The 71626-nt window shown below is 43.6% G+C and overlaps 2 protein-coding genes across 2 annotated transcripts; both read right to left on the bottom strand.

Annotated features, from left to right (window-relative positions):
• Positions 1-11053: 11053 nt before the first annotated feature.
• On the bottom strand, positions 11054-24843 carry MAL2 (mal, T cell differentiation protein 2). Its single transcript, XM_065629638.1, has 4 exons — positions 24668-24843; positions 22237-22407; positions 16818-16976; positions 11054-12828 (listed from the first exon to the last, which is right to left on the bottom strand). The coding sequence occupies exons 1-4, from the start codon at positions 24800-24802 to the stop codon at positions 12757-12759; spliced, it is 537 nt and encodes a 178-aa protein (XP_065485710.1). The 5' UTR covers positions 24803-24843; the 3' UTR covers positions 11054-12756.
• A 14749-nt stretch (positions 24844-39592) lies between these two features.
• On the bottom strand, positions 39593-61291 carry COLEC10 (collectin subfamily member 10). The gene is made up of 6 exons (XM_065628439.1): positions 61121-61291; positions 49445-49516; positions 47803-47874; positions 44668-44721; positions 43362-43457; positions 39593-41918 (listed from the first exon to the last, which is right to left on the bottom strand). Exons 1-6 carry the CDS (start codon positions 61266-61268, stop codon positions 41527-41529), a joined length of 834 nt encoding a protein of 277 aa, XP_065484511.1. The 5' UTR covers positions 61269-61291; the 3' UTR covers positions 39593-41526.
• Between the last annotated feature and the right edge of the window lie 10335 nt (positions 61292-71626).

The following is a 71626-nucleotide window of genomic DNA, read 5'->3' as shown; positions in this document are numbered from 1 at the left end:
AATGCTGGAACAGATGCCAACAAGGAGAACAAAACTGGGTATTTCCTACTGCACTGCACCTCAGCATCACTGCTGGGTGTCAGTGAGGGTGCGGGGACCATTGCCCTGGGCTTGGGTACATACGCACAGTCCTCGCTTGCAAACAAGGGTGTGCTGAGGGTGAAGCACAGCCCCATGGTGAGCACAGCACTCTGTGCCATGGGAACCTCTTGAGATTAATGTGAAATACAGCACAGGACTGTTCAAATTAGGAGCAGAAAGAGAAGCACAAATAGCAACAATTGCCTTTTAGTCTTTTGATATGTGCTTCCTCACCTCTTGGACCCTTTTCCAGGATATTTTGTCACATGGTAACTTTAAAATGAAGTGGAAATTAGCTATAAGCACAGCAGTGTCTCCCGACCACACACTGGGACACCTTACCTGCCCTTTCACTCTGAATCCTGTCAACAAACTCCAGTTTGGGCGCTCAGCACCCGTATTTAGGTAGGGCCCTGTGCAGAGCAGTCACAATCCAGGCTTCTGAGGAGCTGCCACTTCCTGACCCCAAAAAGCAATGGGATTTTTAAGCTTTCGCGTCACATACATGGTTGTAAAAATGTGCCCCAAATTTAACTCACATGCCACGTTGCTCCTGCTGATATACTACATTTTCCTGGTAAAGTTTTCTGTTCCTCTGTGGATAAAACCTGTGAAGGGCTACTTGAACTGCAGTCTGCTCTCCTAGTGGCAGTGTAGCTTTCTTTCAGCATCCTAGAAAAAAGCAGCAGTAAATCTCAGGCCAAGTGTCATATGAGGTAAGAGAGTCTATCTGACATAATTTCTTTCTTAGAAACTTCCAGTGTTGAAAGTCTCTAAACTTTGGCACTTGGCCAAAATCCACAATCCTCCCCACAAAATTAGAAGATATCTAAAAAAGAAGTCCCTTCCTGGAATGACAGAAACAGAAATGAATACAGTCAGAGGAAAAAATCTCCCCCTGTTCAGGTTAGATTAGTCTGAACATTCCCCTTTTAACTTAAAGGGCACTGGGGATTTGGCCATACATTTTAGTGAGTCTCAGAGAAATTATTATTTTCCAGTTGCAGTTCTCAGACCTGAATTCTGCTCTTCCCACAACTGATTATTTCCCAGAAGTCACATTTTTCATATTTCAGTTTGGTTTCTTTGATACTGAACTAGCAGAAAGCAAAACAAACCCACCAAACCAAAACTAAGACACCTAGCTCTGAAGGAAATCTTTTTCCCTTTTCTGCACTTAAGTTTTAAATCTTTTTTTCCCCTTTCTGCTGGATGTGCTGACCCTGCCCATGTCCAGGGAGAGAGCTGCCGGCTCCCTTGGGGACAGGTGAGCTCCGTGGGGCCAGCAGGCCGGGATGGGGCACACAGCAGCATCCTGGGGACAGGAGCAGCAGTCAGGCTGGGGACGTCCAAAATTGCTGTCAGAGGCCAGTGCACCTGAGACTGTGTCTGGAGACAGATCTCAGCACACCAAGTGCTGTGAGAAGAATGGAAAATTCATCCAGGCTGATAGTGGCTATGGATGCTAATAGTGATATCCTAGTCCAAGAATTTGACCATGTTCTACAGATATTAAAATTTTAACCTGTAGCCTGTCAGAGATTTTCTATAGCCATTTGGTAATGGAAGACAAGGACGCAGCGGGAAAATTGTCATCACTTGAAGTTTATTGATGGCTGTTGCCATGTGAATGCAACAGCCCTTTATTCACTGAACATTTCTAACACTGGAACAGGCTTCCTAGAGAGATGATCGATGCCACAAGCTTGTCAGTGTTTAGGAGGTATTTGGACAACGCCCTTAATAACAAGCTTTAACTTGGTCAGCTCTGAAGTGGTCAGGCAGTTGGACTAGATGATTGTTGTAGGTCCCTTCCAACTGAAATATTCTATTCTGTACTACTGTATGATTATTCGCTATGGCGCAGCTCCAGCGTGTGTGTGTGTGCTTGTGAGCCATTTCAGCCTTGATGAGTGTGGCGTTTAAGGATCTCTTGACAGGTGAGTTTAAACCTCCTAGGTGAAAGGAGGACGAAAACACTGGTGACTCAGGGGAGAGCTTTTATCACAAGGCTGTTATATGACAAGGTAAAAAGGACTTCTTAGACCTTGTTTTTGGTGAAATTCTTCTCCCTCTGGCTACAGGTTTTGTTTGCATATGTTACCAGCACAATAGCATGAACTAGGAGGTCACTTGTCTCCCTTTGGATTTACATGACGTTATTGCTAAAGCCAGCAGGCTGGAAAATGGAAAGCTTTCCAGGTCTGCCTCATCTCCTGGTAAAGACAGCCCAGGAAGCTGTGCAGCCTCTGTGCTGAACACCCAGAATTCAACTGAACCCTGTGGCTACTTGCTACGCTTTAATGCATATTTGAATCAAAGATGCTCTGTGAGGGAAGCGTGTTATTGTGAACACCTCTAAAACTCTGGTGCTGGACGTCTGCCCCCTCCACCTGCCCCCACATGCTCGTATCCCTCTGGGAGAGCCATTGCTCTCATCATCAGAGTTGTCCCTCACCCTTACGGTGGCTGCTGGGTAAAGAAAAACAAAGCATAAAGGTCAGGAAAGAGCTTTAGCTAAAGACCAGGTTGGATGCTCAGCTGATGTGAGCTGGCACAGCAGGGCAAGGCGAGAGAGCTGCCCCCCAGCAGCAGGAGGGGGGTCCCAGCTTCCCACCTCCAGGACAGCTGTACATGTGCCCGGGGAAGGGGGGCACTTCAAAAGCGGCAAAGACTTCTCGCTCTCAGACAGTCTGAAAATAAACCACATTCTCATTTGTTTCAGGAAAATGCCATTAGACTGGAATTGAGAAAATTTGGTTGTAACAATACAAGCATTTTTCAGTGATGATCAAACAGCTGAAATTTTGTCTGAAAAAGACAGCGTTCTTTCAGTGTCAAAGGGATTTGTTTGGTGTGAAGGGTTAAAGATGCTATATCTAGAGCAGGAAACGTTGCCTGTCATTAAGGAAATGTAACACTTTCCTTTGAAAGACTTTTTCCATTGCTTATGATTTGCCAGGTTTTAAACCAATTAGGCTGAAATCCTCCATGCTGGTTGCTTATTTTCTGCCGAACTGTCTGGGAGAGGTTTCATCAGAAGTCATTCAATCCTTTCTAAAAGAGCAACTGGGAAAAATTGCTTTGCCTATAGTGAAAAAATAATCTTGTAACTATACTTCTAAGTAGCTACAGGTTTTGCAAGGGAAAGGCAGGTACGTGATCAGCTCCAAGGCCTCTCGAATGGGTTGGTACTCTCGAGGGTTGGTACTCGTGGCATGCCCAGCAGCAGTGTAACTCCTTGGTGACCTGAAGTCCCACAGCCCTGCTCGAGTCACTTGGAAAACCACATCCCTGTCTTCTGCCTAACACAAGTGATGAGTTGGTTAAGGCTGGCAACCGGGAAGATTAAAAAATGAGATGAAGAGTATGAAAACAGGCAGGGATGAAACACCAGCAAGGTATACTGGGGCTGAAAACACTACACAGAGGAAACTGGGATTGCATTAAGAAAAAAAAGAAGTATGGAGCAGAAGGAATGGCTGAACCAGGCTGCTACGGGAGACTGGGAACTAGAGGGTGAAAACTGTGAGTGGGATGAGGAAATGTGTGTGTGCATGAGCATGTGCATGCAGGCAGCCCAGCCCTCGCAGAGCTGTAGAAGAGAAGGTAATGAATTGGGAGAGAGAGAAAAAAGAAAAAAACAGGACAGAAAGTACCATGGGGAAAAAAAAGAAAAAATTGTGAATCTTTTTTTTCAATAACTTTGTACATATATTTAGCTTTGACAGTTAGCTTTCAGCTTGTCACTGCTTAAAAATGTGTTTGGGAAAAGTCTGAAGAGCAGTAAAAGGTAAGGAAGAACTTTGTCAGCTGACTTGTGCATCTTGTATCCATTTACTGTTCCCAAAACTCTGTATAAAAGCATGACCTGATTTTACCTTGTGTTCTTCCATTCCCTTGTGAAGGAACAGGAGCCAACACTGTCATTCAGTTGTACCAAATCAAGCAGCTCTGTTTATGCTAGCACATACTAGCTGTACCTTTTCCTAAAAATCTTAATTCGGCTGGCTTGATTTTAAACTATCAGCTGGCGCCAGGCCTCAGTCTGATGATGAACTCAGCGTTTCGGTGATGGAGCAAGGGCTGAGTCTGCAGGTGAGGCTGTATCATCCCGCAGCGGGACTTGGCCATTTAGAAGAAGTCACAAGCTGCACATACAAGCTGGCCCGTGGGTCACACCAAGGAGCCAACTACCCCACCGCTCTGCTTCCAACGGTGGGAAGGGGAGATGCTCTTTAGGAAGAAGATGTTGGGCTGGTCGTTATGTGCCCCCTTTTCTCCTAGCACTCAGTGTCCAAAACTATTGGGTTAGGAATACTAGAGGGTACATTCCTGCTTTGTCCTTTCAGCACACAGACCCATTAACTTGTCTAATCTCTTTCTGAACATGCAAATACTGTCTGCCTCCCCAGCTCCTGTGGCAGCAAGCTCCAGAGATTCCCAGCTCACCACGTAAGCAAGCACTTTCTTTTACCTCTTTTAAATAGATCTTTTGCTAGTTGCCTGAAGAGGTCCCAAGATCCCATACCAGGTTCTGGTAAACTACAGCTAGATATTTGGTTTAACCAGCACATTCCTCATTTTGTTAATCATGATAACATCCCTCCATCGTCTCTTTCACTCCAGAATTGAGTCCCAGTATTTTCAGTCTTTGTAAGGCAGCAGCTTCAACACCTCGGCCACTTTTGCTGCCCTTTAACTCTGCTACAAAAACATACCAGTTGTTTTATGTAGCAGCAACATTACACCCTGTGTCCTGTTCCTAATAACGTGCTTATGAGTTCCAACATTTTACTGACATTTTTGCTTGCCATTGCATACTGAGCTGGTGATTTCAGAGAACCATCAGCAATGGCTCTCTTTCCTAAGTTGTAACTCTCAGATCCAAGTCTGATACAGATAATTTTTTCCTAGATGCATTGCCCTGGATTTATCTATATTAAAGTTCATCTGCCACCTCTGAGCCAACTCAGTTTGGTGAAGTCCTCATGGCCTGCACATAACTTGACTGGCTGAAAGAATTTTGTATCCCCTGCAAACTGCAACGGCAGCCACTCCACGGCATGAGCTGGTTCAGCTGCCATTTTAAATGAGTTGACTTGGTTAACTTTTATAACTACGCAGGAAAAAGCAGTCCCTCCAAAATCCCCTTAAGGTGTGAAGGCTAGTTTCCAGTTCTCTAATCTAGGGGAGCTCCATGGATTTCAATCACAAATGATTTACAGAGGTCAATAAAGCCAACTGTGTCCTGCATGGAGAAGAGTGAAGGATATTGTCTCCAGCTGCCTCTTAGCTCCTCAGAAAAGGAACTTTGCTTTTTATTAGTGTCTTGGGATTGTCATTGTCCTGAAATTTGTAACATAACCATAGAGACAGAAGTATGAAGTAGTGTACGGCGCTAAGTTGTTGCTATGTCTGTTTGTAATAAAAAGATGAAAATGTGAACCCCATGCTTCCAGATGAATCACATAAGTTATAATGAGTGCTCCTAATTGCACTCCTGGGAGCTTTGCTTATTTAGAAATTAGGGCATGTAGAACTCTGAAGCATGACTGGCAAAGGACGTCCCTGGAGCAGGAGTGTACAGATGGTGCAGGGCGTCCTGTGGTAGCAGCTCCATCTGCTGGTACCCATTGATCGCTGCCTTCTAGTCACAGGCTGCAAGCAACTTCTCTTTGGAAGTCTTTTTTAACGGAAAAAAAAATCATGGTAAGTGGGAAGAAAGTAAATTCACATGAATCTCTTCTCCTGATATCCTTTCAGTCAGCAGAGGTGCTCAGATCTCTGAAAGAAACCTGCACCCTGGTGATACTGCAGCAGTTCTTCATCTGAGGAGTTTTATGTGACGTTGGCATCTCATATACCCTGCCCAACGTTGCCAGCCCTAAACCATGCACAACCCTGGAGCCAGGTGCCCTGAACTAAGGAGATTCTACAAGTGCTGGATTTTTATCTTGGAGTCTTCACACTTTCTAAGTCTGTCATAGCCACAGAAGCTATTTTTCCCTTAATGGCAGCAGCTATTCCAGCAGTAATTCATCCCATCAGCAGGATCTTTAAGAGAAACAGCAAATGACACAAGGCCAAGTAATTCGTAATACCATTTGTTTCAAAGGTCAGCTCTATTTAGTGCTGAGGGAAAATTCTGTTCCTACTTCTATTAGCGAAATTCCTCACTGGCAACTGGACCTCAAAAGAAGTTGTATAACTAAAAGAAATATTTGGCCTCTTGTTTATCATGAAAATTCTCTCTGAGGTAGCTCTGCCTTCTTCTAAGAACATTTGCTCCAGCTAAGACTCAGGCTTGTTGTTTGACAATTTCATTATTTGATATATTTACTTTCTGTTGTAGGTCAGGGACTGAACCTTGGACTTGGCCCAGGAACAGTTCTCACTGCTGTGGGTAGGTAAGGCATGTCTTAGATGACTCCTCTGTCCAAGTCCTGCTCCTTTCTGTCCCCCAGCTCACCCAGGGCCCATGGCGACTGGAGCCAGGGAGTGGAGAGGAAGAGGAGAACTACTCCCACTCTTCTTTCAGCTCCAAGAGCTGGTACCAGGCTGGGGAGCGGACCTGGGAAGTGGGGAACACTTCCCCTTCTCCTCTGCTCCTGGATTTTGAGCTAAAGCATTTGGTGATGATTCACCTTGCTCTCTCATTCCAACAGCCCAGGGCTCGAAGCTGGCCCTACAGGTTCCCCAGGGCTTCAGATCCCAGGCCAAGGCATTTACAGTTTGAAAAACAGGTATATTAAGGAGTTAAGTGATGGATTCAAAGCCAGATTTTAAACAAGGGACAAATGTAGTGAAGTACTAAGGTCTTCATGTCTTTTCCTAATCGGTAGGCCTCCCACTCCATTTCCCTGCTTGCCATAACTTTGCATGTTATCTTGCTGGGACCACCTTGAGACCACCTGTGCCCTATAGTGCTACTGAACAGTGAATCATATCCCAATATACCACATTGGTTTCTGGGTTGTCCAGCCTGTCCCGATCATGCTGCGGCTCCCTGCTTTCTTTCCAAAACCAGGGAAGAGACAGGGAGAAGATGCTTGTTGAGGTCTTACATGGCATAGAGCTGTGACCTAGCCGGGGTGTTCTCCCGGATCTAGGAGGCTGGAAATATATCCAGGTCACACAATTTGGGAATAGTGAGACCTATGATATCATTAATTACATTATTAATTTACACCAAAGTATGTTTCCTGCTTGAAAATTAATCACAAAAGAAAAACGGGTATGGCCCTTGCGTGGGACAAAAAAGAGGCAACAAAGTATTTATAGAAACAAAACACTTTTTGCCTCATTAGTTTGTCTCATAAAGCTTATTGAACCTAAAACAACACCTGTGACAAAGCAGTATTAAAAGCCAATCATTTGTGGGCACTGCAAGTAGAACTGCCCAAGCGTGTGATCAGATCACCAGGGAGCCCCAGCACCTCTGTACGGGGCAACGGGGCCGTGTTGGGTCCCGGCTCTGCAGCAAGAGGAGCACAGACGGTCCTGTTCTCTGCAAGGAACCCCCTGGGCTTGCTCCGATCTGCTGTTGACGGTGCCACACCACTGGCCCAGTGACACAGGCCACACCTTGCTGAGATGCCCAGGAAAAGGTGTTTGGATGAGGTTAAAATCTCCAACAATTAAGATTACTAGTAATGCTGCAATCACGTATATCCATCCAGGACTCAGTCCTTGCACAGGAGCCTCTCTGGAGCCAGACACAAGAGGTCTGACCCTGGACGTGCTGGGCATCAAGCGTGTGGATATTTTGTCCATAATCTCCAGAATCCTTATAGATATTTGCAATAATCCCACAGCAAGAAAGGTGTTAAAAACCACACCTAGGCATAATCTGACTTGGTCGTTGTGTTGCTTTGAAAGGTGGCTTGACAAGTTAGTTGCCAAAACTTAGCTCAGGTTTCTGAACAGAGAGGTGCCGTGTCCTGGCAGGCAATGTTTTGCTAACGCCAAGAATTTAGGGCTCAAATATGTTGTATAGGAGGAAGCAGCTGAAACCTGCAGATTCCCAAGGACATGCTTCCTCTCTTAAGATGCAGGAGGTAGATTGACACCTCCAACAGGAACGCTATGTAGCCTATTTACAATTGGATAATCAAAATTTAAGGTCGGAACACCCAGAAACTACGATGTTTGATCTAGAAATGCCAGTTTGGCATGTCAAACCTCCCTTTGACTCATAATCCTTCACAAACAGTCACTCTGCCTTGTAACCCCGTCTAACTATTTGCCAGAACGATACCACCACGGCGGAGACGGGAGCGGGACAGGTCACACTCGGTCCCGCTGTGCTGCCTCCTCCCTGCCCGCCGCGGGCAGCAGCAGGGCTGCTGGGCAGGACACGGGCCGCTCGCGGCAGAAACCAGGTTTCCTTCTTTTCCTGCTCCGCCACGGATCGCCCATGCGAGGCCTTCGGCAAACAAATTGCTCAGTGTCTCTGTGTCGCAGTTTCCCACTTGTGAAATGAGAATAGCACTTCTCTTTCCGGGAGCACCTTGAGGATAAATGCTGAGGCGCTCAGGTTAGAAGGGGGTTTAGATAAGCACCATAATGGATCAAAATAAAATTAACCCAGTCATGCTGAACTCAACTTCTAAAAAAAATATTTAAATACTTTCCATCGCTCTTTACTGATTTTAAAACATCAGATTTGCTTGTTCTTCTGGTGTTCTTCAGGTTCTTCGTGTCTCAACAAACACCCATGTCTCATGACTATTTGAACAAAACACAACTAAAAAATACGTGCTCTCACTTTCAAGCTTTTCTTTTTGTAAGAATGAAAAGAGCAATGTCCTATTCGCATGTCATTTTGAGAACTCGTGGTTCACCATTATCCACAGACAAGACCTAGGAAGCCTTTCTGTCCAACCTGGACAGCCTGGTGATGGAGTGTGAAACACACGAGGCCACTGGCGTTCAGAAACCAATTTCACGGTCTATAGATAAAAATAGAACAAAGAAGCTATCAGAGTATTAAGCTCTCTTCACATTATTTTTTCAAATTCAGATGAGCAAATGTTGAATGGCAACATTTTTTAAAGTTATAAAGCAAATGCAAAAATACAATGACTAGAGGAAGTGCAATAGGAGCCAGAGTTGTCATCTGGTTTTAGAAGTTAAAGAGGATGCTGGTCTAGTTGTTTTTCAGTGCTTTTTCTTTAGCTTTCTATGAGGGGCACAGATCTGTGTGATCACTAATTCTGCCTCTCTCCCCTTTTACAGCTGTGTTGTTACCGCTGCATTTTAAGGCAGCATTTTACAGCAGCATAAGTTGACTCACGTCAGGAGTTAGAACCGATGTACACAGCCAGAGAAATCACAAGAATCTGCAGACGGATGCTGTACATATCACTAATCACTGCAGGACTTCTGTCACTTCGGGTTACTTCCAGGCATTCAGCGAGACAGAAGCAGAGCCAGGATTCCTGTGAAGCACTTGCTGTGCATACTTTCTGAGTAAGTTCTAACAACGTTTTAGCTTTCCAAAATGTGCATTTTCATTTCTCTTTAGCAATAAGCCACAAACTGTCGCTTCTCTCGGCACCCTTTGTATGAAAGTCGCCTTAGAGTGAGCTTATTTACCAGCAGCTACTACACAGTGGTATCCAAAATACCACGAAATATTTTCTCATTCTAAGAGTAGGGACCTGCATGGTATCTTAGATATTCCTGCATCACAGCTTCACATCAAATAGAGATGTTGGATGAAAATACTATTTGGCCTCTGTGGTCTCATTCCCTTCACCATGAATTCATCCAGATAAATTATCTCCCCTATGCCCTCCCCTATACCTTCCATTCTCTGGAAAGATCTAAGCTTGTGTTCTTCAAGGTCATATGTTTGGAGGAATTTTTGTTCAGGGAAGAGCAAGATTTATTAGAATCTCCTTGCATATATCACCTATATTACCTACCACAAGGTATTTCCTGTATGTGTAATTCCTGTATCAGTATTTGCATACAGACTCTCCAGCATGCACATACCATTTCTGAGTCACACCTACCTTTTTAGCTCCCTGCATAAAGTAATACAAAATTAACTACTGGCTTTTTTTTCTTTCCCTTTTTTTGTTTGTTTTTATTTGTTTGTTTGTAAGAATGTAACTGCTTGTTCTGGTGTGTCCTTCCTTAGATCTTCCTGAAAAATACAGCAAAACTCCTTGGATACTAACAGAAAATCTCCATTCTTTCACTCTTTTTTAGCTATGAAAGCTGTTCTTCATTACTGTAGTTTTTACCTTTATCTCTTCTCTGCCCTTTGTTTGTCTTTGCTGCTTAAGAGGGAAAGTTTAGCCCTTCCTCACTATACAAACAGTTTCCATGCTACGCTAACCACACTCTGCTATCTAGACTTCCACAAGTAGCTTAAGAGACTTGAATAGCACCCATCAATCATGATCTTTACACCTTGAATTCAGAGGTTAGATACAAATGCCGACTAAACTTGGACAGCTTTTTAATCGACGTCATGTGTGGGATTCAAACTCCAGGTTTAAGCAGGGAAAAAGTTAAGATCTTTACCCACCACGCCAGCAGGCTGCAGCTGTGTCGTGCACCGCCTGTGATTCGTAGCGCACACCCCGGCTGAAGGACAAATCACACCAAAGCTCAGCGCCCATTTTCAATGTTATTGTAGCTGACCTCACTCTTCTCCTCACTAATATTCATGCTCTGTCACGTGGCAAACCGCTACACAAAGTTAACCCCAATGTAATTGTGCCTTCTCAAGAAATCTTAGCCTTAGTTTTCTGTGTCTAGCATCAGGTCAGCCGAAGTCGCAAGGTATGTTTTTTGATACACTCAAACACAGAATTAATAACCAGACTACTGTCATAAATATATTAAGTAACTTTAATGCTACTTAGCATAAGTCTTTGTTATATACTTTAATCCACATACTCCAGTGTAAATGTACTTTATACAATATTAAGTATTTTTAAAAGTATATGGCTTTAGATGAAACATTCACAAAACAAGTTTCAATGCAAGTAAAGAATTAGAAAAATCAACCAGAGTACAAAATCTTTGGGAGATAAAAATTTCAGAAAACAAGACACATGACAACATCCCACTGCAGGAATTCAGGACGACCGAGCGGTCCCAGCAGGGCTGCTGCTCTCTGCTGTGCCACCCGCAAGAACCTGCCCTGGGTCAGCAGGGACTGCAGGCACTGCTGAGGGTGGGTGGCTGCCTCCCAGGCGTCCTTGAGCCTGACAAGTTTGATAAAGCCACCTTCCCAGCAGACACTCTTGTTGGCTCGAGGAGAAGGAGCAGGCCTGGGAAAGGAGAAAGTCCTGTCTTCCCTTACCCAGCCACTGCTGGTCTCTGCAGAGCACTCAGGTGCGCTGGCCAGGTGTGGTGAGTGAGTTGTTCTACAAATGACAAGGAGCTTTTATTCTTCCAGGCAATCAATTTGGCACTATTCACATGAACAGAAATTATTTACTAGCATTATAAAAAGTTTCACCATCTGCAAAATGGCACGACTGTCAGGGAGCAGAGTGTAATGCTATAGTTTAGTTTTGTTAAAATAATTTTCTATCTATAATACCACATATCATTATACAACTGGGATATTCAAGATACCCTCAATTAAACTTCATTTGTGCCAAAAGCAAGTTCCATACTGGGCGGATTGCTTTGCATTCCACTGCTTTAAATAAGATGTTGCATAGGCACCTATCCAAATAAAAACACCTTTACTACACCGCAGGTTCAGAATGCAACAAATAACACACTGAGAGAATTGAGGTCATACATTATTCACCATTTGGTAAAATTCCATTCAAATGATATTGACTCACATAATAAGTAACAAATGCAGCACTTGAAGTAACAAAAACAAAGCTGTACTCCAATGAAGTAAAACAGTGCAAATATTCCTGTTGAACAAAAATATACCATGTATATACACACACAACACAAATGCACTGTTTTGTTTTGCAGTATAAATAGATCTGTTTAAATTAAATTTCTAAAAGTAATGAACTACTGATTGAAAGTCCCAAATAGTTTCCATCTCCTACGGAATACAGTGAGCTTCAAGGATCAGATCACCACAGCTGCACACGGTTATAAAAGAGTATCAAAAGATTTAACTGGATAGCTTTTTAAAATATTTCCTCTGTACATCAAAGTCAATAATATATATACTAAGTTGGTATCACCAAGTCAGCTTGGGCTCTGATCATGCAAACAGCAGCACACAGAAACCCTGTGACTCTGCAAGGAGCCTCCAGGCTCCACTTGTATGGAATTCACTGCAAAACCTTTCAGGCCCAACCCCAGGACTCAACGAGGGGGGAGCTCTCTAGCTGCCTGTGCAGTTAATATGTTTGTTTAGTTTCCATTTTCTTCCTATTCTGATTTAGCACTAGAATTCTATTATCTGCTAACAACACACCTGCTTATCCCTGAACTCTCTAACACCATACAATGAGTATGCTTCTAATGAGCACACGATAAAGGTAAAAACTAGAAAGGGAGGATGGAAACTTGTTTTCTGTTAAGGAAAACCTGATTAGGGCTTATTTGCATTTCAGCACTTTAAAACAGATTTTAAGAAAAGTCTTTTTGGAATTAGATTACAGCAAGTAGACAAATAGCACTTAATTTGATACGAAGTGGAACACTCGGGAATTAACCTCTCTTCAACTGCTATAGCCTCCATCGCCTTAATGCCAGGGCTGTGCTGCAACCATAACAAATTGCTGTTGCAAAGGCAAAAATCTAGAGGAGAAGCAGGGAAAAAAAAGAAGACAAAAGAAAAAAGTGAATCACACATTATATTATTCTACATTTTTTTTCTATTCTAAATGAATACAAGAACACAAATCATTCAGAAGTTACCTCCCCCAGCCAAAAAGCTTGAGCTAAAGATAGGTTTGGGATCCTCTGAAGTTTTCTTATGAACCTCTCTGTTATAACCCCATGTTATTGATTTTAACTTGCTTGCTTCAGAAGACATATTGAAATAGAATATGAAACAGAATGTCTGTGTAAGTTATCACAGAATCCCAGAATGTCAGGGATTGGAAGGGACCTCAAAAGATCATCTAGTCCAATCCCCCTGCCGGAGCAGGAACACCCAGATGAGGTTACACAGGAAGGCGTCCAGGCGAGTTTTGAATGTCTCCAAGAAGGAGACTCCACAACCTCCCTGGGCAGCCTGTTCCAGTGTCTGTCACCCTGACTGAGAAGAATTTTCTTCTCATATTTAAGTGGAACCTCTTGTGTTCCAGTTTGCACCCATTACCCTTCGTCTTACCATTTGTTGTCACCGAGAAGAGCCTGGCTCCATCCTCCTGACACTCACCCTTCATATATTTATAAACATTAATAAGATCACACCTCAGTCTCCTCCAAGCTAAAGAGCCCCAGCTCCCTCAGCCTTTCCTCATAAGGGAGATGCTCCACTCCCTTAATCATCTTTGTGGCCCTGCGCTGGACTCTCTCCAGCAGTTCCCCGTCCTTCTTGAACTGAGGGGCCCAGAACTGGACACAATATTCCAGATGAGGTCTCACCAGGGCAGAGTAGAGGGGAAGGAGAACCTCTCTCGACCTACTAACCACCCCCCTTCTAATACACCCCAGGTGCCATTGGCCTTCTTGGCCACAAGGGCCCAGTGCTGGCTCATGGTCATCCTGCTGTCCACCAGGACCCCCAGGTCCCTTTCCCCTACACTGCTCTCTAATAGGTCATTCCCCAACCTATACCGGAACCTGGGGTTGTTCTGCCCAGATGCAAGACTCTACACTTGCCCTTGTTATATTTCATTACATTTTTCCCTGCCCAACTCTCCAGCCTGTCCAGGTCTCTGGATGGCAGCACAGCCCTCTGGCGTGTCAGCCACCCCTCCCAGCTTGGTGTCATCAGCAAACTTGCTGACAGTGCACTCTACTCCCTCATCCAAGTCATTGATGAATATATTGAATAGTATTCGTCCCAGAACTGACCCTTGAGGCACTCCACTAGATACAGGCCTCCAACCAGACTCCGCCCCATTGACCACGACTCTCTGGCTTCTTTCCTTCAGCCAGATCACAGTCCAAAAGTTACGGCACAAAGTAATCATGTGTGTATGTACACCATGCATTTCAGTTCTCTTATCTAGACTCATCAAACATTAATCTCCGATTTGTTTCCAAGTGAATGCCTGTACCAGCAAACAAGGAAGAGGACACCCCTCTCAGCAGCAGAACGCTCCTACTTGCAGAAAGACAGAACCGGTTTCCAATCTGGCCTCCTAGACCAGATACCCAGCCATCAGAACACCTTCCTGAGCAACGCCAGGAAGCTGCTATTGCATAAGAACAAAACTGAATCGATTTGAACTGAAGGTCATGCCACAGCAAACTTAAATATATAACATAAACCAGAAGGAAGAAATGAGAAACTAAACTGCTGAAAAAAGGTTTCTCATATTGTCCACCGCTAACTGTGGATTCTGTCTTTTAGAATATAAGAATTCGATCATGTCATAACAACCTACCCCCTGCTTTCCATACAAGTATTAATTTGACAATTAAAGTTTTGAACAGATGCTACACCATAGAACTATCACCCATATAAAATGAACATATATATTTTTAATCACAGTACACAAAAGTAATTGAAAAGACAAAATGTTAGCAACCTTTCATTTTTCTCCATGTAGATCACATGACTTTTAATGAAGTGTTTCAAAGGATTACAATTTTTTCTCTATATGTCCTGACTTTCTGTATTATATACTTTTGGAAAAAATTCAAAGACACTAAAGACTACAGTTATCTGATTCACCATTTCCCAGCACCTCTTAATTAAAAATATTGAGACAAGTTATGAAAAAGTCTCCTTCTCCCCTATCTTGACAGGGATTTGAGGGGTTGGAAGAACTGAAATGTCCCTAGGAAAAATAGCATGGAAACAGGAAAGTGTCTCTTGGAGTCCCCCAGTATTCTATTTTCAGATAAAATTACTGAAATGACCATATAGTCAGGGTGATCTGAACACAGCAAACAAGGATTGAAGAGCTACACTTAAGGGTAGAATTTGAGATACTTGCTTAGTATAAAAATCTCCCTTAGTTCAGATACAGCTATGAGACAGAAACGGTGTGGCCAGCAGGACCAGGGCAGTGACTGTCGCCCTGTACTCGGCACTGGTGAGGCCACATCTCCAATCCTGTGTTCAGTTTTGGGCCCCTCACTACAGGAAAGACATTGAGGTGCTGGAGAGAGTTCAGAGAAGGGCAATGAAACTGGTGAGGGGCCTGGCGCACAAGTCTGATGAGGAGCGGCTGCGGGAACTGGGGCTGTTCAGCCTGGAGAAAAGGAGGCTGAGGGGAGACCTGATCGCTGTCTGCAACTGCCTGAAAGGAGGGTGTAGCGTGGAGGGGGTTTGTCTCTTCTCCCAAGTAGCAAATGACAGGACAAGATGAAATGGCCTCAAGTTGCACCAGGGGAGGTTCAGATTGGATATTAGGAAAAAATTATTCACTGAAAGGATTGTCCAGGGAAGTGGTTGAGCCACCATTGCTGAAGTATTTGAAAGACGTGTAGATGTGGCACTTAGCAACATGGCTTAGTGGTGGACTTGGCAGTGTGAGGATTCAATGATCTGAAAGGTCTTTTCCAAACTATATGATTCTATGCCTTGTGCCACACTGGCCATACGGGGATGAGATGTGCTTGATCGTGTTACTGGCGAGTGGGTAATGGTGAAGCATGCTGGACTTGGAGGCTGATGTGCCCACCTCACCCCTTGAGAGACTGGCTTGCCAAAGCAAAAGGCCTTGCCTTTTTATTCTACTCTTGCAGAGAGAATGTGAACCTTACACCTTAGGTTCACCTGTTTTTATCTTAAGATGAACTGAAGGTGTTTACTGTGCACAATTTATGGTGTATTTAGTTTTAAGGACAACAGATACCCAGAGAAGGTTTTAGAAGCTTAATAATTATATACAGTTGCCCGAGGTATGCAAGACCCTCTGGATGGTACAAAAAAAAATAACAGCAGTAGTTTCAGTTCTTTAAATTAAGCCTACTGGCACACCTCTACTTGCCCCTCAGCAGTCCAGCCAGGGAGAAAGCTGGAGCCTAGTGTATGTGTTCTGACTCAGCTATGCACACTCACATCACCAGATACAGTGATTCAGTGATGATGCAACTACAGTGAAGAAAAAAAACAGTCTGAGCTTTGCCTATCAATAAAAGCACTCTAATCCTTTACATAAGAGACAGCAGGGCCCTTATAGATAACTTTTATGCCTGATGTAATATGTACATATCTGGAGATTCACAAGGAGCTAGTCCAAGGTCTTTCCCCATGACATGTTCAAGACTATCTAAATTGTACCAAAAAAGCAACTGAAAGTTTGAATACAGGCTCGAAATTCACACCTGATGCTTTGATGAAGGCTCAGTTATCTTTTTCTACTGTTCTAATACCCAACATTGCTTTTACAAAATATCTTGTCTAAAAATCATAAGCAGTAGTGATTGTATATTTAAAACACTGCAGTGAAGAGCAGCAACTGAGCACTTATTGCATCAGCTTACTCCAATATTCTTTGCTTGTCACTGTGAGACACTATTTGCTACTATCAAAGACAATCCTTTCTCTCACAGCTCCTCTTTCTATTCCAGCTTGCTGTTAAGTTCCCAAGTTGAATGATTGGCTATAAGGGCTTACAGCAGACTTCTGTTCCCCAGATGCAAATACATGAAATACATACCGAGGCTGCTATGCTTATGTTATATTCATGATCACCTAGAATCTTCTCTTGTGTGGTGGAATTGAATCCACGAGGAAAGTGATGCAGAGATGTAGTTGCTGCTTGCAGTAGAAAAGCTCCAAAATAAAAGACAAATGTAGCCCCATGGAAAAGAAAATCCTGAAAAGCAAATTACAGAATCAGTCTGGGCTGCAGTACATATCTAATTCTTCTCATCTCAGTGCAAATGAAACCCAATACTGAAACATGAAACAAGCACTGATAACAATAACTTGAGATAAGCACTGTTAAATCCATCAGAAAGCTTAACCTGGACATGTTTTCACAGCTGCTTGAAATTATAAGCAACTCACTAACATAATTAGTGATAAAGGACAACTCTCCATCTCTCCAAACCCTACACTCTTTCAAATTAAGAGGCATGTGCTCATCTATATGTACATATGGTGACCTTTTAGATCACTTTGAAGCTATTAGAGTTTACAGAACTCTCACCTTCATATGGCTTAGATAAAAAATAAAGGACATAACAGGCCAACTTTATCACAATTTAAGCAGCACAATACAAGCTTGCAGTCTCCCAAATCCCTTCTCAGCTACAACCTGAGCTCCAGAAGTCACCCCTCCATACTTACATTTTGCTTCTGTAAACGCCCAGAAACACCTCAGCCTTGACACAGCTGAAGTTTACTTTGTGATACAATCAGAATCCAAGAACTGAGGCATTTCCTCAACTCTCTCTGACTTGGTTCTACCCAAAATACAGCAATCTAGAAGTACTTCATCATATTGTGGAATAAAACGCCCAAGACTTGAGAGGACAGGAGTTAGGATTTACTTTAAATATGCTTCTCTCCTGGCCTTCTCTGGGCGATTGCCTCCTCTGTGGTGAATGCGAGCTGAACACAAGGTTTAAACATCTAACTCTCATTTCTGAATTCTATTACTGGAGCACATGAAAAAGCAGCTCTGGTGCCTAAATCTCTTTGCAGGTTGTATTTCAGAGTCCAGTGTTTCACGCAGCAAGATCCAAGACATGTTCCAGTACAGTTTCAGAATGTCTAAAATATTCTTCCAACATCATCTTCTGTTGTTGCATCTGCAAAGCTGACATCTGCACTGCACTCGTTTCCTGAGTCCCTACACCATATCCTTTGTGCCTATACCTGTGCAGATCTGCAAAATCCATAGACATACTTTTAAAAATTATTCACAAGTACACATATGCTTTTTGATGATATCCACATTATAAAGTCTCCAGCACTAATGAATTCTTTATGCACTTTTAATTCATTTGAGTGCAATGGCCTAGCAGTATGCCAAGAGAGAGATCCCAGGGCACACGAGGTGTGAGTCCATCACAACAGCAGACAGCACTTGTGTGCACTAGAAATTACTGTGCAACATCTACCGCCTGTCTGAAATCATAAGAGAGTGTGCTGCATCTCCCTGTTTAGTGGAAAAAAGTTTCTTCATAGACATAAGATTTTTCTTTTTATTGAAAGAATTTACTTTTCAAACTTATTGGTTGTTCCATATTTGATAGCACCTAAAGACACTTAAATCACACCTTAGTCAGTTTTGCTAAGTTACAATATAAGCTGCTACTACAGTTTCCCATTCCACTTAAGTCAGGAAATAATCTTCTCTTAATTAAGAAGCATTTGATCATGTGAGGTTAGGTTATAAAGTGTTCTGCTTTTCTTAATGACTGCTAATTACTGGGAATCCAAGTTTCTGCAAAACATCAGCAACAGTTCCCAACTTCTGTTTTTCCATCCTGGCTGAGCTGTTGTTTTTTTTTTTTCCTTTTTTTAAAAAAAACCAATTACTTCCTCTTGGAGTATCACCAGGAGGCCCCACTGGCATCAACAAAACTGAGAAGGGGGCAGCGGGTGGCTTCCTGACCTAGCTGGGTAAAATCATAGAGTGTCCTGAGTCGGAAGGGACCCACAGGGATCGTCGAGTCCAACTCCTGTCCCTGCAAATGACAACCCCACAGTTCACACCATGTGTCTGAGGGCCTTGTCCAGTCTCTTCTTGAACACTGTCAGGCTGGGGCCGGGACACCTCCCTGGGGAGCCTGTTCCAGTGCTTCGGCACCCTCTGCGTGAAGAACCTTTTCCTAACATCCAACCTAAACCTTCCCTGGCATCTGGGGAGCCTTTACATTCCAGGCTTGCCAGATCTCAAGCTTTGGGTACAAGACACAGTCCCTCAGTCTCCAGTTCAGCTGTAACCTCTCTGCCTCATAGAAAAAAACCAAACAGTGGACCTACTCGAGCATGAGACAGCTTGCTCCAGCTGGCAGACACACACACATCTTCTGTGCTACCGCCTATGTGCACCGTGTCAGACTGCGTGTAGGTGCGCGTTCAGTGTGACAACTACCTGAGCCCGTATCAGGGCCTGGCATACCCGTTTCATAGCACAGGATTCCAAAAACTTGAAAGGTCTGCGTAAATCCCTCGGTCATCAAGGACATGCAGTATTCGTGGCAGCTATATAGGTAGTGTGCAACTGTGTCAGCCGTAGCAGCTGTACACTTTCGGCACCGCTGCTCATGAGGAGCACGAACAGCTCCACGAGGAAGACGGTGCTGACCGTGTACAGGAGAGGTGTTGTCAGAAGACAAACTCTTTCATTTCCTTCATTCTTCTGCCATACCCTGTAATTTCCTCCTCCTGGCAGCAATTACAGTGAAGCTACATAGCATCAGTAAGGTTTCACATTCGTATGGTTATGGTTTTGTGACCAAAAAAAGCCAAGCTCTTATGAGAGAGGGTTTTCTGTTTTCTAGTAACTGTTAGCATGGTGTCTAACTCCCCCTTGCCTCCACACTTGCATAATCATTGAAACCTCACACAAAGTGCATGTAAAACACTACCAGATCTGGATGGTATGTTGGGTCACATCTAATTTTGTAAATGAGTGTGTTGTGAGTCAGGCTGTAAAGGACAGTATTTGTCATACCATCTGGTTTAATACAGTGATTTACAGTGATGTACCTCCATAAGGTCCATATTTCCCTCCATCTTTTCACTGTGTAGCATCTTATTTTTTTAAGTACCTTTATTAGTACCAATGGAGCTACTTATGACATAAGGTATTACTAAATGCAGGGCTGCCAGAATCCCACGCTATTTTTCAAACTTGCATTTAAATTTCTGGAGTCTTAAACCACATTTGCCCATGAATCTCTACATGAAGCTGTAGTACTCCGATATAGCTAAGCCATGACTGTTCCCATTTTTGACCCAAACTAGTGAGCTGTAGTTTCTGAGTTCCACTGTAAATTTAATTTGTGAAATAGCAAAAACTATGTGTTTATCTAAATATAGACCAACCTAAAACAAACAGGCACACCTTCTGATTTTATAGCAATAAAAATAGTTTTAGTGTTTCTAGTAATTATTTGCGACAGAAGGTAAAAAATCCTTGTGAAGTGCTGCTAAGGAGCTCAGTGCCAACAAGTTACAAACCATTTAGGTACCTGAAAAAAGTTGCCAAATGATCTATCTAGGGTTATTTTTGCTGACAGCTGGAAGGCGCTGGATTTCAGCTACCACAGTAGAGGTAAAACAATTCACTCTGCATTTATTAAAGATGTTGACTTAGTTATGACAGCTTTTTAGATTAAGTTACAGAGTTCCACAGATGCAGCTTTTATACAAGTCATGTAGCAACTTCCTGACATAGGAAGTTTTTCAGTAATTTATCATATGCAAGGGGACAAAATGAACAGTACAACAAATCACTGCCAGCATCAAGTAGTCAATGCATAAGACACACACGATTGCTGTAAGATGAACATTTGTATAGCTTTTTCAATCTAAAAAAGGCTATGCCCTCACCCAGCAACTCTTAAATATATGCGTGATTGTAAATCGGCAAACAGTTTCAATGAAACCCAAGACACTATTAATTTACTTAAGTTATGTACATGCTCAAGGGCTTTGTTGCATCATAATTTGTGAGGATGTCGCAGCCTAAGTCCCTGTAAAGGTCTCTGTAATTGTAACTCATTATTAGCCTAATTACTGCCTATATCGTGTCAGAAAGCTGACACTGTATGTGTATATATTCTCTATTGAAGTGCTAAAGTTTGTTTTAATAGAATACAGTCCATTACCACTGATGGGTTTTGAAGTTATCAGTTAGAGCCCTGAATTCATGGAGCTCCATGATTTGCTTTAAAGACCTTTTGTTTCAAGGGGCTGCCTGTAAATAACTTGAACCAATAAATAACCACGGATGTTGATACTGAAGCATGAAATTCCAGCTATGATCAAGGAAGGTGTTAATAGGAAAACTAAGTCACAAAGGAGGAAGGAGAGGGTGATCAGCAGTTACAAACAGCCATACTTTAGTATTTTAGAAGTTCTTGTCCTTCTGGAAGATTCTTTGGAAATTCCCATTCTGATCACAGTTTTGCCACCTCTTATTCACTTCCAGTAACAAGAGAGAGTGATACCATCTTGTGCTCAAGTACTTGAGCACTAAAAACCCAAAGTAAAAAACAGTTCATGACAACAAAGCTGTACGTAAATCAGCAGTCAACAACCTGAGGTTTCCATGCAGTTGGTAAAAACTGGAGCCACGAGCTTCCCTCTTTTAGTAGGAAGGTACAGTCTGTGAGAACTACTGGCACAAGCCATAACACCCCATTACAGCAAGAATCAAGTCTTGTCTTCACAATGAAGAAAAGCTGAGCAGAGTATAACGATATCTGTAGTCTCACCAGGCTTCCTCTAAGAAATATAAACGTTAAGTCTCCTAAGAAGAAGTTAAGCTATATCAGACCGCAGGCTATGCAGTCTTTGACTACCTAAGGACCAACAGCCACTTGCCAATGCTGCCCTAGCTTTAAGGAACTGACATCGAAAGTCAGCAGAAGACTCTCTCAGAACTGGAGGAAAGTTCCTGGGTGCTTTAGTCCAGTCTGTGCTACCTCAGACAACCACATCACACAACGTCTTCACAAACGTATCACTTCCTTTACAATATTAGACGTATCTTTCTAACTCCCATTATTTACAGAGTCTTACTACCACTTCTCTAATAGTCAGAAGATATTTTCTCATCTCCAGTCCACAATTATTTCTGGCCATTTAAACCAACTTCTCGTCATGCCTTGTTAAACTGGTCCTCTCTCTGCTATTGCTGCATTTTATGTGCTCACAGGAGACAATTATATTCAGCCAGACTCTTCCAGTCTCCATCACAAAACAGGTCCTGTATTTCCTCCATCATCCTTGTAGCCCTACTCTTTTGTTTTCTAGTTTTGAATTCTTCCATTTTGAAAAACTTTCCACTAAAACAGAAGTCCAGACATGAAGACTTAGAATCACTACTTCTCATGAAACTATTTTCAGCTCATAAAACAAAGGGAATCCTTACATAAAGAAAAAATTCTTACCGTTTGGTTCCAGTTGACAGCAATTCTATTTGCATAACCGAAGAGGAACACACAGAGGAACACAATGGACAGGAACCACGCAGTGACCGCTACAAACATCACCCATCCCTGCAGCAGCGGCAGCGGAACTCCAGTAGCAGCTACCAAAATCCAGACTATCGTTCCAAACAGCTGCAAGGAAAGGAATACAAATGATGAGCTGAGAGAGAACTTTCATTCAGTCCTTCTTGCTTAAGAACTAATATCACACATCAATGCGTCCTCAGATAACTTTAAGGAAACAAGAGGAAACACTTCAAAAGCAATTAGAGGACCCAAGTGCCGTTCTCAGAACTCATAGGCACTAAGTGGTGGTAAGATGAAGCCACTCTGAAATTCTTAAAAGCTCTTAAGATAATCTTGAAAATGGGATTTACAAATGCAGGTGACTTGTGTACTGCTGCTGAAAATCTTAGCCTTACTGTCATTTTGAGGGAAATATAAGAAATGTGAAAACATGGTTCACACACACAAATCTCTCTCTATATACTAAAGTTAACATCACAAGAATGTACATCAGATTTGGATTAAATGCCATAGGGTTTAGTTTTGTAGTCCTAATCAGATGAGATACTGAAAAGTGATGAAACTGCATCCTCTTTTTCAATACCTTTGTAATAAAAAGCTGGAAGAGAACACATTAAGCAATAAAGCGAAATAGAAAACTAGAATATAGAATAAGGCAAGTTGTAAATTATGTTATAACGACTGGAAAAACATACAGCTTTCCAGAATTATCATAACCTGGTGAAAAATTCATCACTGCCAACTTTCTCTTCAGCACGCTGATCACAGTGAATGAGTGGGGGGGGATGCTGTGCTATGATGGGCTGATGGAGAATTTACGTACTCTGAGGTTTGCCTGCTTTAATCAGCTCTTGGCCTAAGGAAGGGTACTATCCCTCCCTGCAAATCTTGCCTCTTCATAAAATGGATAAGTAGAGAAAATTGAAATTGCTATCTGAAGTATGTTCATTTTTTACGGAAAGATTTAACTTCATAATCCAGCCTGCTGTTTAGGGACAGCTACAATCAATTTCCAAGAAAGCTACTACTTCCCTGTTTAAATCCTAGAGATTTACAACTACAAGTCAGAGCATACGCTCTCAGATTCAGAGAACTTCCTTTTGAATCAAGGTTGTATGCGAGATGCTTTTCAAAAGATGCCTGCTATAAAATTAGTTGGTTCCTCTCGTGTTATGTTGCAGCAGCATATATGTAAAGATGCATTGCTAAGCTCAGTTCAGAACTCTCAAGGGTTTACGTATAAGCCTTCAGGTTGTTCTCTCGGGTTCCTAACTGCAATGAAGAATCAAACTTTCTCTAGTTTCACACGGCTGCAAGTGCAAGTGTGTTGCTCAGAGACCAGACAGTGATGGGCAGTGAAGAAGCAGAAAGGATAGAAGAAAGTGTCTGTTAAATAAAAAGCTGACACATGTGGAATGTTTTCAGTATTCTGAACGTGCAACCCCGTAGGGTTCTTTAAAAATTAATTTAGAAATCCACTGCAGACTGCTCATCTCAGTGCCCGCTGTTGTGCCATTTCCCTCATGCCACACCTGTCCCCTTCAGCTTGGCTATCAGATGTATAATAGGTTGGCCAACCTAATTAATCTTTTGTCCCTACTGACTCAGGGCCTGATTTAGCACCTGGACTTGTGCTCTGAGCTCTTCGCTCGGGTGCAGTTTTGTGATCTATCTCACAGGCTGGGACCCAAGCAGTATCCAGCTCTGCCCTCAAGAAAAAAAAAAACCATAATAAAATCAGATGAGTTCTGCCAAGTTGTTTGCTTGTTTGTTCTCCTACTAACTAGTGCCACGGGTCTGCAGAGCCTCATACTCAGCCGTAGCTCAAAGGTGCGCAGCCCTGCGAGCACCAGCGAGGTCTCTCACACACACGAAACTAAACGCGCTTGTCGGCGCCCACGCAGGGCCCGGACCACGCACACGGGCGCAGGACAGGGTAGCTCCCTGGGGTGGGTGTTCGGGTCAGGGGCTCTGTGTGGCCCACGGGCCTCCACAGCTTCAACAAGCCCGTGAGACCCATCTCTGCGGGCCCGCGCGGCCCGAGCTGAGCGAACCCGCCGGGACACGCCCGAGGGAGCGGGAGCGGGTCCGGGTCCGGGTCCCGCCCGGCACAGCGCTGCGTCCCAGACCCGGGGCCGGAGCGGGGCAGCCCGGGGCTCCCCCCCGCCGCAGCCCCGGCCGCCCGCACCTTTCGCACTCACAAAATGGCAGGTGAGGAGCGCGGCGGGCGCGGCGCTGGCGCTCGGCCGGCCCCGGGCAGAGGCACCGCCGCCTCCGCGGGAAGGAGCGGGCGCAGGGCAGCGGGCAAGGCGCGGGAAGGCCGGTGGCCGCCCGACCCGTCCCGTCCCGTCCCCCCCGCACTCACGATCTCCAGGAAGATGACGGCTCCCGAGTAGGTGCGCAGGATCTCCAGGCCGGAGGGCAGAGTGACCCGCGGCGGGGGGAAGTAGGCAGCGGGGTTGGGAGGCGGCGGCATGGACGAGGCTCCCCCGGGCAACATGTTGCTGCGGTGGCTGCTGCTGCTGCCGAGCGCGGAGCGGAGCGGACCGCCGAGCCGCGGGCAGGTGGGCGAGGAGGAGGCGGCGGAGGAGGGAGCAGGTGCGGGCGAGCCCGTGCGCACCGCCTCGGCCGCCTCCTCCCGCCCGCCCCGCGGCCGGGCCCGCCCCGCCGCCTCGCCCGGGCCCGGGCGGCCGTCCCCGGGGTGCTGGGCGCCCGACCTGCCCCGCCTCACCGCCCTAGGCGGAGGCCGCGGCGGGGCGGGCGGGCACGGGCGGTCTGTGCCGGCCGAGCGCTGTGCCGGTGGTGGGGCGGCCGTGCCCCCCGCTGCCCCGAGGGGCCGGGCCCTGGCCGGCCGGGGGTCTCGGCCTCCCCGGGAGCGCCGGGTGTTGGCGCTGGGGTGCAGCGCTCCTCGGTCGCAGGTCCCGAGTCACATCCAGCCAGGGTTAGGGCGGTGTTTCCTAAGGCCAGTTCGCAAAAGGTTGTTATTTACCTTCTGGTTACAGATACTTCAGGCTTCGAAATTACGAGGTTGCAGCGTTGTTTGGTTTTTTGTGGGGTTTTTTTGTTTGTTTGGGTTTGTGGTTTTTTTGTTTTGTTTTGTTTTTTTAAGGAACCTGCTGGGTTGCCCATTCAAAATACTGAAAACATATCACATGCATCGTCTTTTCATTCAATCTGACTCAACTGTGCACAACTACATAGAAGTAATAGAAGGTGTCTGTTTGATGTAAAAGTCTTAGGTAGGTGAGGGTCTAGAAAGATGGATGTTCACCAGACCCCTTACAATACATTTTCTCATGCTTTTTAGTATAAATGCCTGCCAGGTGAAGGATGTGGCATCATCTATCATCCAGCATTCTTGTTACTTCTCCTTGTGTGGCTTAGGATGGGGTGTCCTGTTCCTGGGGTGACTAAGCACTGTTTCAGCCAGTGTTATCCCATGCAGTGTTTGTGGGTACTTAACATACACAGCTGTGATTTTAAAGATCACATTTTAATAAGTTTTCATGCAAGTCTACACAACTGCTCTGAAGGTTGAACCAGCTAGGACGCTAACATATTCCTTTATTTTCAAATGTGTGATGTTTCTTGGTTGTGCTTTTGCGATGACAAGAAATGCCTCAGCTGGAGACGCACGTCTTCCCTTCCCTAATCCAAGCTCTAAGTGGGGAGCAGTTGGCTCCTCTACGGACAGGCCATCCATGATTCCAGCATACCTAGTAAATAAGTAGGTTTGGGACGCTTCTAAAATGCTTTAATAGCCGCTTAGCTTTGAAATCATGGCTTCTAAAGGAGGAAGAAACAACAGTTTATATTCCGTGTTGTGCTGTCTCCTCATCCCTGTGCCCCTTGTAGCTGGATGCCTTTTGCACTCTTAAGAAGTGGGAGATGTGGCACGGAATCCCTGTTAGGCCAAGGAAGGCGCTGAGCCAGGCTGCCCCTCTTTCCTGAGTGCTTTACCCCATCAGTTATCAAATGAGAGAATATTCCTCCTCTAGACCTATTTTAAAAGTGAACCTTCAGGGAAAGGCTCCAGGCTCTGGAGTTGAATGCCTACAGGTCCTGATTTGGGTGTGTTTTGGAAGGGAATGGGATTCAGACTTGTGCCTAAATGATTAGGTGTAGGTGGTTTGTTCTTGGGGATGCATTCTGGACTCCATATGTCCAATTAGTTTCACAGTCTGGCCCTAAATCTGTTGAGACTGCCCTGCAGAGGGAGAAATCTGAGTGGGTGGAGAACTGGGTTGATCAGCGTATGATTTGGAACAAGAAAAGTGATTATCTTTATACAAAGGAAGCACAAATAGCACTTCCTCATAAACATTTCCAGTTTTATTATCCAGCCATGCAATTCATCTGTGTGAACTCCGGCAGCACTGGATTTTATTGATTACGTACCATGTGCAGTCATTTTTTCTTGCTTGTAAATACCATTCATTTTAACCTGCACATTCCTTTTAACACTGATTTTCTTGAATTTTAGTAGGTTTTCACAATAAAGTCTAAATTTCACTGTTAGATACACATATTAACACTAAACAACTGCCATAGCAGTACTTTTTTCTGATTCCTAATCGTTTAAATCAAAGTAGCTCTTTTAATTATTTTTACTGTGTTTGGGCAGGATGCGCTACAATGCCATGTGGGATTCTGTATATACTGATTCATATACTGTTTGAATCTTTAAAAATCTAGATTCTTTAAGAGATTAGTAGCAGGATTGCATTTTCAAGTTTCCATGGCAAAGGCGCATGTTTATGTTGGACTGCTTTTTAATAGTAATTTTATGTAACTAATTGCATCTTGGCATGTTACAGGGTAAACTAATGATGCTGCTTCAAGTCCATCAGATTCAACAAGTAGACAGAAGTATATTGATTCAGTGTACGTAGGAAGGTCTGTCTATACAACAAAAAGGACTAAAATCTTCTCTTAAATAGCAGTTACGTAAAGTCCAGACTCTTTCCCCTTCATGTTCTTATGCTTGTGGCAGCCTAATGTAAAGCTGGTATTGTCACAGAAATACAAAACCTGTTGCTATCATTTTAGATTATGAAAATAATTGATGATTTAAATTCCAAGTATGGTGATGTAATATGTGCATATGTTTAATATATATAGAAATTAAAATATCTGGTTCTAAGTGCTGTAATTCACCCCTTTGCATAAGTGACCAACCATTAGAAAAATGTATTAAATTGTTAAAATCTGTAGTCAGCTATTAACCATCATATATAAGCTTTAGAGATGAGAAAAGATTAATATTTTGAAAAATACATAGACATACATCATACTGCATGTGAAAATTGCTTATACAACAGTCCTATGTAGCAAGATTCAGACTGCCTTTTGTGATGTATGGCATGACGCTTCTGGAAGAGCTGAAACTTTTTAAGGATACTAGAGGAATAGGTCAAAGTAATCACAGAATCATAGAATGTCCTGAGTTGGAAGGGACCCACAAGGATCATCGAGTCCAACTCCTGTCCCTGCATATGACAACCCAACAGTTCACACCATGTGTCTGAGGGCCTTGTCCAGTCTCTTCTTGAACACTGTCAGGCTTGGGGCGGGACACCTCCCTGGGGAGCCTGTTCCAGTGCTCCAGCACCCTCTGCGTGAAGAACCTTTTCCTAACATCCAACCGAAACCTCCCCTGGCACATCGTCCTGCCATTCCCTCAGGTTCTGTCACTGGTCGCCAGTGTCATTATAAGAATTCATGGCCCTTAACACCTTATCTGAGTGTGTTATTGGAAGCACCTCCAGAAGTGGATGTAGCTCTGCTAATGTCATGTCTCGTGTTGCAGTGTGCACAAGGGTGGTCTGCAAATATGGCCGAAGGATTCGTCCTGGTCTTGACTGGGAGAGAGTTAATTTTCTTCCTAGTAGCTGGTATAGTGCAGTGTTTTGGATTTAGTATGACAATAATGTTGGTAACACCGATGTCTTGTTTGTTACTAAGTAGTACTTACACTAAGTCAAGGGCTCTGCCAGCGGGGGGATGCACAAGCAGCTGGGAGGGGACACAACCAGGACAGCTGACCCAAGCTGGCCAAAGGGATATTCCATACCATGCAACGTCATGCTCAGTATATAAACCGGGGGGAGTTGGCTGGGGAGCTGTGATTGCTGCTCAGGAACGGGCTGGACATCTGTCAGCAGGTGGTGAGCAATTGCATTGTGAACCACTTGTTTTGTATCTTCTTTTATCATTATTATGACTATTATTTTCTCTTCCCTTTCTCAAAAACTTCTTTTGCTGTGTGGAATCCTACCTATTAAACTGTCTTTATCTCAACCCATGAATTTTCTCACTTTCACCCTTCCGAGTGTCTCCCCCATCCCACTGAGGGAGGAGTGAGAGAGTGGCTGTGTGGGGCTTAGTTGGATGCCAAGACTTAATTTGTTCGACCTGGTGGCACTACAGTTATCTAGCAGTATAGTATAACATGCAAAGGGACAGTTCTCCTTTCATTGACACTGAGAAATTCCTCTTAGATGTGTGAGAGTGCAGCAAAGGGAAAAATGCAAATCTCAGCAGAGAGGAGGATCCTGAACTCACTTGATGCTTGAGACTGGGTAGGTAGGGAGGGATGTCACAGAGCAGAGCAAAGTTACCAAGTTGGAAAATGTTGTGAGATGTCAATTTACTGCTTTTGGCCTAGGTCAGCCAGCAGGAAAAATGAGTTGCATGGTTTGTCCCCAGCAGGGAATGGGAAAGTCTGGGAGGTGTGAACTGGAGCATATCATTCTTGTAGATGAGGGTTGAGTTAGTGGCACTGGTTGTTTAAGACAGAATTGCCCAGGGAAACTGGCAGATGGATGGCACAGCAGCAATACTTGCTGATTTTCTGCTCTGTCCCCCTCCTGCTCCATGGTGTAAAAGAGGAACAGTTCACCTGGTTGCAGAGGCACACAAATTCAGCAGTATGGGCAGGATGTGCTGTGTAAGTGATGCCAGGGCACAGCACGGTGCCGTTAGTACTGCTGGTAGCATGGGGCTCTTCTCACTTTGTCATCGGTCAGGGCTTGATGTACTAATCTTTAATCACAATGCGTTGGCCTCCGGTCTTATCTCCTGCTGGTCAGGAGTGTGTATCCAGTGTTTTGATGAACTACCAGTGCTGACAGGGAGTCCCTTTTTTTTCCCTCGGTTGCAGTTTGTTTGCTTTTTGGGGACTGTTTGTTTTATTGAGTGAATTCCTGGCTAAAAATCCAATAAAAGTCACAGGATAATTAGACAAAGGACAGTGGTGGCTTTGTTTTGTGATGAATGAATTCAGGAAGGAGAAGCAGGGAAGCAAATTAAAATATGCTTGTATACAAATGTTCTGTAATATTTTGAAATAATGTAAAACTACTGTTGCAAAAGGAGTGAGCCTATAGATTTCAAAGCACTCTGAGTTTATTCAGTTGTAGATAAAAAGGATTTGTCAGTGTTAAAATGTATATACATAATTAGGCCTCATCTGATGACTGTTTGCAGGATCGTAAAGAGGTATTTGAATTTAAGTATGGGCATCATTAAGGGAATCATAAGTAACATCTGTATATTTGTAGTTAGTTTCAGTTTGCTTAAAAAAGCAGAGTCTCATTCTACTGGCATCTGTCGCTACTTACAGTAACTACTGGAGTAACAAGGCTGAGAGGGAGCTCTTCAACCACCGAATCACTGGCAGACCTGTAATCCTTGTACTGACTGTGCTTCATCTCAAAACTCTGACCGCAGCCTCCGACAATCCTGTGCCTCTGCTGCTCATGAATTTCCTCGTGGTAGTTCAAGCTGCACATCAGCCAGAGTAACCGAGCTGCTGCCAAATGAAGTGATCCCGTTCCCCCAGCCGTGGTTTCCCTCTGCCTCCTCTGCATCAGAGTGAGTGAAGGTGAGGGCTCAGAGTGGGTCAGACCAAGGCAAAACTGTTCCTTTTTCCTCTTTGATTGATTAGCCTTGTGCTGAAATTAATTAACTACTAACAGATCAGTTTAAAAATAAGCACCAAACTTATGAGCCAGATACACTGCCCTGTTCTATATGCTTTGTGGAATGTACAGTAGATGGACTTTGTTTCTCTTTTGATACATGGAAAGCCATTATAATTATTTTTCTTTTGGATAAGAAACGCTGGTGCAGCCTCTAGAAGCCTTCCCGTGGTCTGAGCCATGCTTCTGCACCTCAAGACAGTGTGCGCTGCTGTGCCCATATGAAAAAGGGAAAAATGAGATCATCACAGCGATGTGTTTGTACTGAAAGAATATTGATTTCACCATGAAATTCCAGTTGTTCATAAAGAGGTGTTTAGATGTTCTTATGTATTCTCTTTAGGGAGATTAGTATCTGGAGTGTGTTTTCTTCAGTGAAGTTTGCTGTGGTTTACATCCTGTAGGACCCCAAGGGTCTTAATAGAGATAAGCAAGTCATGCTATATCAGCATTTGTCTCATTTTTTGGTACTTAGAGTAAGCACCAGTACATGTTCTATAACCTTGAGCTGTAGATTATGAGCTGGCCTGTCGTCTGCAATGATAAACTCCCATAGGGTGCTCAGGTGTTTGCAGGATGTGGATGCCCCTTACAGAACTCGAACCCCATTTCTAATGCACAATTTCCTGATGTCAGATTGAGAAATGCTGCCCACCGATGTGCTTAAATCCTCCGAAAACCAGCCCTGATACTGAGGGCAAGTTCCAAATAGTAACTGTTTCTAATTCACCAAGTGCTGAAGCAACATCAGAAATTAGTATCACATGTGAGAACAATATCTTTCTTTCAAAAGTCCGTGAGTTTGGGAAAATCTGTGGTTGCTTCTACCTGCATAAGGGATGCCCATTCTGGGAAAGAGGCTGGAGGAATCTCAGCTGCAAATGCAATGAACTGACAAGCATTTATAATCAAGGAATTACTGTGAATATATTGCTTCTGGTCTGTCTCAGCTACTCAGTTCCTACTGAACCCAGCCTCAGGTTCTTTCACAATGCTTTGGTAAGTTTAAGCATTTGATCAAGTAGGTTTTGATTCATAGGAAAGCAAACAAGTTTCAGGTTTTTTTCCTTTCCTTCATAAATCCTAAACCAGTTAAACTGCATTCCTGTTAGCCTGGCATCCGTCATGAAGAAATAAGTATTACACACAGTATGTATGCAACTTCTGGATAGAAAACAATCTGTGGTTCTACTAGTATCCTTAAACTTACAAATCATTAAGGACGGTGAAGTGGTTTGTGCCATCCTCACACTGAGACACACACTGCTAAGATGTGGTTTAGACTATGAAAAAGAAGTTAAAGACCAACTATCTCACTTTCCCTTCATGATTTTCAATGTGTCAACCATGGAATTTACTCACGCAGATAATGTTAATGAATGCTTTAATTCACTCACAGCTGCTAATAGTGTCTTGTGTTCATTAAGTGTCTGACTTTGTGCTTTATTTCCTGCCATCTTTATACTGCTTGTACATGCTCCTCTTATGCAGTAAGTGTTTTCCCCTTCTACAGTAAGTAGCTCCTCACAGTGGACTTGTGCATTGTTCTCAAAAATGCTGGATGAGAGAAGGAAAAGGGACAATGAAGTAGCTACCAGGAAAATTTTGTAGTTTATTTACAAGGCAGTAATTAAAAAATAAAACGAAACAAGCTTGAAACAGCAGCCTCCCTGCACCTTTAAGCAAAATTATTATTCTACTCTGGAATCTGATTCAGGATGGGACCTTACGTTCACATATCCTTCTGAGAGTTTACAGTATGTGGCAATGTATTTAAAATACTTGCCTTGCCATTTTCTGCCTATTAGTAATTTTGTGTAGCTATTTAAGTAGATTAAATTTTAATCCACAGGTATTTGGAAGAAGCCATCAAAAACCACAGCTCATTAATTTTACATAATAGCAGGAGAATAAATAGATCAGTATTCTGTGCATTATTTTACTAATAGGATTGTCTTATTGCTGTGTAATTAGTGTTTATATAGCACTTTGAAGATGTAATTTGTTGTACAGGACTAATGTTGTATTCACACACTTCTACATATAGCCACTTGTACATCTAGTTGTACTCGTAAAGAAATAATTAACCTCTCGTGAAGTCCTTTTGGGTTTCTGGAGCACAGTGGAAGAAATGAGGGTGGGATGCAGCTGACCAAGTATCTACGTGTATCTCTGAGCTACTTCGCTAGAGAACCCCTGCTACAAACAGGACAGAAATAGCCACCTTTGAGAAAAGATTTGGTTTGTACTAAAGTAAGTATCTGAAAATAGAACGTAGGAATTATTTGTATTGCTTCTCAACTGCAAAGCAAGTTTATGGTGGCTGGGCCTGATGTGGACATCTGCCTTGCAGATAACTGAAGTTAGGCAAGAGAAATCCCGGGACTAAACTAGTTCAGCGTTTTCTACAGTGATTTGGAAGTAAATATAAAGGCAGCTTAAAACGAGTCAAATACCAGTCTAGGCTGGTTGACTGGTGGGCCTGACTCAGTGTAACTTGAAGAAGCTGTGTATGCTATATACAAAGCATGTTTGACATAGTGAATTGAAAATGTCATTACACTCTTCTTTGCCCTCCAAGTCTGTGTTTTTCTTTCTGCTGAAGCCTAGCAGGATAAGTTCCTAGAGCAAACCTATCCAGTCTTGAAGCTGTTTCATCCTGCCTCAGCTTCCTTGCAGGCACTTCTGAGCTTCTCAGCATCTCGTGCCGGTCAGTAGTGCGGGTGGCATCTCTGAAGCTGAGTCACAGCCTCACATGGTCTTTGGCAAGGTAAACACAAAGCAAATATAAGACCTTCCTTCCTTCTTGGATCTATGGCAGACACAAAGCTCTCTCCTGCCTCCCCAGCACTGAACTGATTATCTTCTGCCAAGAGTCCTTCCAGCCCCATGGAACCAGTTGTTCAGGGGATCAGTGGAATCCACATCTACGCACATTTCGGGTGCACAATAGTGAATGGCAGGCTCTACGTCAAACCTAAACAACCTCTCTTCTTCCACGGCTGTGTTTGCATGCCCCAGTCTGTCTCTTCTCTAGAAAATATTTCTTTTCAGGTTTTTGCTAACCTTATTAGCAAAAAAATGAAATCATCTTTCTCAGTGTAGGATTGTGTTGTGTTCCTGCAAGGCTTTCTCCAGCTCCTTGCCTCAGAGTTAGCCTTCTGGATGGACCAATACAGGGCTGTGCTTCTGAGAGACTTCTTCAACCTTTTCTAAATCTTTCCTCTACTTTCCATTTTTTGCAGCCCACCCTCATTTCCAGCTTTTCTAGTAAGGCTCAGCTCTATTGGAATAGGAACTGGCTAATACTCTTGTCCATGCACAGAGAAAATTACCTGTCTGCAATGACCAAAAGGGGATGAATATAGGGACTGATGAGAGAATATGCAGTGTGACCTTTATAAGTTACAAATCAGATCCTTGTGTGTTGGGAGGAACTACAGCCTGAATCCTCAGAAGTTAATGAGTTATATGAAATTAGAACAACTAGGGAGGATAGGCATGGATACCCATCTTTATTCTATAACCTTCCCTCCTCTGCTTCCAAACTCTCTACTTGGATAGTTTTGATGTAGACCTCTTATGTTGTCGCCATTATTATTATCATAATCATTATTATTGTCTTATTTTCTCTTTTATGAGAGTCTTTTAGTGGCATGGCATGCACGGTCACTACCATGTCACACACTGTCCTGTCCAAGGAGAAAACAGTGCAGTGCAGTTATATACATTCCTTGTTAAAACTTTAATGGGTTCACTGGTATGTGCCTACGCTGGGAAATGTTAATACCTGAGAAAGCAGGAATGGAAAAATGTGCATTTCACGATGAAAGGCTTGTAATTCTCCTTGGTTTTGCAGAAAACGTATCCCTGTTGCTTCAGGTCCTGAGCAAGCTCTTTCTCTTGCACATGTGAACTTGCAGAAAGTTCTGAGGTTCTTGAGCTATTGAACTGAGATTTCTTTTTGGATCTGCTGACCTTTTAGATTTTCTCAGACAGGCTTTAAAGCATTTTCAAGACCTAGAAACTGGCTTACAGTGGGAAATAACTTCCTCAGTTCACATGCTAAGCATCCGCCAACTCTATTCACATTTTTCTGCAGTGTTTTACTTAATCTTCTACTGACTGACTGATCATCATTGTTGCTTCTTCCACCCTCCACATGATAAAGTGCCCCACGTGTTCATGGAATGCTGTGGGACAATGGATATAAAGACTTCTATTGTATGAAGTTGGGAAAATTAGCATCTCATGCTAGTCAATTCACCACTGAGAGGCTAATAAGACAGCAAAAACGTGAAAGATCTAGCAAGGGGGAAAAAAGAACGGGATTCATGACTGGAATCTGCTTCCAAAAATACATGACTTTTATTAGTTGTACTCTTAAGGACTGAACTATATCTGAAACAGTAAGACCAAATTAATAATTGGCATCTGGCTACTTTTACAAAGTTATGCCTGCTTTGTAAAGCACTTAAGCAAAGACAAGTGCAGCTCGTATCTGGGTGGAGAGGGGTGATGTATACTGAAACTGCATCATATGAGAAGGTAATGGCTCTGCTGATGTCCTCCTACTGTACTGCATCTTACCAAGGAGGAGCTACAGCCCCTTTACTGCCCCAACATGTGTAGATCTGCACTTGATTAGACACAGGCCTTCCATGGGATTTAAGCATAGGTGTAGCACCGAGGATGTCAAGGGTCTTAGGGATTCAGAGCTCAGAAATGCACATGATCACACACTTCTCAGCCACAGAGATTCGTGTGCAGTTAGTGACTGTGCTTGGGTGGGCTGGGACTGTTCTCTGCAAAACAAGGCGATGCCAGTTCCTGGTCCCACCCACCTGATGAAAATGGAGTGAAACTTTTCCTCCCTGTGTTGAAACATGCGCATGGAGAAACCCTTCCAGGGTAGGAGCAGGCGGGGCCGCGGGGCTGCACGCAGCAGGTAGGCAGAGAATTCTTCCACGATTCGCTGTTTTCCTTTACCACACAGGCATCAGTGCAGCCCAGAATAAGCTGCTGCTTTGCTCTTACCTGTTCTTTCTCCCATATGTTGAGTAGGTTATGTATTACTTTAATAAACAAGGAAAGAGAGGAAAAAAAGAAATGACAATTCATGGCTTTTGTACCTGTGCAAACATATTAAAGCAAGACAATCTAGAGCCGTGTTTTCCAAATATCCATAAATTAATCCCACTCTCTATGACATATTTACTATTTTTATCATCACACAGTGTCAAATTACATCTCTTAATAACCATTTCAGCCAGTTGAACTATAACTACAATGTACTATTTAAGACTATATGTGAAACTAAATAGAGATGCCTACATATTCTTGTGGCTGTGGTCAAAAATGTGGCCCTCATTACTCTAGGTGCTATTTTTTTTTTAAGAGATTGAAGAGATTAAAGGCAGCGAAAGAAGTGGATCTGCTTAATGCCGTGAGATTGTTTGAGAAGTTTTAGGAAAATAAATTCTTAATGGGATATATCGATTCTGTGATCATTTCTATCAGAATTAGTTTTAAAAACATGTTTTCCATGGGTATCTGTATCTTACGTGCATTCTGGACCGGGGGAAAGCAGGAGTTATTGCTTGCACCGAGTGACATGACAATCTTCAGAATATAGATTATAAATTCCTGACCCTCCAAGAGCAGGAAGAATACTGTATATTCCTGCTATGAAGTAGCATGGACATAGGCAGCTGTTTTGTGTTCACTGTACATTTACAAGCAGATGTATCAGTAGACCGGTGTGGCTGAACAGGGAGCTTGGTGGAGCTCCAGTGCAAAAAGGCAGTACAGAGGAGATGGGACAGGGACAGGCCGCAGTGGAAGAATTTATGAACATTGCCTGAGTATGTAGAGCAGCCTGTGGCTGGTCCACTGCCTGCCCCATCAACAACACCAGAAACTTCCAAACTGGTGGACCAAGCATGGTGTATATGGTCATGTACTCGCCCATCGGTCAACAGACAGGGCCATTAGCCAATGAAATCCCTTAGTCAAGAGAAGTTTCTAGACCACTGACCATATATAACCACAGATCAGATTTGACTTCAGGTATAAATGGAACCCTGCTGGAGACCCCATTTTGGGTTGGTCCTTGTTGAAACAGTGGGTCTGCACCTGGGGCCTCTTCCCATAGGTTGAGATGCCACCTAAGGAAACTCTTCAAGATTGAGAGCCCTCATCTTATAGGTGAGTGACTGCACATTTGGAATCACTGCTGGATTTGGAGATCTCCTGAGTCAGCTGTGTAGTAATTGGGTTACCCTTGGTATCTTGAACCTGTGGTTTACTAATGTTTGTCGGAGTGTAATTTGGATTCTGAACACATTTTATTCTGGATTTATCACTGGTTAAATGACTTTGGAAGAGGAAAAATAAATTCCCCTTTGAGATTGCTGTCTGCCTGAGTTGTTTCTTGTGTGCCTCTACGACAAAACGTCAGGAAACCCGGAGCTTCCATGGGAAGCATAACAAGAGCTTCCGTTGGTATCTTACTATAAAATGGCTGTGCAAGGAAAACATGGGACCGTTGCTGAATGGAGGAGGTGAGTCAGCGACAGCAGACACAGATAAAGCTGAGGTGTTCGGCGGTTTCTTTGCCTTCTTGACCAACAAGCTATCCCATTCCTCTGCGCTCAGAGCAAGGGTTCAAAGAGAACTACCTGCAGTAGCTGGGGGTTCAGTCAGGGATTACCTGAGAGAGTTGGACTGGAGAGCTCCATGGGACCAGGCAGACCACATCCAACGTGCTGAGAGAACTGGTTGATGTCTCTGCAAGGACACTCTATCACCTTTGAAAGGTTATGGAGATCACGGAAGGTTCCTAATGACCAGAAATAGGTGAATGTTGCAGCCTTCAAAAAGGCCAAAAAGACAGACTAGGGAACTATAAGCTGATCAGCACCACTTTGGTCGCCATGGAATTTATTGGCATAAGTCCTCTTGGAGCACATTTCTGGGCATATGAAGGAGCAGAAGCTGATTTGGAACAATTAGCCTACATCTGCCATGGGTAAATCATGTCTGACCAGCCTGATGGTGTTCTGTGATAAAATGACTGGATTTGTGGATGGAGAGAGAGCAGTGGATGTCACTTATCTCAACTTTAGCAAGGCTTTTGACACTGTTTCCAACAACATTCTTACGTCTGAGTTACGATGTTATGGTCTGGATGGGTGGACAACCAGATAGGTAAAAATGGCATGAGTTGGGTTGTACACTAACCAGAGGACAAATAGAGTGCTGCAGGGGTCTATATACTGGAACCGCCCAGTTTAACATCCTTATCTATTACCTGGAGGAGGTAATGAAGTCCACTTCCATCAGGTTTGCAGGTAACACCAAACTGGAGGGAACAGTGGATACACTGATGGGCAGGGCTGCCATACAGAGAGAGCTGGGCAGGCTGGAGGAATAATGGGCCAGCAGGAACCTTATGAAATTCAGCAAGGACAAATGCAAACTTTCCGTTGTCTGGGAATGCCAAGGCCTTGCACTGATACAGACTGGAGCTGTCTGGCTTTGGTGAGAAGGTCCTGCGGAGTCCCGGCAGACAGCACACTGCCCGTGCATCAGGACTGTGCCCTGGCAGCAAAGGTGGCTAATGGCATCCTGGGCTGTGCTAGAGGGAGCACAGCCAGGAGCTTGAGGGAAGGGATTATCCTCCTGCTCAGCACCTGCTAGACCACATCTAGACACTGTGTCCTTCTGAGCCCCCCAGTACAGGAAAGGCATTGAAAAAATGGAGCCAAGTTCAGCGGAGGGCCCTCAAGATGTTTGGAGCTGGAGCTGTGTGAGGAGGAGCTAAGGCAACCTAATTTGTTGAGTCTGGGGAAGAGATGGATTCAGGTGGACTTTGTAGCAGACTGCCAGGACCTGTAAGGTGGCTTCAAGAGAACCGAACCAGGCTCTTCACAGTGGTGATAGGTGGGTGGACAATAAACAGCAGGCACAAGTTGAAACAAGAAACATTCAGACTGGAAACAGTGAAAAGAAAAACGTGGGAAAAACATAATATTGGGATTGGGTAAAGTGGTTTAGGTGCAGAGCTCTAACAGACCATAAATCCTGAATAGTCAGACCCCATTTCCTGTGCTCCTGGCTCCATCCCCTTCATGTAGAAACCTGAGGTACTTTACCCACCGCAGTGAATTTCCGTTGGCTAGCAGTGAAACCTGTGATATAGCCCAAATTCTTAATTACAACAAGAATATTTTTTTCTGCAAAACACAGCTATAATATTTGAGTTAGTGCAGGCTCAAGCTTCCATCTGCATGGCATAGTGCAGAGCTGTATGCACTTACCTGCCAGGTTTCCTGTATGGGAAAGCCTTTTTTATTTGGCTTCACCTGAGAGTTAGGCTTCTTGGCAAAATTCATTAACTGGGGCCTCGTGCTGTAGGAATGGGTTGCACAAGCACCTGATCACACTTCTGCCCAGCTAATTTGAACGTCTGTGCTGTGCTCCTCTGCTGTCTTTCTGCTGTAGTTAGCAAAGGACCGGCCACCCCAGTCTACTTGTTTCAACTGGTACAGCCCTGCCCAGTGTTACAGTGTGTAAAAGGGTTGGTTTTGTTTACTTTTTCTATTTAAGAAAGGATGAAGCTGGAGAGGTATTAGGGGAAGAGGATGGAGAAACTAGGCAGTTCCAGCCTTTCCGTTGCAGAAACCCACCACAGGTTCCTCACTCGTTTCCCTCATCCATGCAGCCAGAGACTGTGACAGTCATTCCTTCCTGTACATGGAGCATGTTCCAGGATTACTTACAACCCACAGTCTCTTAAAAAAGACCAGAGTTTCAATTTAGCCATGTATTCCCTGATTTTGTATGTGAAGAAGCGTGCCTGTTCCAATCTCCAAGCTTGATCCTACAGCAAAGTATTGCTCCTCTTTCACCTTCTCCCAGCTCTGAGTTTCCTTCTAAAGAACAGGAAAGTGGCCCATTCATGATGATTGTAGCATCAAGGACACCTCTGGACTTTGTCAGCCAGTGGTCTCAGTATGGCCAGAGGGTTCCAGAATTTGGACCTCCAGTCTGGCAAGCATGTTTTGATGACTTTTTTGGTCAGAAGTAAAGATGAGGTGTGGAGAGGGTGTCAGTCTGATTGTGCCTACCCACAGTGATGTTACTGTGCCACTTCTGCATGACCAGTAAGAACTGACGTGCTCTGAGTGAGGCTAACAGCCCTGGGCTCGAACTTCTAAAATGCATTACTTTTCCTTGAGAAACTTAGCCTTGAATTAGTCATTAATTCTTTATCATTACCCATTAACGATTCTAAACCCAAAGTGTTTAGCTTAATGAGTTTATTACTAAGAAGTGTAATTCTGCTTAATTTTGAGGAATATAAATTCCCAGGAAGGGAACAATTTGGCATGAGTTATGTTGTGCTAAGTGAACCTGTTTGCCCAAATACTCTCATAGCATGGTAAGGGACCAATGAAAAGGAATGTGGTCCCACTCCTTCATTCACAGGTGTGAATAGTTCTCTGGAGCCTGTGTAGCAACACAGATAATCTGCTGCTTGTAGCAACAAGTGGTTTTCTGGAGTAACAAGTAGCAGAGAAACTGGATTACAAGAGTGGTTCTGAGTCACGGAATGTCCTGGGCTGCTCCTGTGTTGGTCATTGCTCAGAGATGAGCTTGGAGTCAAACTAACAACCAGCTAAATGGTTTGGAGGATTTTCCTGTTGAGGGTGAGGTTGGGGAAGTATGACTGTTGCCCAGTTACCTTGCTGTACACAGCCGTGGAAGGGAGACTCGGAGCTGACCCTCTGCATTGCCGATGGCAGGTCCAGCTCTTCGTATACCTAGAGGAAGACTACGTGCAACTGGTGCTGAGGGTGACCTGCAGGGTACACCTGCTGCACTGTGCCTAGTGTCTAGCATTCTCCTTCGCCTCCAGATATCATTCCTTCATTGTTAGTGTCAAGTGGGAAAGAAAATCCACAGACCTTCATTGCAGGGGCCGTGGGGTTTCTCTCAACGTCTCCTGCTGTGAGGAAAGATGAACCACGACTAAGAATGGGCTCACTTCTGAAGGGAAAATGGTTGCTGTGTCTGAAGAAAAGACCTCCTTCAGAATGAAGATATGAAAATGTGATCCATTCTGGACATGCTGACAGCAAAGCAATCACACTTACTGCTGAGCAATTGTGCAGAGTCCCGCTGAAGTGCATGACCAAGTTGCTCAACTGGACGTGCATCTGGGTTCTTGGGGGATAAAGCCTGTTCTATAGCTGCTTCCTGTGTCACAAAGGCACAAGTGATTTTAGGTTAGTCATCAAATGTCACTGGCTACTGAGTTAGGGAGTTCACAGGGTCTTGGAATCACCTGTTAAACCAGCAGTGCACATTGGGGTAGCTGATAATACATGTGTCTGCAGCCTACAACCATGCTGCTGCTTTCTTTGCGCTAGACTTTTCTATGTTTTTCACAGATTTGGGGGGATATTGGAGGCTAGAACTGCTCCATCTGTTCTCGAGTTGCTTCCAAGCTGTGCAGGCTTGCATGCAGAAGTGCTGTTGCTGTGTTAATTCCTCACACCTCAGACCAGTCTGATGGACAATGAAGTTGGAAGCAGAGGTGAGTCCTCCCCTGCATATCAGGCAGTATAACTGCACAGCCAAATGAAGGAGAGTATAACATCTTCTAATCCAATTTTGAAGTTGGCCCTGCTTTGCACAGGAGATCCAACCAGATGACCTCCAGAGATCCCCTCCAACTTAAATTATTCTATGATTCTAACAAAAGAAGGACTTTTAAAAGAGAAACTGCAAATCTGTTCTCCCAGCTCTGAAGTCACCACGGAAATTACCAGGACTTCTCGTGCAGGTCAAAGATGAATAAAGATCACACTCCTTCCATCTCTGGACTTTGCGAAGCACATCAGTAATTAATATACCAGTGAGTTTACTATTTCTGGCATTAGTGAAATCATATTCACCTGTGCATGCTCTAGATTTGCCCCTACATTACACGTAGAAATGCCCACTCTAAACTACACATAGAAAGGGAATAAAAATTCACACCTGGCTGGATGCCCCCTGCAGACTTGTGTTGACTTTACGGTCACTGCCACGTTAGCAGTAGTTGCTCCTGCGTAACCTGGTGAGGTGCGGGCTGGATTGGGCCCTGTCCCTGGTTGTCTGCTCTCCCTATAGCGGATGAGTGAGGAGGAGTTCCTGTATGTACAGCAGGTGCCAGGCACGTTCTATGGCACTTCTATTTCTTCTTCTTGAGAAATTCACAGACAAAGTAGATGGTGACTTGGCACTCAGAGTCGTTCCACTCTCCCGTGCTGAGCATTTCCACACAGTCCTCGTGGCCAGCCGGGTCGTGAGGCTCCCCGTCCTTCCAGTTGCTGTAGTTCTGCAGTGGGCTGGTGTCTGCATACACAAACTGTCCTTCTTTTTCCATGTCGTTCAGCCCGATGAAGGCTCGGAAGAGGCCACTGTTGGAAATGTAGTCAGCAATCAGGGCGTTGGTTGCCTCATCTTTAGGCATGGCCAGTGTTCCTCCTCTGTCCCTGCAGTGGAGCAGTGCTTCTCTGTAATTCTTCTCTTCTTTCACGATGTAATAGAATTTCTCGTCTGTCTCCCTGATACCTGCTATAACTTTAAGGGAGAAAAAAATTGCTTAATGGCAGGTCAACAGGTATTAAAGGTGCTTCTGTTCAAGTATGACAAAGAGATGATTTTTACATTAGAATTAATAAAGGGGAGAGAGGAAAAGTATTCTCACCACTGAATTTTTGATGAACAATGAGGACATGATCAGAGACTAATGCTCCTAATGGGACTAACAAGCACCTTGCCCACGTTAGGACAAGAGTTATTCAGTCCTGATTGGCAGGTCTCCTGTGACATTCAAGTTTTTCTTCACTAATAGCCAGTACTAATTAAATCAAGGCATGCTAGATGGTCAAATAGCAATGTCTTAACTCTGGATCACCCCCGTTGCTTTGCATGTTTTTGGATACAGATTGTGAAAGAGTGTCCTGGGATGGAAACACAGGGGTATAGAGACACAGGGGTATAGAGACACAGGGGTATAGAGAGCTTTTCGGGCCCTTTCCATGTAGAGGAAAGTAAATGTGAATGCTAAAATCGGATATTCAAATACAGCATGACATTCAGAGGTGCTGTAGCCACTAAGTGCCATTGGCTGGGAAGGAAGTTCTGGCGGCTCAGCAGCTTTAAAAGGCAAACTTCTCAGGCAGTGTGTGTCCTGGTGAATGCAGCAGCACAGAGAAGAGTGCCTGGGCAGCGGGAAGGTTATTGTCCCTGTTGATGGATTGCTGGAATAGTCCAGAGCAGAGCCTTGACCTGGGGCAACTAACACTTTCCCAGACAATTCAGGAGTTACCCCCAGGCACAGTTTAGGAGTCAGTTGGGGGACATTCCTGGTAATATGGTATTCCATTTTCTAGGATTTAATAATATAGATGAAGGATGTTGAGTACCAGTTGCCCACAGTCTCAGACATTTAATTTACTGATAGAGACTGTGGAACATTTTCAAAATCACTGCTATGCTGGGAAATGCTCTTCCTTTCAGAGGGGGCAGTTTGCACTGTACCCCTGACAATGCTGTCTGCACACACGGCTTCTTGTAACCCATGTCTTTGGGTGTCAGTCCCTTGTTACGGGAAAATGATGCTTGCACTAGAGGGGAGCACTCGGAGTATGGTGCCTGCAGCCTTCCCATGCAGCAGAAAGATCAAGAGTTTCTTATTGCTTTTCCTGCCTCTCTGGAGCAGATTGGCACAAACGTTTTCCTTCCATTGAGTGGCTGCAGAGCCTGAGCAGACTGACAGCCCAGTTAGCAACCTCTGTCTTGTGCTCTTCATGATTCTTTCTGTGTTGTGTTTGCTTTTATTCATCTGCTGCTTATGTTCTTACAGGTGTAAGACTGTCTCCGTATGTTCTAGAGTGCCTCACACAGTGGGACTCTCTCCCCTTACCTGGATGCTTCCATAGAGCAGCAGTGGTAGAAGAATAGCCATGATAACTGTTACAGGAGCCAAATCAATTACACCAAATATATAAGGATCCTTACCGTTCTTTAGAAACTTGATGGATGTGTTAAGACGAGCAACATTGATATTCAGTTGTCCAACAACTCTGCGGTATCTTCCGCAGTCACAGACGGTGCCTGATGCAATACAAAGGACAGAGCATGTCTGTTTAGAAGCATTTGTGTGTGTGGAGGGTTGCCTGTAGCCCATTTCCAAACCTTCTGAAGACTTGGCCTCCACTCATGGAGAGCCAGTCGCAACCTGCCCCCCTGGCCATACTTCTGTTGATCAAAGCACTTAATATTTTGGCTCTGTACCTTCCCTTACTAACTGGCTTAAGGATGCGTTCTTTTAAAAACATGGATAGAAGAATTTGCCATCTTCTTTCCACCTATATCGGTGTAGGATTTGCACATCCTCTGCCTATCTCATTATCTATTTCATCTAGTTACAGAGATATGGCTTGTCGTAGTGATCACTATGGCATTACATCTGAATGCCAGAGGGTCTGCCTCTGTATCCACAGACAGCACCGGTTCCTTGGCCTTCTAATAGAAACAAGACCCTCCATGAAGTGGGGACCTGCTGTTTTCTCAGTGAAGGAGTTTTGTGCGTATGCAAAGAGGTGGAACAGGCAAAACTTCGGTGGAAGGACCATTTTAGTGAACTGCTGCATGCAGCTGTGATACAGCAGAAATAGTTGATACCAACTCAAATAATCAATAACTTCAAGCACTGAAGTCTCAGTTCTATTTTTGTTGGTAAACTAAAATTTGGCTTGGCATAGGGTTTTTTTGTTCTTCTGTCATTCTCAGGAAGACTATTTGTTGCTGATGGTTTCCCATTAAGAACAAAACTGGGATCACATATGAAATCTTCTAAAAATGAACACAGCTGTGCATTCAAGGTGGGAAAACATTCAGGGTTATTAGGACTGTGAACAACCTTCTGGGTCATCAGATCCAAATTCTTCTGTAAACAGATGCGTTGCATTAATTTGACTACAGATTATGCTTTATCTAAAACACTAGTGTGTTTTGACCTTATGGTCCTGCTACGAAATTCTTAAAGGTCCACTCCTGGCCTGTTTATGTGTTAGTTTGGATAATATCAAGCATTACCCATTAATTTAGGTAACTCTTCTCCATATTTTGTGTATGTTGGTATATTCACAGCCATCAGCCATACCCTATGCAGCCTTCATTTTGCTGAACAAAGCCTTTTCAGTCTCTTCCTGTTCATTTCACCTATTTTCAAGTTTGTCCATGGGCCTCAAAATTTTGTACAACTCCAGACAAGCCAACCCTGAAATCAAAGGTATTCTGCAGAGAAAGATGCATAGCATACCTGCTTTCCCTTTTTTTCCAGACACCCCTGATAAGCCTTTGGCTCCTTTGTCACCTGAATAAAGAGGAAAATACATTCTCAGATCTTAGACATGTCAGGGGAGCATATTTTAAAAAGCTGTTTAATAATATATTAATGGTGTGCTTCTGATAGGAAGCCCTGATGTACTGTACCGGCAGATCACAGAATCACAGAATCACAGAATCACAGAACGTTAGGGATTGGAAGGGACCTCAAAAGATCATCTAGTCCAATCCCCCTGCCAGAGCAGGAACACCCAGATGAGGTTACACAGGAAGGCGTCCAGGTGGGTTTGAATGTCTCCAGAGAAGGAGACTCCACAACCTCCCTGGGCAGCCTGTTCCAGTGTCTGTCACCCTCACTGAGAAGAATTTTCTTCTCATATTTAAGTGGAACCTCTTGTGTTCCAGCTTGAACCCATTACCCCTTGTCTTACTGTTGGTTGTCACCGAGAAGAGCCTGGCTCCATCCTCGTGACACCCACCCTTTATATATTTATAAACATTAATGAGGTCACCCCTCAGTCTCCTCTTCTCCAAGCTAAAGAGCCCCAGCTCCCTCAGCCTTTCCTCATAAGGGAGATGCTCCACTCCCTTAATCATCTTTGTGGCCCTGCGCTGGACTCTCTCCAGCAGTTCCCCGTCCTTCTTGAACTGAGGGGCCCAGAACTGGACACAATATTCCAGATGAGGTCTCACCAGGGCAGAGTAGAGGGGAAGGAGAACCTCTCTCGACCTACTAACCACCCCCCTTCTAATACACCCCAGGTGCCATTGGCCTTCTTGGCCGCAAGGGCACAGTGCTGGCTCATGGTCATCCTGCTGTCCACCAGGACCCCCAGGTCCCTTTCCCCTACACTGCTCTCTAATAGGTCATTCCCCAACCTGTACTGGAACCTGGGGTTGTTCCTGCCCAGATGTAAGACTCTACATTTTCCCTTGTTATATTTCATTAAATTTTTCCCCACCCAACTCTCCAGCCTGTCCAGGTCTCTGGATGGCAGCACAGCCTCTGGCGTGTCAGCCACCCCTCCCAGCTTGGTGTCATCAGCAAACTTGCTGACAGTGCACTCTACTCCCTCATCCAAGTCATTGATGAATATATTGAACAGTATTGGTCCCAGAACTGACCCTTGAGGCACTCCACTAGATACAGGCCTCCAACCAGACTCCGCCCCATTGACCACGACTCTCTGGCTTCTTTCCTTCAGCCAGTTTGCGGTCCACCTCACTACCCGAATGTGCCAAGTCAAACAAACCATGATTAGTTCTGGAGCATGGAAATAAGGGAAACCCTTTAATAGCTAACTCGCTGATAACAGAGGCATCTCATGTGCTGCAGGTTCCTGGTACCACTTACTTTAAATATAAACTGCACAATGATCCCGAGAGCCTGAAAGGACTCAAAAAACCTCCAGGAGGTGGGACGTGGGTTTTCTCATTGCCTTGCAGGACAGAGCCCTTCCCTGGGTTCAGTAGCCCCATGTTGGGATGAGGCACCAGATGAGGCTGATGTGCACAAAGCCACTGAATTCATGTGTGCAACAGGTTACACGCGTGAGCAGCAGTTAACTCCTGCACGAAATGAGGTCAGCAGGGAGCAGCATTTCATTTCAAATATAGTTCACAGAACTGTGATTTATTTTCATCCAACTGCTTTCCTCTTCTTCTGTAAGTCATGATAGAAATGCTTCTCCAAATGCTGTGCTACTATATTAGTGGAGGTGACCAACTTTTTAAAAAATCTCAGCTGTAATTTGGATCAGGAACAGCTGAAATTCATGCCAGCTCTTCTCTTATGAATTAAAACCTTCAGAGGTCAAAAAACCAGTAATGCTTGCTCTGCCTTGTTGATCGCCATGCTTTGATATGCTTTTCCTTTATATGGTTGTGATTTAAAAAAAAAAATAGGAGTCGGCTGTCATTTTAATTAGCATTGCTTGGCAATGCACACTTACAAGCTGAAATTTCAGGGTTGCTTCCTTAAGAACTTGAATGTTTAATGGTAGATTTAAACAGTGATTTAGTGACCTTTGCTTCTGCAAATAAAGAAAGAAAATGAGAAAAACTAGAAGGGGACAATAAACTGTAGATTCAGGGTGAGAGAGAGCGCTTGATTTAAAGGCCCAAAGCATTGGTTTACTTGCAGATGAAGATAAGCAATTTGTGGGATTCTTAAATTCTATTCTCCTTTGGTGACTGAAGACTTCTGAGATAACTATCTGCATTTTCAGATGTCTAGGTACTTCTGAAAATTCATCCCTAGGGCCAAATTCTTTTGTTTTTCTCTGGTACTGGGGTTGGCTGGAGGCCATCAAAGGCTTATTAAAAAACACTGGCTTGAGAAACTCTCAGGAGAGATTGTTCCACCCACTCACCCGCATGCCCGGGTTGATGTGCTGGCTGGAGACCAGAGAGTTCCCCTGGGGATGCTGGAGTCCCTGCTCAGCTTTCGAGGCAGTTCTTGTGACAGAAGTGATATTCCTTCTGAGGCAGCTTTTTAGGAATACCGGAAAGGAATGTCTAAGCCTCTTCTCAGGTAACGAGAGCATCATTTCATGAAATTATTGTCCAGGTAGACTTGGAGTCTACCTTGAGTGGCAAGGAGTAGTTGTCCCTAGTTCCTTGAGTGCTTTCTTAAAACTCTTAAAATCCTTTTCTGACCAAGCTTTCTCAGGCATCGCTTGCTCACCTCTCCCACAGCAGTGCAGGGGACAAGTTGTGGCATCCTGAGCAGCAGCAGAATATTGACTTTGGCCTTCAGCATCCAAAGCAGAGGCACAAATTTGGCTTTCTCTTGTGGAGATCTTGCAGGATTTACTTCACGAGGGCCAGATTTCTCCCTTTGTCTTTTATCATTGAAGAGCATTGACTTCTTAACTCATAAAGCAAATGATTTTAGGCAAGGAACTCTGATATATTGCATGTGGGAAATAAAACAAATGTTTCACTTAGCTCTCATCACCAATCTTTATGCATAACTTTACTTAGACAGCATTGGTCACAGCTGTTATTTGATATTACTCCATACCTGGAACTCTCACAAAACACATATTTACCTTGAGGAAAAAAAAACCAACACAAAACACAAGAAAATTCCCAGACCAGAGCTTACCCTTTCCACCAATTGGACCAATTTTCCCAAGCATTCCCTGGTCACCAACATCCCCCACAGATCCTTTGTTTCCTAAGAAAAAAAATAAAGATGAAAAGAGTATGGATGGTTGCTGTCATTTCTTTCCTAAGGCATTATTTGTTTCTACTGCTGCTGGTTTTCCTGCACATTTGGCAAAGCCAAAAGTGGATACAACAGTAGCACATTGCAAGGCACCTTAGCAGAACTGCTTGTTCAAATGCCCAGAAATGTCATGTTTTCTTACAGAAAATACAATGTAAACCTGCTAGTGAGTACTCAGATATTGATTTTACTTCACAGCCAAACCAGGCAAACAGCAGGGTTTTTTGTTTGGTTGATTTTGGTTGGTTTGTTGTTGTTATTGTTGTTGTGGTTTTGGTTGGTTTGTTTGTTCATTTGTTTTTGGTTTGGTTTGGTTTGGTTTTGTTGTTTTGTGTGTGGGGGGGTGGTTTGTTTTGGTTTTTGGTTTTGGTTTTTTTCCTCCACCCCAAACAAAAGCCTTTCCTTCTTTCCTTCTTTCTTGAGGTAAGCCCTCACAGCTTTAGTGCAAATTCTTCTCAAGGCAGGACTGCAAACAGGGAACTACTAATTTTGCAGCATGTGCTTTCTCAGTTCTCAGAGCACCAAAATAACCAATGCCTTTTAATTGGTTTTTAGTTTTAAGTTGTAAAATAGCTGCCTGATGACAGACCAATTTAGGGAGTCTTAGTTTGCACACTGAATTTAACTTCACTAAGATGCTTTGTAAATGGTTGGTTACCTAATTCCCTGTATCTTACCTCATCTTCTTTTCGAGATAAGAATCCAAGTCATATGAATCAATTTAAAAAGGGAGAAGTTTTTTTATTATACGAATAAGAAGGTGATTTTAAAGTTTCTATAAAAATAAAAACTTTCCTGATTAGTCTTAAATCACTCTCAAGGAAGAAAGACCATGGTTATGCATTATCTTTAAACTCTGATGATAAATTAAGCTTTTGAGTTACAGTATACAGCCAAGGCTGACCCCGTCACTTCTGGTGCCTCCAAATGTGCTGCCCAGTTCCCTCTGTGGATATGGGAGATGTTTAATAGGGCCGAGCCCCAGACATCTGCAGCTCCTTGCTCTCAGCTCAGATGCTGTTTGATCAAGGGAACTTTGTTTCTCAGTGTATGCCTCTGTTTGCTTTTCTGCAAAACAGGGACATCTGAGACCGAATTTTGTTGAGCATCCTGGTGTGCTACTAGGAAATAACTCTCAAATTTCAGTTTCAACTAAGGGATCATTTCAGTAGGAGAACAGTATTCTTTCTGGTTACACATATGAGCTGGGCGATGTTTATAAGTATGACCTGGATCTTCTGGATCTCACTTATGACAGCCACTTGGGAGAGCAGCACTAAGTGTACTGCTTTATTACACAACTGTTTAAATTTATAGCCCTATGCAGATGTCTTATGTATTGGTAGGAATTGCTCCAAGCTCTCCAAGTATTACATTTGCTGATTAATGTTTAACAGGATTGTGAAACCAACTGGTGCAACAGGAATGAAAAGCGTTAAACATCACTGATCTTATACACCAGTACAGCTGTAAAATGATATTCATATACAAGTAATAGCCAACAAACTGCCATAAATACCTTTTGGTCCTTTTGGTCCAACCTTCCCTTGTTTGCCCACTTCTCCTCTATCTCCTTTTTCACCTTCATCTCCTTGCAAAAACCAGAAAATAAAGCATCATGGTACATTTCTCTCAGTACAGTTAAGTGCAGCTATACATCCTGATAAAGTAAAGTTCATAGTTTTTTTTTCCCTACTGATTACTTTTTATTTCACTTTGAAGGTACAGTAGCCATAGGTTAAATTTCCAGAGAAGAGCTGATGAATCTGACCATCATTAGGAAAAGCTAAAAACTTCCCTTTCAGAGGCGCTGTTTCAACATAAGAATTATGTAACACCAACTTCTGTCTCTACCCTTCAAGCCCTATTAAGTCATAAAGCAGATAAATAACACAGTCTTTCTGTTAGGAAACCTATACACACATGGGAGAACTGCCAGGGGAGGCAATCAGAATTTATTAATTGTTCCTAGTGACTCTGTTCGTAGTGACTCTGTGTTCAAGGTATGCAGATGCTTTTGAAATGGGAGGAACGTAAATACCTTGAAATAGATCTTAATGTAGACCGTAGCACTTAGTATGGCAGAAGTCTTGCCTTCGGTTTTTGACAGGTAACATTTATATGTTGATATAACAAATGTGTTTTGCAATTACTCCAATGCTTTGTTTTGAAAATGTCATACACAGAGTATCTGTAAGAGGTAAATTCATTGCATTTGTTACAGTAGTGCAGAGATGTCTTCAAATGAGATCAAGACCCTATTACACGGGTTTCTGTATAGTTCTGTATAAGTACTATTGTAAGAGACAGTCATTGAGCAGCTTACAGTGTAAAGGAGCAAGACAGCAACTAATAGGAAAGAAATGCTATCTCCTTCCTTAAGTAGCATACAATTTCACTTGACATTATGCAGGATATTTGAGGCACAACTACAGTTGATTTTTGCGTCTTTTAATTCTTAGTTTTGAGCCAAATCCCAAGAATATATTTCCTTTTTTTTTTTTTTTTTTAGGCAACTGCTAGTGGGGAAGACAACCCCTGCACCAAGCGACCTGCACTGGATGCAGGCAGCCTTCCCGAGCCTCTCCCCCTGTCCCCTGCTCTGGTCTGCAATAAGCCGTGTCCCCCTGGGGAAACGGTGCCACAGTCTCTTGGCCAAGCCAGGATCTGACGGGTGAGTGGCAAATGGTTGTGCCTGTGCCTGTCCCTCCCGGACGGGGAGAAGAGGCGGCGGTTCAGCCTACAGAAACCCCACCTGGAGTCCTGTGTCCAGCTCTGGTTCCTCAGCGCAGGACAGACATGGACCTGTTGGAGAGGGGCCAGAGGAGCCACAGAAATGGTCAGAGGGCTGGAACAGCTCTGCTGGGAGGACAGGCTGAGAGAGTTGGGGTTGTTCAGCCTGGAGAAGGCTCTGGGGAGCCCTTATTGCGGCCTTTCAGTACTTAGAGGGGGTGTATAAAAAGATGGGGATAGACTTTTTAGCAGGGCCTCTTATGACAGGACAAGGGATGACAGTTTTAAACTAAAGGAGAGGAGAGGTTCAGGCTAGACCTGAGGAAGAAATTTTTTACAATGAGGGTGGTGAAACCCTGGCCCAGGTTGCCCAGAGAGGTGGTAGATGCCCCATCCCTGGAGACATCCCAGGCCAGGCTGGACGGGGCTCTGAGCAACCTGATCTGGTTGCAGATGCCCCTGCTCATTGTGGGGGGTTGGACTGGATGAGCTTTGAAGATCCCTTCCAACCCAGCTCTTCTATGATTCTAAAGTCTGTCTGCATGTCAGCAAAAGAGAAGTGAGAAGAACAGCATTCCGCGACAAGACCAATAAGCTGTCTCACTGAGGATGGTGCCGCCAGCCCTGGCATAAGGTGTTGAGAGAACTGGGGGTGCTGAGGGTGACTGTTCCCCAGGCAGCCACTTCCAGCCTCTCACGAGCGGTGGTTTCAGGGCTTGCCTGAGCCAAGCACTGCAGCCAGACCACCCATGAACAGCCCCCAGTGATTCTTCCCTGCACCTCTTGTGCCTTTTAAATGCATTTATAGTTTTGACCCCTATAATACCCTCTGGCAAAGAGATCAATAATGTAATTATGTGCTGAGGGAGAAAGTAGTTTCCCATGGTTGCTTTCAGACTCATCATTTCATTGGGTCTCATTTTCTGAAAAATACTGCCCACTCATTCCTGATTTACCTTCTCCTACTTCCGTCGCCACAGGTTGCATATCATGGGCTGTTCTGTGGGGTGATGAGACATGGGAAGTGGTGCATATTAACTGCAGCATATAAAATGTAGAATAGTATTAGCTGTTTGGCTCCTTTCCGTGTCAGTTATGGGAACTGGGCTGTGTCTGTCCCTGTATGCCAAAAAAACCTTCAGTGTTGGGACTCTCTGTGGGGAGCAGACTCACCCCTTGGTCAGGATGCCCCTTGGGGGGTTGTCAGTGGCCCAAGCTGAGGAAGATAAAGGGCTGAACTTCAGTCTGCGTTAGAGGGAAGAAGCATTTGCTGGAGGGATGAACAAGAAGGAAGCATGCCATGGGGTGTGTGATGGCTCATTCAGGTGCTTTGTTTGTTTTTAACACCAGCTACTACAGAACAAAGTAGGAAGGGAAAAGACTACAAGCGGTCAGCAATAGAAATTTTAAACATCTCTGTTTTCACCGGTTCTTAAAAATAGTTGAAAAGTACATATTTCCAAAAGCCAAGATCCTTAAATATCCAGCTGAAGCTGTGGGTCTGAGCCTGGAGCTGATGGAAAGATGCCTGCCTGTGCTGGGTTCTTGTCCACTGATCATCAAACAGCAGAGCCAGAGAATGAACAGTTTAATTTTGCTGTTGACCTCAGTGCTAACAACATTTACAACTGAGAAACCAAGAAATTGTCCTTTCCAAACCCAGCCATGAAACCCTTGAGAAAAGTGTAGAAGTCACTTCTCAGTAGTTCAGCAATTTAGAAAAGATTCCCAGAGGCTGGCAAAGGGCTTGTGAAATGAAATTCCGGGAGAAGGTTAAGAGCTGATCTGATCACGGTCTGCAAACCTGTACAGTGGGATAAATGTGTGATAATAGAAGGAAGCAAGGTGTGATTCAAAGGATGTAAAAGCTGGATGAGCCTGGACGAGAAATGCAGCATGGGGATATTTAACAAATGGACCACACTCTCTGGCATGGGGGGAGACATAGGAGGTTTTCCGTGTCCAGCCTTTCCCTGTGCAATGAATACCTTTGCCTAAGATATGCTGTAACTCTGGGTCTGATACAGAAACTGAGGGAGTTTCTTTGGCCTGTGTCAGGCAGGAGAGCAAAGCAGGTTCCTGCTGACCTTCCAGACCAGGGCTTGTCACCCTGGCAGTCCTCATCACCTCTCGCATCCCAGCTTCTGACATTCCCTGTGCCTTGCAGACTGCTGTGACTGTTTGCTGCAGAAGGAAGACCTTGGTGCAAGAAAGATGCCTTTTTTTTTTTTTTTGTAAGAAACATTGCTTAGACAGTTAATCTTAGGAACTGCGCCCAGGAGAGAAACTCAATATACGAGTGGAGAAGCTGTGATTACCTTCCAGAGATGTTTTCTTCCAATCTCAGTTTCAACATTTTGAGCCACTAAAAGCTCCAGTGGCTTTTTCTTGGAGACCTTGGAGCAAGCTTTTCACAGATGGAGCTTCTGGAGATGAAGCTTGGTTGCCCTGTATGGGCCATCAGACTGAGAACTGGCAGATGAAAGGGGTAAAAGGTGTGGGAAAGTTTGTTCTGGAGATTTTGAAAGATTAGGGAGTGCCTCAACTTTTATTGCTAACACCTCGTGTAGTCCCAATTTTTGATCAAGTCCTCCAAAAGCCCAAAGGAGAGGGAAGTTCTATCACCTGTTTCATCTTGGCGCAAAGCAGCCTACCACACCGTGCCTTAGTTTCCCTACCTAGGAAAATGGGAAGAATGATAACTTGCCTATCTGTAAGGGAGGGAAATCCTGCTTTTCTCCCTATATTGCATCTGAGCATGGGTAGGCCATTGCAAAGCAAACAGTATTAATTAGTGATACCATCTCGTTGTTAATCTAGGACTCGATTAAGCCTAGTGCTTGATAATATGGTGTTATAAATGTATTGTGTCCTCCTTTAGCTGTTATGTGCAGTGATCTCAAATTCTGGCAAGAAATGTGAACTTTTGGGTTATGCTCCCCCCTTGTGGTCTCCTATGATTTGCAACCAAGTAGGAGGGATTGTGAGAGGTTGGTTGACTTTGTTTTGGGCAGGGGTTGAGTTGGCTTTGTTTGTAATTTATAATAAGTATCCCTCCCTTTCCTCTAAGACTTCATGTGGACAGGCTGTCCCCCTATATTAACCACTTTTTTAAAAAAAAAAATCCAAATCCTACCAGTACTCTGGACTGTGTTTTTGATTTTTGTACTACTGTGCTTTGTGCAACAGGAGTTGTTTTATAGAAAAATTCCCTCTGATCCCTGAGCTTATATGCTTGTAGTCTATACCAAGAGGTTAACCGCTCCTTTGCACTGCTTTACACTTGGGGCAGTGTCAGATTGAGTTTTAACCTAATTAGCAGATCGTCACCTTAAAACTATGGTTGCAAGGATGTCAGCTAATGCACTGCACTGGCACTTGAAGCATGGGTGAAGCACTCGGAGCCAGTAGCTGAAGCAGGACCATTTCTCAACCTTATTAGTATTCCCTCAAGCTGATTGAATTCTTCTGTGTCACAGATTTAAAATACCAGACTATTAAAATGAACACATGCAACAATAAATTACTGAATTCTTCCAGCTTGTGACTGTGTGAGACAGAAGGAATGCAGAAGCCATAAGCAGTAAATTAGTTTTGCAGCCATTAGAAAATTTTAATTATAATTGAGAGGGAACCCCAATCCTTCCTTTTCCTACAAACAAGCTGAAGAAAATTCTGAAGGTCTAATAATCAGCAGGATTTTTAGGCAGTTGAAAGGGGCTCTGCCTTTTCAGGAGTTTCACTAAATAATACAATGTTGAGGTTACATTTGGTAAGAATTTAATGAGTAAGAATTTACTGACCTTCAGGTGACTTAGGTTTCCCTGCTGAATGTTTTGTAGGCAATTTATCTGGTTTGTATTCACGAATCGAGGAAGTTTTCAGGTTAAATTTTTCATATATGTTTAGTGACTCTCCAGGTCTTGTGGTCAAGGGCTGACCCTGGTCCTTGGAGAATCAGGGTGTAATCCCTGGGGATTATGGAGCCCACATTCAACTACAGAGACAGCCCTGCATCAAGGGCTTATGCTGGGCTACAGCACAGTTGTCCTCCTGCATCAGACACTCTGAATTGAAAAAAGCCCACCACCAACTGAAAAGTCCTTGAGAAGCCCTGAGGGCACGGCTGATTTGCTGTGAGGCGGGAAGGATGGTTAATCTTTAGTATGCACATGGATGCTTTGCACTGGTTTTCTTGGATGCATTTAGCGTTCCTAGGCATAGCAAATGCCCCACTGCAAAGGCTTTATATGGAATCTGTTACACGGTTTTACCCTCTGATCATGCGTGACACGGTTCTGCTGAACTCCATGTTTCCTGCTCGTAGTCCCACCAGCGGTGGATCAGGGACTCTCCCCACCTCCACAGGGTGTGAAGAGCATGGATGATTTCTGCCTGTCCTGGGTGTTAAACTAAAGATGGAAGAGATGTTCATCATTCTAAAGCCTCTAGAACCCTCGAGGAGTGACTGAATGCCTTGCAGATAGCCACAGGACTGTCCCTGCAGCCTGGGGACACCCAGTGACCCTGAGCACGGTGAACCTTTGCAGCACTTGCATATGCACAACCTCTGCTGACAGGTTTTGTCACCAGAGGGAGTCGCAGACTCAAAGAAATAAGCAAATACAGCCCAGTTTGTCTTTCCAGTGTACTAGCACGTTACAGCAACATCAATGGAAAGCCTCAAGATTTCCTCTAATTTCAGTGTCTTTTAGATCATCAGGAGATTTCCCGTAGCAGTGGGGATTCTTGCTTTCAAGTTATATATGGCTAGTGAGGACAGGATTTCTTGACATTTTCTGCCTATCTGACATGATGTCCTCCTCCCTGCCCTTCCTCCTCCCGTCAGCCCCCAGTGCTGGCCCACACACCTCCCTGCCCTCTGCCTGATGTTGAGCATCATCTGGCCCTGTGTTGAAGGGACTCAACTCACGAAACAGAGGAATATCAGTAACGTAAATACACATTTTTAGTGAGTGAGCTGAATCAGCTCAGTGAAAAGTCTGATGAGTAAGCAGCCGAGCCAAGCACAAGGTGAAGGCAGGACCACAGGGTTGCGGTAAGGGAAGAAGATGATGTTGGGCCTCCCCTTCCAGCAGAAAACCTGACAGCTGAGTGCAGCTGTTGTGTGCAGCTGCACCCACGGCCACTCTCGCAGGTGTCCTGCAGGAACAGCAGGGCTCCCACAGATTTTCTTGGACATGTTCTTCTTTTTCACCCAGTTCCAAATGAGACAACAAGGACCCTTCCCTGGTGAAATAGAATCTTCAATAATAAGCTGGATTCTTTGATTGCTTTTCTGAATTCCACTTGTAAACATCCATTGACTTCAGTAGAAATACCCTCTTCTTCCATTGCATTGCATGAGCCAGACCCAAGCCTTCAGTTGGCTCGGTGAAGCTGCCTTTGTGCATGACAGGGATATGTAGTATTTCTTTAATAACAGAGAAACAATTTAAATTATTCTTGATTCTCTTTTCACGTGGTCCGAGCAATTTAATTTCCCAAGCTGTTCCCCTGCCATTCTGACATGATCTCGGAGACCCACGGATTATAGTGGCTTCAGTGAGTAATCAGACTGACATTGGTAAGAAATACAGACCCAATATCTTTTGAATTCATGTAGTTAAGTCCCCACATACATGCTTTGTAGCTCAGGCTGATAAACTGCAGGAACTTAAGGTTCTCTAAAATAAGGAATTCTAAAAGAAATGAAAAATAGAATAATGTTGAAATTAAAGGGCTCTTCAGATCAAACTTGAGGCGCTAAGAGGGGAGTTTAGTTTTAGGTTTGAACAGCCTATAGGATGTGGTAAGGTATTTTATATTTTCAGAAGAAAATGCGGATAGCAGTGTATCTGGTTTCTGAGAGAGTCTGAGATTTTCCAGGAGTTGAATTGCGTAAGTGCAATTAAAGCTAAGGAACGGACAGCTATACTGGAGACCACAGTAAATGCTATTTTGAGGCGCCAGCCAATGTCATGGAGTTTATAAGCATCGTTTGTCAGAAATAATAATAAGGAAATGCTTTACATCTAAATTGCTATGGGAAACTCCCGGTATTGTTCAGACTTCATCTCATTCCAGTTTCTCAACCTGGATCTGATTCAAGACCTTTGAAGTTCCTGTGTCTGGATTTCAAAGGAAATGAGCTGGGACCTGGGACAGATAGCAAATTCTAGAGCCAGTCTTCTGAAGCACTGACCTCCCAGGAATCCATGTGAAATCAGCTTCTGCACAGCCAGCCCCCACCCCAGTCTTCTCCCCGTGCTCATGCTTTTAATGGGAGTTTGGGAGTCTGCGTTTTGGGCCCTCTGCTTATTTCTGCCTTCATGTTGTTGCTTGTTGATTTACTCAGGCCAGGTCAGATCCCACCTCATCTATGTCAACAGATCACTCAAAACTTCCTGGGCAGGTTGGACAAGATGGAGCTGGCAGCCTGCAGGTGACAGTGGGACAGAGGGATGGACAGAGCAAGGACACCAGTGGACAGCAGATCCCAGGAGAGCAGATCCTGGTGTTCCTGCCATGGCCAGGGCATGGACCAGCAGCTGGTGCTTCTCTCACCGCCATGGCTGCTGCCTCCCCACAGACTCAGTTCCTCTCTTGGCAGCAGCAACATTCAGCCAGTTTCCAGGCTGGAAAGGGTAGAAAGTAAGCAACAGGGCCATGACAAATTTTGCTAAGCCAAGCACTTGGCTGCCCTGGAAAATACGTTGTTCTGTTTACGCTTGACCTGGTTCTGTTTGGGCCCAAGAAGTTGATGGAGTACGGAACTTGGCATTTATTGCCCTAGTTACTCAGCTGTGGGTAAGCATTACCCCATGTAAGTTTTCTGAAGTCCTGTGCTGAAGGACTCTGGCTACAACCAAATTTGTCCTAAGCATCTCAGATCAAACACCAAAAACCTCAAGTTACAAATGCTGAAAATCTGTTTTGGTCCAAAGCACAGATTTTTTTCTTTTTGGTTTCCCAGGGTATTTCAATAAGGGTCCTAGAAAATGCTTCCTACATTTCTATGTTTAACTGCTCTATAAGCCAGCTTGCTGTGTATCGCAAAAGCTTTCTCAAGAAGGCAGAACAAGACAGTTGTTTCACTAAGGCTATGTTCATTTAAAAGAATCCCCTTTCTGAAAAGAGACCAGGGCATTGCCTACAAAAGGAAACTGGCAGAGGAGTGCCAGATTTTGGGTTTTTTCGTATCCTTTTTTTCCCCTTTTTCTGGAGTGCGCATTTAGAATATTTCTTTGCATATTATTTTACAAACAGACTTCAACTTTCATTTGCTTGGACCAGTGATGGAAAGGCAGCAGAGGGATGGAGGGAGCTGCAAGGCGCCTTGTTTGCAGGACACAGAACCACCAGAGGTCAGACTTAAACTCCCGTTTCCAGTGCTGAGCAGTTTAATTCAGACTGACTTCTACCACTGCAACAGAAAGCGCAAAAGGCTTTTTACTTCATTCCTCCTGTTCCTGGGAGACTGCATCCTGCCAGAGTGTTTTCTAGCTCTTTGTGTTATACACAAAGGCCTCTGGTGTTGCCTCATGGTGTTTGGGAGCTGGTGGAACTGTCACAACCGGTTCGAAGACTTTGCTGATAATCAGCCTGGAATTACCCTTCCTTTTCATCCCATCGCTCATATCATACTTCTCTTGTGACATCTCAAGTGTGAGCATAATAAAGAGTATATTTTTGAAGGGGAAGCATTTGGCTTGCACAAATTAACTTGGGCAAGTTACATGTGGCTTGTACAACAAGTGACCTATTTTCACAACACTAATAACCCTTTTTGAACAGGTGATTTTCAAGTTGAGCATGCAGAGATGTCAAGTGCTTGCTCCTGAAACAACAGTGAATGCCTGGATGATGAAGTGAGTAATGCAACCTCCAACAGTGCAAGAAACAAAGAGTTATAAGTTTTAAGTCTCTCCAAACAACCTCACTTCTCCCTCAGCTTTCTCCTCTCCATCATGCTGTGTTATGGGAACAGTAGTATTGCTGCTGCGTAGGTCCAGGGACCATCTCACTTGTAGCCCACAGACTGGATCTAGCCTACAGGACAATTGTGCCTTGCACTGGAATAAGTGAGGTGGAACAGAGTAGGAAGGTTGGATATTAGGAAAATATCCAATATCTATTGGATATTAGGAAAAAACTATTCACCGAAAGGGTTGGCAAGCATTGGAATAGGCTGCCCAAGGAAGTTGTTGAGTTACCATCCCTCAAGGTATTTAAAAGGTGTGTAGATGTGGCACTTAGGGATGTGGTTTAGTGGTGGACTTGGGCTCAATGATCTTAAAGGTCTTTTCCAACCTAAATGATTCTATGATTCTAAGTCTTCTGGCTGTTGAATACATTTTAATTCCTTGCAGTTTTAGGTGCTTGAGCCCATTAGACGTGCCCATGTTCACATGGAAGGAGGAACTTACCACAACAGGAATCTGGCCTGTGGTGGTAGAAAAAGTTGATCCATGTACTGTGTGAGCTCAGCACCTCTGTCTTGTGGGAGCACCACTGTGTTCTACCGTAGCTGAAGATGCTGAGCAGGTGGAGGTGAGGCGGTGAAACTTATGCAGAGTCTCCCATTTTCAGGAGAACAGTGGACAAAGAGGCCCAGTGGATGCAGTGCAGGAAGTAAAACGTAGAGCAACAGAAGTCAGAGGCTTGTCCATTGTCAGGGTGAAGTTTGAGCAGCAAAGTGTTGCCTGTGGCTGTGGTGGGGTCGTAGTGTGGGGATCATGTGCTCTGAGTCTGTAGATGTAAGATAGATAGAGGAAGACTGGCAACAGGACAGATTTTCTTCTGCCATATTAGGTCAAGCAAGCTTCATCCTTGACTACAAGGGATGCCTGAGGAGTAACAGGGCAGTTCACACACCAGCCTGCTCAGTCTTTAATTGCCCAGCTGACTGGCAGTCAAAATAACTCGTGCCATTGAAAGCCACTTCTAACTGTCCTGGATGAGCTCAGCTCTGGTAGGAACTGAAATTAGTCTAAAGGATCATATCACATAGACTGCAAAAAGTATTTGATGACCTGAAATGGATGTGAGCCAGTAATTTGGAAGTGATTTACTCAATACTGCTTTTACCAATCATGGATCTTGGGTATGGTAAGCTAATTTTAAAGCAGTAGTGAGGACCGTGCCAATATACTGTTCAGCTCCTCTTGTGTCTTGGTGTCAGCCAGGAGGCAGTAGGACTGGTAATGACTAAATCCTGACTTTCTCAGTATCACGCTTGCAAAGAACCATAATATCTAACCTTTAAATGCTCCCTATACAAGCTAGACCACAGAAACCAGCTGGAGTCCCAGCTACTCTCGTGTTGTCACCAGACCACCTCATTAGCCTTGTGACTTGTTAAACACAATTCTGTCAAACTCTATTCTCCAGCCTGCCATTATTCAGATGCTAACTAAACAAACTCCCACTAGCTCCCTTGGGGATCATTACATCTCTCTGCATTTATGCTGTGGCAGCAAAAGTTTAAGCTTGGGTTGTAATCATAAAGAAATTAACTTGCTGATTAAAAATGGTCCTTTAAGCAACATGCATTTGAATAATCCATCATAAAAACAAATGAGTAGCAGTGCTTTGGACTTGATAATTTTTTTTTCTTCTTAAAATTTAAATCAGTTGCATTTTTTTTCTCTCAGTCTGTAGCCTATAGGAAAATACAATGAATTACTAAAAAGAAAGCAATGGTTCGAACTACAATAGCCATGGTGTGGAATATATATATTAAATCTGTCACTGCAAGATAGATTACTATGTCATAGACCTAATTTTTGTGTGAGGCACCCTCCAGGCAATTCCACTGACGTTACTGGTGTTACACAAAAAGTAAGTTAATGCAGAAAATTTGGTTTCAGATATTTGCAAAGTGTTTTCAAGATAAAAGAACTGCACATGCCAGAGCCAATCTAGTTCTCACTGAAACCTGTAGTGAGGGTCCTGCTTAATTCAACAGGAGCTGCTGGATCAGGTCTGACAAACGCAGCAGAGCTGTGCTTATGAATAAGCACTTGGAAATAATGACAGTTCAGTCATTTTAAATATTGCGTATCTCTCCCTACCTATAGGTGCAAAGTGAACCATTAACAGTTCACAATAGGTGCTCACTTTTAGACGAAGTAACTCAGTTTATGGCTGCCAGCTGTACTGGTTGTGATGAATACAAGAAGTAAAAGATTTTATGTGGCGGGAGAAAGACGCCAAAGGACAACTCTTAACTTGTATGAGGCTATGTGACACTGTTCCTGAAACTAAACAAAAGCAAATCCAAATCTCCTTGCTTCATCACTTTCCCCCATCACAGTTCCCCTTTCCTAGATGTTTGTACAGCCCCCGGTAATTCACATCTTTAATCCCCAGCCCATGCCACAAGCCCGCCATGTCTCTATTTTAAAAAATCAGCCTTTATCAGTACCACTCTTAGCATTAGCAACCTGATATTCCTCACCTTTTGGTCCAGGTAAAATTGTGTGTGTTGAGCAGACATCTGTTGTAGGTCGGTTGTCAACATCGAAACCAAAAATCTGAACTTGGAAGATAAAAAGCACTACTAGGGTCCCGTATTTCCTTAGCTGTTGTTCTTTCTTTCTGCTCATCCTTGCAGCTTCTCAGGAAATGCCTTTCGTTGTTACAGTCTTAACAAATGCAGCTGATTCAAAAATAAATGCTCCACTAGCTGAAGCAGTGCAAAATTGGGAGCTACATGCAAGAAGAGCTAAATAAAGTGAAGAAAGGAGTTCGACAATGCTGTAGTTATTTCTGTCCTGCACATTATCCAGGATATTTATTTAACACTGACAGCTGTTTATTCCAATTTATCTCTTATCTGTGAGATGTTTAGCTGCTTTTTCCATGGAAAATTTCTTCAATATATGGGTATATCTCTTTTGTAATTTTTTTTTCCTTTCGGCACTGAATCTTCATGCCCAGCTTTTCACTTACTCAAGAGACAAAAGACTTTGGTATTGTATCCAAGTGGGCACTAATTAGTTATAGGATACTTGTGGCTGGGTTTGTGCTGGAAGAGTACCGCAGGCTCCATAAAACATCTAGAGAGACTTTTCCACAAAAGCTTTCCTCCAAGGAGACGGTTAGTGACAGCGGATGAGCTGCCAGTCTGCTGTGGGTGGAAACCACTGGCACTATTTCGCAGCTTTTGGGTGCCATGTACCCATAGCTCCCAGAGCAGGGACTGAAAACTCCATGTCATCAATGGGTGTTTGAGCCAGAAACCCACAAATGATGGTTTTACGCTTACAGATTGCTCCAAACCCAGATTATGTTGGTAGACACACTACAGTAGGGCAGACTTCAGGATTGAATCCATGGAGTAGGATGAGCTTGAATGAGTGCAATACCTCCTCCCATAGCACCTTCTCCTTGCTAACATCAGGACAGTGGTATAGCACAGGTCCCAGCACGATGTCAGGTTTGGGTTGTCCAGGAAGCTGCTACAGGTTTGAATCTGTGTGTGATGGCTGTTGGGTTTTCAGCTGGGTGCTGGGACTTTGACACCAGGTGTAGGAGGCCTGCCGGATGGAGGTGCAAAACCTCTATTTATCCTTTTGGAAGGAGCTGTGACAGATACCCATCCATGTGCAATCCCTTTCCAGAAAAACCTCGAGCTTTCTCTTAGGGAGAGTACAGTTGCCAGGGACAGCAGAGCATCTGAGGCAGGCTGTCAGCAAACAAAGGGGAGATGAGTATTTGTAATCTTTCCAGGAATTTTGTTAACTTCTGGTTTCTTACACAACAAATGAGGCAGCTACTCAAAAAGCTGAACTATGCCTTTGAACTGCCTAGTGTGTGAGAGCACATGTTTGCTTTCCATTCTAGGCAAAAAATGTATTTCCTGTGATAATAGCTTTGAGATGCTTTCCTCATTATTTAAGAGTTCCTTAGCCCTATGATGTTTCAGCCTTTTGATAGAAAAAGTAGCGGCACTGCTGTAAAAGTGAATACCTTTTCTTAAGGGCTGAAGGAAGGCTTTGATTTCAAGCTTTCATCTGGGATGAAACGTTGGCCAAAGTCCCAAGAGGGGTCTAGACACTCCTCTCCCTTTTTCTTTCTAGCCTGGTCACAGGCTGTCCCAGTTTTCAAACCATTTTTCTTTTTTGTTAAGCTGTATACAGTACTTTTCAAAAATAAATAGTGATCTCTGTCCTAAAGAATGTCATCTAACTAACACCCTCAAATGTGGCCTTAATAACAGATACACCACAGCTAGAGGGGGAGGAAAGAGAAAGCTGGGATTATAGATGGATGGAGTTGTACCAGGAATAAACTCGATCCTCTGTGATTTGCATTGGGCACTGTGCCTCTGACTTGTACACTGTAAATCTGTTTTATTTATCTTTTTCTTCACTTTCCATTTTGTGAGCAGGAGGTCAATGTAAGAGCAAGAATAGAGAGCGTAGGAGTGGGAAGCGAGTGTACTTAGCTTTGGAGGAGGCATTTTGGGAAATGTTGCCAAACTGACGTGAATGATGCTATCTGTTCCGCAGTGCTGAGACTTACAGTGACTTCTTTGTTATTTATCAAGGATAAAGAGGGGTAAGTGTGAGAGAGGAAACCATTTGTTTAACCAGTTCAGTCACTGACCAGCACTAAGAAGGGAACATTTTTCTGATGCTACGAGCGCTGTGATCATTTTCAAATGCTCTCTCAAATGTTCTCATTCTATGTTAGGAAAGGAATCAAGACCCTACTTTTTCTTTTTTTTTTCCTCAATGAAAGTCACAAACCCCTAAACACACAGTGAGAAATGAAGCTGACTATATCCAAGAGCTTGGTAATGAAGGCACTTACTTAAAATGTAGGACATCCAGATTAAAATTCTTTCTCTGCCTAATTCAGAACAGTGTTTGCACTAGAGCCTTAAGGTTCTATTGCCTTATTACAAGGCTGTTTGCTAATCAGTTATATCTTCCTGTACATTGCACCAGAAATCCTGTCGTGGAGCCAGGAAACCTGCCTTAATATACAATCTGCCAAAACTGATAAACTAGCACAAAAGGTTGGGTTTTGGCAAATTGGTATTTATCAAACCAGTTTTGTTGAAAAACCTTCAAGCAGCTTCATTGATGATGGAGATTCAATGAGGCACATTGCCAATTGTGCATGTTAATTGTTATTGAATCAGGCTTACAGAAACACGTGTAGTTAAGGGAGAAAAACAAACGAAGTAGTGTTGTCCAGACATAAAAGATATAAAGCAAACACTTCCTAGGGCATTACATGGAAACTCTGAGAAGATAACAAAAGGAAATCCTGCAAGGTTCTGTTGCTTTGAGTTGAGCTGTAGTCAGGTAACCTTGGTGTAGGGCATTACCTCATTGGACTCCAGGTACTTCCTCCATAATTTGTATTACCTTCACTTGCTTATTCTTCCGATGTTAGTTAAATTCCAATAGACTGTAATGAGTACAGACAACATCCTGAAACAGTGTTCATCAAAAAAGTGGGCAGACCTACAGCCAATTTTAATAATTTGTAGAGTCCCAGGTCCTGTGGTTGGACTCCAGCCCTATGTCCTGACAAGTTTCCATGCGCTGACTCAGCCATAAGTGCTGTGAGTCCGCTGACACCCTTCTAACCCAAATTTAGTATTAAGGAGAGCTTTCCTCTTCTGTACCTTACTATACTAAATAAACCTGGAGGTATCTGATGTAAAAGAAAAAAGTACTGCGTTTCTCTGCTTTGGGATCCTACATATTTTCAGTTCTCCTGGCATCAGAGGTCATGACGATTTGGAGTGTTTCAGCCTGTTGTACTGGATGCATCAATCATGGTGGCAAAGCTTAGAAAGAACGGAAGAGGAAAAGCAGTAACATGTGGTTTGCCAAGTGTAGGGAGGAAAGTAATCCTAGGGCTATTTTGTAAAACGTCATTTTTGGTTTTGGCACCACGCAATGACTACTTCAGCCTGTAAACACAGTCTCCACAGGTTGTTGTTCCCCTGAGTAAGATAAAAACAATGACTGGGCCTTGATACGCCTGCAAATAACTGACAAAAGAACCAAACTAAGGACAAAATTCTTCAAAATCTCCTTGCTTCTATGTTCAGTAAAGCGAGCTTGTAGGACCCTACTGATTTAGGTAATTCTTGTTGGATATTTGAGGGGCTTCATCAGCCTCAGCAGTATAGAAATACATGTTCCCCATCAACCTGGTTTCCTGCTAGTGAGTTTGACTCAAGTGGGGTACCTTCAGGGATGGGTGTGAGTATTCCCTGGTCTGACACAGGGATGACACTCTAGGAGAACCTTAGGTCTGCTTTAGAGCTTACAATCCCTTGGGATACTCCTGCCTCTCCTTTCCCACTCCTATCCCCCTCAGCTTTTAGCCCTGAAACAGAAAAGCTGACCCAGATTCCAGCTGGAAGCATGTGCTGCAAGGCAGGAGGGATTTGGAGACAGCTGCTTCCCAGGGAGCAGAATGTCTGCTCAGCACTGAAATCTCGGGAGCTCCAATTGCAGACCAGATTCAGAGAGCTGCTGGATGCTTTACGAGGTGCAGTACTGAGCCCTGCACCCCATTTTTTTAAAAAGGCCTCAATTATGTGTAACTTCTGCTCACTCTTGGCATTTCTAACTTTTGTACTTTGAAAGAATTTACTGGCTAACAGCGAATGTGTTATAAGCACTTCCAGGGCGAACACTTTCATTGAGAATACCTCTCTGACAGTTCACCTGCAGGCTTTCAGTTCTACTGAAGATGCCTTTGACTTTACTCATATGGCATCAGCGTTCCTGAGAGACAGAAACCTGTTGGTATTGTGTTCCACACAATGACTTAGAGAAGCTGTCTAAAAAAGTAAGTTATTCATGTATGCATTCAGAGATGTGATAGAAAGTGAAATACTCGATGTGGTTTGTAATTGTGTTTATGTAAGTGCAGCCTCTTCCTGTGTCAGAACAGATTTTTGCAAACGAGGGCAATGATTCAGTTCCAGGGGAAGACTGACAAAATAAACCCCGGCTTCTGCTGACCTGGTGCAGTGCTGAACAGTGTCCTACCCTGGGAAAATATTTCCTGCTTCGTTTTCATAAATATTTATGTAATTCCTTCTGGGAAACATATCTTCTTCAGAAAACTGAACATGCTGCTCCCTGACACAAATTTAACTGTTTGTTTACACATGAGAGATTATGAGCATGCATCCAGCCTTGGATTTTTACATTCTTATCTCAGGCATTTCTGTCTTTTAGAGTTATACTTCACCTTCCTCCTAGAGATCGCATCACGTCTTGAGCCATGGATCTTAGTTCTGGCTCTGGAATTTGAACATCCTTGGTGCTCTTTGGAGAGTTGTTATTTTGGGCTTCAGAAATAGGGACCAAATGTAATATTCTGCCTGGAATCACACTTCTGTCCTGCCCAGTTATGCCTTTCCCATTCTGGTTTGAGGCTCCTCTCTAAAAAAGTAAAAAAATCATGTAAACAATTAAACAGAAGGCTTCATGGCTAGCGAAAGTATTTATATTTAGAAACAGAACTAAACATACTGCTGTGAACTGAAACAGAGCTGGTGGGCAATCTTTTGAGTTTGCTTTCTAAGTTTATAGTAGGAATTAGCCACAAAGCTGTGCACAAGTTGCCCCATGAGAACAGGTATACTCCCCACCATGACAAATGGAAAAAGGTTGATCCTGCTCTCTTTAACATCTTTTAAGAGAATAGAAAAGTCACTGACCTTGAAGCCCTTGTATGTAGCCTTGTATTAGTGCAAAGCTGAGCTTTGCTTGCCAACATGTTCACAGGTGGTCAATGTGTGGGGCACTATGGAGAAAGCCATGCGATGGGTGGAAGACATAGTCACGAGAGACAGCAGACACTAAGCTTGTGCCCAGGATAAAACGTGCAAATGAGTAAGCGGTACCTGGGTGTTATGCTGACCTGTGGATTTTTTATGAAACCTGTTTGTCGTGCAAAGCAATGACAAAACTTCAAAGCACGAACTCTGTTAGTCCTACAGGATCCAAGTCTCCTGGTCCTAGCATTCAGCTGTTGTGCCTTTTATTACCTGTTCGACCTTGTTGAACACAATATAGATTACATAGATCCTGCATTTATACAGTCCTAAAATTACATTCAGCCCTTTGAAGGCAACTGCAAGGCTGATGTGGCCCCTGGTGACAATGAGTTTGACACGCCTCACATAGGTTATAATTATTTAGTTTTTTTCTTTTTTTCCTTCTTTTTCAGTTCAAACTCTGCTGCACACTTTCCGAGCAGAGCCAAACAGCTTTTTGCACTTTGTTCAGCACTTTGTAAAAGAGACTCCAAAAAACCAGGAGGCAGCTACCTGCCTTGGAAGATTTATAAACTCATCCAGCAAAAAGGGTGTGAGGACAATGAGAGAGGGGGAAACACAATGAACAAGGATCCACAGGAAACCAGAGAAAGCTAGCCCATAGGTATGTATTATGTGTCCATAGTCTAAAATGGGCATTTCAGATTTTTTTTTTTTCCTGTGTTGTTGAACACCATCAGTGGTGACAGTGGCTGCTCACTGCTTCGAAGGGGCTGACTTGCTGCTCTCAGAGCTCCTGGCCTTGGTCACGGCCTGAACCCTGCCACCAAATGTGTCTCAAGACGTCTGCCCTGCTCAGTGAACTCTATCTTACCTCCTGAGTTGCTTCCCCAGTGTTTGGGGACACGCGGTGTTGTGTAATGTGCATCATAACGTTGGTTTCATATCTGTGTGGGTGTCTTTCTGGCAAGAAAAAGAAAGGTTTGAACCTCATTCTCCCACCTTCTGAGTTACTGTCTGCCAGACTGTTTGCTACCGAAGTGGAGGGAGGGTGGTGGTGGTGGGATATTTTCTGCTTGACGGCCTAACAAAAAGAAAGGAAAAAACCCTCACTCAGTCCGTACTCAGAAAGCTGTTTGGTTTGGGGTTTTTTAACCTGATAATGAATTAGACTTTTTACAAATTCAAGCTTTGAATAATGAAGAACGATTTAAAAATGAAGGTATTTTTCTGCTCAATTCTGATTATTGCTAGTACCTCTGGAGCTTTTGACCTGTGACTTGGAAACTGGAAGGCTGGATTCCAGCCTCCACTTCGTATACATGTCTCAGAATTGTGGATACTTGCTTAGCTATACAATGTGGTGTCATTGTGGCTGGGTTTTAATTTAATAGTAGTTTAACATATAAAGTGCAGCACTAGCACAGACTGAATGAAAGGATTGCTGTGACTTCTACCATTTGGAGTAATTCACATCACTTGGAACTACTGCTGAGCCACTCCTGGCAAGGAAAAAAATGAGCTAGAGGGCTTATAAAAAGATTTCTGAAGAGTAATTATTTTGCCATTGATGGGAACTTTTGGGAACCACTGAGTTTTCCACATTTTTCCCCAAGGCAGCATTCCCCAAAACTTCAAGTTTTTGTTTGTCTCATGCCCACATAGGAAATGACACCTGCTCGGGTGCTTTGCTTTTTAATCTGCCCACTCTCTGGCTGCAGCAATATAAGTATAGATATCATAGAATATATCTATATATATAGATATGATAGAATATATATAGACACATCATAGAATATATATAGAAGGCTCATAAATCAGCACAGTATTTCCTATCACCAAAAACTGGTGCATGGTTTTGTTTAATGTGTGGGCTTTTATGATGGCATTCAGAAGAATGTAGTAGTTTAGAAGTAACATTAAATCAGTTCCAAGGACAGCGTTGGACTATGTCAGTAAAACATTGTCATTTCTCCAAAGGTTTTGGAGATTCCAGCTTTATTATGGGATTCACAGTCATTTTCAGTCTAAGGGACAGGAAGGCGCCACAACCTGATGGGTGCTGGCAGCTTGGTCAGAGCAGCAAGTGCTGGGAGGAAACGGTAGACCCTGGCAGGATTTTGTCCTGCACTGTAGTGGAGAGGTCTTACCCCTTGGGCCATAACCAGCCAGAAGCAGTTAAGAATAAACCTAAACTTGTGAGGATCTGGATTAATGGTAAGAGATTACCTCTAATATTAGCTGGTTCTTGGCTTTACAGCACAGACAAGATTTGCCATGCAAAGCATCCACAGTGCTGCATCACAGATCAGATGTTTTCTTTCCAAATACCAACAGCCTAATCAAAAGAATAAGGACTATGCAAACGGCAGGCAGAGCTTGAATGCCCAACCCATCATTAAGAAATCTCCAATTGCTCTTCTTCTTTTCCTCCCTCTTCTTTTCTTGTGCAGTATATATTCTGATCCCTTGGCGAAAAAAAATCACACAGTAGAGGAGGCTGTTTGGCTGATCTCAGAGGTGATTCCAGCTTCATGATGTTGACACAGTCCATTAACTGTTGTATCTGTGCAGAGTCTCCAGCCATGCTGTTGCATCCACCTTCCTGGGCTTGGATTCGTGCCCTTCTTGCCCGCAGTCGGTGCGTGCACGTCGTCGCTTGGCTGCCCACCCCAGTACTCAAGCAGAAGGATGGTGCAGTGCCTGCTCAGAGAGGTGGGAAGCCAATTTTGTAAGGGTACAGATGAGCACTGGAAGTGGATTTACACTGGCATCCTGCTTGATGCTGCCTGTGCCAGTTCCCCAGCTGGAACTGGCCTCTTGTGAATGATGAGTTGTTTTTTTTTTCTTAAATTTCTAGACTTAATCAATCTGGAAATGAATTGCTGACTGTTAGCACTAGGAAGGGATTCACAGGCAGCACATGTTTTCTTTAAGGAGGATCTGTGGCGGGGAATGAGTCAGTAACAGTGAGTCTTCCCCTGTGTGTGGATGCCAGTGTGTCCTCAGTGCCAACTCCCTCAGATGTGATGACCATACCTGCTGTCATGCTATGCCATACAGACAGGCGCATTAGGAAAAAACTTCTTCACAGAAAGGGTTGCCAGGCATTGGAACAAGCTGCCTAGGGAACCGACTGAGTCACCATTCCTGGAGGTGTTTAAAAGACATGTAGATGAGCTTCTTAGGGACATGGTGTAGAGGTGGACTTGGTAGTGCTGGGTTAACATTTGGACTTGATGATCTTAAAGGTCTTTTCCAACCAAAATGATTCTATGTTGAGCGAGTGTCTCTCCATGCTGTGGTGGGGAGGGTGATGGAGGCGCAAACCAAATGCTGAGCTGCCCTTTTTCAAGGAGACGATGGGCAAGAGCTGAGATTTGACTAGAGCCTCTAAACATCATGGCAAAGGCACGATGGCTTTATACCTCCAAAAGTTCGCATCAGCCAGTACTTAATAAATAGTAAGTAACAGGGATACATAGTAATAGAGCAAGGAAACAAAGGAATTGAGTGTTCTTAAAAAGAAATCAATGATGAGAAAATTAGAAGTTAGGCATTATCTGTTATTCTAATTACATGAGATTAGAACCAGATTAGAAACATCTGCTGCCCTGATTTTGCTGCTCCTGGGATTCCTCAGCCCTTTCTTCCTAAGTGGAACATTTCAAATGAGCAGGATCTGGCCTGAAGAAATTCAAGAAGCTGTATTCATTACTTAGGTTTTCTGTTTGTGCTGATTTAAAGATTTGGCTGTTTTGATTTTCTTTGGATTAGCTGAGCTCAAGGGAACTCTCCAAAGGAATGTGCCATTGGTTTTCTGTTGGGGGTTTTTTATGTGATGCAATGCATTAAAACTTTCATGCAGGCAGTCATTAATTGTCAAAACCAAAAATACCCCTAAACTCCAGTCTACAATTATCCATAGTGTGCTATATTTGGGAGACATTATGGTTTCTATCATTAAGAAGGCCTCCTTGTAATGCCCCATCATGGATAAAGCATAACCACAAAAAGGATGCATATGGACAAAATATAAAGTGAAATTATGGGTTTCTATATTGAAATGGAACTACTGATGATGCATGTGCCAGACATGAGTGACACACAGAACAGCACTGTTAGTAAACAGAGGAAAAACTATAAATATGCTTAAGACGAGACATCACGCATTTTTTCAAGTGACAAAATTTGTACTAAAAGAAAGAAAAAAGATCACAAATCTAGACAGACAGCACTGCTAAAAGTTATATAGCTGCATGATTCATTCCTCAAAGAAATCAATGTCAGGATGACATTTTTCTTCAGGCAGTACTGGCAACTGCTCGTAATTTGCGTAAACTTTCTCTGCCCTATGAAAACAAACCATCAAACCAAAAGGTAACCACTGAAACAGCTACCACTCAACCAAAAAAAAATTGTATTTTAAACAGAGAACAACACAAAACTGCATGAGTCAATCTACCGTAAACTTTCGGCAAATAGGATGTGTCATAGAGATCAACTTCGGTGTTTCCAAAGAGCACAGGCTTATACAGCAGGCTTTTTAGAAACAGACTGCACTCCAAATAGTAGTTCCCTACTTTCAATAAACCCTGACTGGCTGCAACTGGTTATTTCTCCTGATATAGACAGCCAAAATAGCTGACTTGTAAACAGAAGCCTATGGAGCTAGATTAATTACTGGAATTACATATAGTATTCAGAGCTTTTAAAACCAGAAGGGATCATTACAATCATCCCAACTGGCCTCCTACATAACATAAGCCTTGGAATTTCACTGAGTGATTCCTGCTCACAGCTGCTGGTGCTGATGGGAAGATGTATCATCTCTATTTAACTACTTCAAGTGAGTGAAAACACACCAGTTACCCCATTCCACTGGCTAGTTAACCTTGTTTTGCAACCTGCTGGATCTTCTGCAATGCATATTTATTAGGGTATATTTAATATGTGTGCCTGTTTAAATCATTGCATTTGAAGTATTTATAACTTTCTATCAATTTCAGGCTCAAATGCCAACTAGTTCTACACCCTATATCCTGAAAGCCCATTTATGACATGGCATATTGCAGTTAGAGAGCACCTTTCCCCCTAAAATCACACTTCTCACCAGTGAAATTTTTCAGCACACAGCAATACATGTTTCTTGGTTTGCTTTCCATTAGATAACGGTCCTGAGGTCCACTGTTTTGGCTC

This window comes from Caloenas nicobarica, chromosome 2 (assembly GCF_036013445.1).
Source record: "Caloenas nicobarica isolate bCalNic1 chromosome 2, bCalNic1.hap1, whole genome shotgun sequence".
Classification (NCBI taxonomy): Eukaryota; Metazoa; Chordata; class Aves; order Columbiformes; family Columbidae; genus Caloenas; species Caloenas nicobarica.
Note: the sequence above shows the minus strand (reverse complement) of the source record. Positions and strands in the feature narration are given on the sequence as shown.

What these genes read in the sequence shown, in the direction of transcription:
- MAL2 (XM_065629638.1), bottom strand. Translation starts at nt 24,802, where the DNA reads ATGTTGCCCGGGGGAGCCTCGTCCATGCCGCCGCCTCCCAACCCCGCT. An exon ending in CTGTCAACTGGAACCAAACG is followed by an intron (nt 16,977 to 22,236) that starts GTAAGAATTTTT and finishes TTTGCTTTTCAG; the next exon opens with GATTTTCTTTTCCATGGGGC. An exon ending in ACATAAGCATAGCAGCCTCG is followed by an intron (nt 12,829 to 16,817) that starts GTATGTATTTCA and finishes CTTCTCCTCTAG; the next exon opens with ATTTTTGCCTTTGCAACAGC.
- COLEC10 (XM_065628439.1), bottom strand. Translation starts at nt 61,268, where the DNA reads ATGAGCAGAAAGAAAGAACAACAGCTAAGGAAATACGGGACCCTAGTA. An exon ending in TGGTCCAATTGGTGGAAAGG is followed by an intron (nt 44,722 to 47,802) that starts GTAAGCTCTGGT and finishes CTCTTTATTCAG; the next exon opens with GTGACAAAGGAGCCAAAGGC. An exon ending in CATCAAGTTTCTAAAGAACG is followed by an intron (nt 41,919 to 43,361) that starts GTAAGGATCCTT and finishes TCTCCCTTAAAG; the next exon opens with TTATAGCAGGTATCAGGGAG.